This window comes from Phocoena phocoena, chromosome 5 (assembly GCF_963924675.1).
Source record: "Phocoena phocoena chromosome 5, mPhoPho1.1, whole genome shotgun sequence".
Classification (NCBI taxonomy): Eukaryota; Metazoa; Chordata; class Mammalia; order Artiodactyla; family Phocoenidae; genus Phocoena; species Phocoena phocoena.
In genome coordinates, this window is record NC_089223.1 from 28460192 (window position 1) to 28532280 (window position 72089).

Below are 72089 nucleotides of genomic sequence, written 5' to 3' on the forward strand. Positions count from 1 at the left end.
ACCATTTTCAGGGTTCATTTCTTAGGTATGACTCTGCCTCTTGGCCAGACAGGAAGACACTGCAGAAATATCTACTTTGGAGTCAGAGACCTGAGATCAAATCCCACCTGAATCATTTACTGCTTGCATAGCCTTGGGCAAGATACTTGCACTCTCTCTGTTGTTTCCTCATATTCAAGAGAGCTGTTGGGAGGATTCCAAGAGATAAGGTATGTAAAGCTATTAACTTCATGCCTGGGACATAGGAAACCGCTAATGGTGATTTGTGTTATTAGTACATCATAGGATGGCATTTGAACAATAAGTGGTGTAGTTCCAGGTTCATGATAGGAACTCAGTAAAGATTTGTTCCCATCCTGCTTCCCCAGTTTCTGTAGGTATCTCCCTTTCTTCATTGTGTTGCATTTCTTTTCTCTTTGTGAGGCAATTTCTGTCTCTGCCCAGGGCATTCCTGCTCCATGATTTCACAGAACAGGTGCTTAAGGGTCCTGCTGCCACAGTCTCAGGTGTGCTGCATCCTGCATCCCTTCATTCCTGCATTGACTGTGTCTCAAGGTCCTCTTTACAGAGCAGCCATCTTGCTATTTAACATTGTCTAAGGCTCACTCATTGGAAGATTTCTTTATCCATCCAAACAATGTATATTAGTGATGTTATTCAGGAAGCCTGATGTGAGGGATATATTTGGAAGGTGTAAGCCACTTCATTTCCAGAAGGTTAAAAACTTGCTTGTCTATTTGTCCAAAAACTGGATTGTATATTGGCACCACATTCAACCTACTTGAGTTATTTTTTTCTTTTTTTCCTCTCTTTAAGTGAAATTGAGAGTGAGCTTAATGAAAATAAATTGGTGGGCATAGAAGAAATTTATAATGAACCTTAAGTCTCACATGCTATGTTTCTCAAAGTTTACTGTTTGTGTAGGGACTCTATGCTGTTTCCATATTTCAGTGATATAAGTGGTAGAAATAATTGGACTTGATTTTTCCATGTGCATCTGAGTCAGTGCTTTGGTTCACCTTCCAAGCTATTAGGGAAGAAAAATCTCCAGGGGATCAGAGATCACTTCAACTCTGCCATGGAAAACAGATTCCTTTTTAATATTACAGAAAGTGCATCTGTGAGTGGAAAAAATCCCAATAAGCAGCCCATGATTCCAGGAATTTTGCCTGGTTTCTCCTTGTTCACTCCCAGCTGGCTCTGAGGCCAGAGCAATCCTCACTCTTTTTTTTTTTTCCCCCGTTTTTCATGATGTGCTATAGTCAGATTTGATATCTTCTGCTATCAATTCAAGTATTGATCTCAGTTTGTCCCCAACTGTGATTTTTCTATACATTCTGGCCTTTGATGACCCACACATGCCCTTGCAGATATATCTGACCTACATTTGTATTTTGTGTTAGTTTTGAAAACTATTGGTAGGAGTAACAAAGAGACAAGATGTTGGATGCAAGGATCTCTGTATGGAAGCCCAGTCAAAAGAGCAAAGATCAATAAATTGCATTCTTCTAAAGCGGAATCCTTGCAGAAGTGAATATTTCTTTGAACTCACTCTTGAGTATATTACCCAGTTGGGTCTAAAACAGATTATTCCTCACTCATTTCTTCATAATGTTGTGCTCCAATGCAAGCATAACTCTCAAGGGTTTTTTTCCTCAGATATCTTCCAAAGAATCCTTCTGAAAACTGTGGGCTGGTACCCTGGGAGGAGGCTCTCTTTATATGGGCTATGAGGCTGATGGTTGGTTTATGACTTAGGAAGGCATGCTCCAATGTTTTCTCAGCATTCTATGCAAAGGGTGGAAGATATACAGTTAGGTGTATTGATTTCTTAAACTAACACATATTGAGCACTTATAATTAAACCCTCAAGACACAAAGATGAAGAAGACATTGTCCCTGCCCACCACCTAATGGAGAAAGACAGATACATAAATCATAATACAAAAATGTTTATTTATGAATAATGGGTTTAGTTTTAATACTTCATTTCCTTATTGACAATATATGTGCTATTTAATACTACTGAAATAGTACACATTTTGGGGTGGAGTTAGCATTGCAAGTCTATTAGTCTCACCATATCCTCTATCCATATTTGTTTCTCCTACCCCCTTTCTGTTTTTAATTTCCTGTCGTTCCCCTAAGGCCTCAGGCCCTCCATCAATCAGTTTCATCTAGTGTCTGTTTGATAAGCTGCAGGACGGTGTTATAAGTTTCAGTTTGTCTGCTAGCCCCAGATCACTGTCTAAATATACTAAAACCTAAAAATCACTTGGCAATGCTATTGGTTGAATCTCCAATAAAATTACACACTGGGATATACTTGAACTGAAGACAAACAGGTAATGTTTTTTATTGATATACTCCCTTGAGTCAAGGACTCAAATTTTAAAACCAAATATACCTACAAGGAGGGTCATTTATAGGGTATTTGTTCATTGATTCAAACTGCCTTCACCATCTTTGAAAAAACTCATAGGACCCAGAGTACATGTATATTCCTCAAAACAGTATATTTTAACATAATTACAGAATGTAAAGGATTTCAATTAGTCAAACTCAACTCATGAATATTCATAAAGTTTTACATGTCTTTTTGCCCAGAGACTATCAGGACCTGACAAGTCATTTTCTCTTCCCTTTCTTTATACAAAATGAACTTATTAACAGTGATTACAATGATTAGAAGTGAAATGTTTAAGAGAGCTGACATTTAGGTGCTTGTAATTAAGTTTGAAAGTGACCATATTACTGAGATGGATAGGAGAAGTGACTGTGTCACTTTCTCTTGTTCCAGTGGGCACAGTTCCATGGGCAATGGTATGTCACCAGAGGGAGGTTAAAAGTCCATAAAGTTTAAAATAGGATCCAGTAGAAGTCTTGCAGAGAGCCATCAATTTTCAAAATCATAGACTTTGAGCATGCTCCAATTTATGTTGTCTCTGTACAAGCTGGGAATTATTCTTTGCCCATAAATCAAGTGTGTTTGTATGTCAGTGTATTTTTCCTTTTACTCCCTTTAGTTACAACTATATGTATATTTGCATGTATTTTTTATTTTTCCTTTGGCCTCTAGAAGAGATTGATTGCTGCTAAGGTGTTATTATGTAAGGAGTGTTTCTAATCTAGTGTGTTCATTCTGTGTACCAGAATCCTAAGGGCAATTTTCAGTTGCCCTATGATTTAAGCACCTGTTTATAAAAATAATAGAATGAGTCTTTACTAAATCTTAAACCACAAAGAGGTAGCTGTGGGTTGAGAACTCCATGTGCTTCACTTAGGTTTAATTACTAATGAACACTGGTTCCAACTTCAGCATCCAATACAATCCTTTCTTAAATTGGTGACATTCTTAGGCAAATTTGGCTAAAGAGATTGACTTTGGCCTCTGTAATTTCAGTCCTTTTCTTTGATTTTTCTGGCACTGCTTTGCTCCCTCACTAAAACATGGGTTCTCTAAAGGCAGGACTTCTATTTTGTTTACTTCTGAACTTCCTGTTCCTGGATGGTGCTAAATCTTATCTGTGTGAACGATCTATCTTCTATGATGGTAGTAACTCTGGGCTTTTCTGTGTGATTGTCACACATTTGCTTTTATGTAGCCTACAGACAAATTTACATATATAAATTAAATACGTATAAGCACACATGCACCTAGTATATTGCCTCTTTTTTTTTTTTTACTAACATTCCAACATTGTGTTTATTCTAACTTTAAGAAGAAATTTAGTTCTGCATAGTAGGAAAATTTTTGACCTAAAAATAATTTCCACAGCTTAGCAGATGACAGTATGGGGCAAGATAATCTACCTCTTTGAGCTTGAATTTTATCACTTGTAAAAAATTTTTCAATTAATTAATTAATTTTAATGAAGTATAGTTGATTTACAATGTTGTGTTAGTTTCAGGTATACAGCAAAGTGATTATATACATACATATATATCTTTTTTTTTCAGATTCTTTTCCCTTATAGGTTATTAAACTGTAATGCCTATCTCACAAGTTGTTGTGAGATTTAACCATGGTAATATACCTGAAGTATATAGTACAATCTTTAGTATCTAGTACACGCTCAATAAATATTGTCAAAATGGTAGAGTTTATCTTATTCTGTCTTTGAGGTTTAGATTCATGGAACATGACAATTACAAGGTTACAGAATTGCTTGGTGGCAAATGGAGAAGGCCTGGCCAGAGTTATTGACTGTGAGATCTTATATGAATGACAAAGCCTAAAATCAGCCAAAGTGTAATTGAATTGCTTGTTTTGGCTTTATTTAACCATTAGTTCTGCACAATTAGTTACTATCAATCTATTCAAAATTAATGGAGCTCCTTCTAGTGAAAGACTATTAGGCAGGCTATGCCTTTATTATTTAAAATGCTATAGTGTAGTTTGATGTAATTTCTAAATCAATATGCCTTCCCCAAAACCCAAAGTTAAAATGTTGGTTAAAAAAATCGGTTGTATCAAAGCAAGCAATATGTCTCTGCATGTCAGTACCTTGACTTCTCTGAGTTCTAGGTTTTAAGCATTAGTTAAATGCTACTTACTCCTTAGTTATTTTATCAGGAATAGAGGACTACATGGGCATATGGAAAATAGTAGTAGAATTATCTTTGCACATTTATTCGAAATGCCCCACACAGTTGCTTCAAAGTTTCAAAACATGCTGGCGTCAAGTCTACAATTCTCTGAACATTCAATGAAAAAAATGCTGGAAAAACCTCACCTCCTTGTTTGATGCACTACCAAGTTGTGTCCCACAAGTTCTCTAGGTTCTAGGGAGAAGACTTGGATTCAGGGCCCACGTCGCCAATGCTGGGGGCTGCTGGAGCTCAATCGTGGTCCCTTCTGACAGGCATGCCTTTTCAGTTCACCACAGTCCACCCTGGACCCACTTCTGCCATTTCTGACGAGCATCTTTGCCCCTGAGACACTAGATTTGGGGATTCTGCATTTACCTCCACAGAGTGGAACAAAGTGACCTTACACATAAGAGGAAGTGCAACTTATTCAAAAGGTGAGATTCTACAGAGTTGCTGCATAAAGATAACGGGGCATTCACCAAGGCAAGGCGGATGATACAGCAAGCGGGCGCCTGGATGGAAGAGAAAGAGTGTGGGATAAAGGAATCAAGAACTGTGGGTGGCTTTAGGAGACGTTCCAATGCTAACAGCAGTCATAGGTTTGAGAGATTGATCCCTAGGCCGTTATTTCTAAATAAATCATGTCTTTATCATTTGTTAAGGGTGGAATGCATGAACTGAGGAAGACAAACACCTTATTTTCTTCTGCCTATTGCTTATATCTAGCCCCTCCCTATGACTTATTTTCATCATTTACTTTTGCAATGCTGCTAGCAGTTTATTAGTAGTTTTACTTGACAAATATTTGTATAGCACTAACTATATATGGAGCGCTACTCTAAGAATTTTACAAATGGTAACTCAGTGGTTCTCAGCCAGGGGCAACATCTGGAAATAATTTTGGTTGTCACAATTCGAGATGGGGTATTGTTACTTCATCTAGTGGGTAAAAGTCAGAGATGATGCTAAACATTCTGTAATGCACAGGACAGCTGCTCTCCCCAAACCAAGAATTAATCTGGCCAAAAATATCAATAGTACCAGTGTTGAAAAACCCTCTGTTAATTCCTTAATCCTTATAACAGCCCTATAGAGTAGGTGCTGTTCTTATGCTCATTTTATAGATAAGGAAAGTGAGGCACAGAGAGGTTAACTAAATGGCTCAAGGTCACACAGCTGATGAGTGGCAAGGTTGGTGTGTAAGACTAAGCAGTCTGTGTCTAAAATCCATGCTCTACCAACACACAAAGCTATCTCTCTCTATGGTTTTTATGCAAAGTATTTTTACTCTTTTGAAATCTCACCAAGAAAGGCCATAGTTCATCTCATCCCATTTCCTTACCTCCAGACCACAGAGCTTAGAAAATACCGGCTTTGTTCCATGTTACCCATCCCTTCAATGGATGCTTTGTTATTCCACTGGTGTGGGTATGTCAGGTGCAGGGAAGTTACCCCTCCCCTAAACTGGTCTCAGGTCACAGAGCATCTTTAACCCTACTCAGGGATTATTCAATCCTGTGGTCTCTTTATCTTCTTCTTCATGGCTTCTAGCCTTTTGACTATTTTAGAGCTAATTTATGTAGGTTTCAGAAGGTAGGTAATGGATAATGAAATTCAAATGAACCTATTTTGTGACAAGTTACCATCCCTGAAGAGGGTGTGAATACACAGTTCGGAAAATTATGAATAAAATTAAAATCAGCTCACTATCTCTGCATTCTTTATAATAAGACTTCTTAGGTCCTTATCTTTCTTTTGATACTCTAAGTTAAGTATAAATGTGTTATTTAATCATTGCAAAAATTTATAAGAAATTGCATGATAAATCCACCCTTACTTAAAAAAATAAAGTAGAACTGGGTATCTATGTTATCTCCTTGCCGTACTGTGTGTACATTCACTGATGAAACACAGGATTTCTAAGTAATATGTGAATCCTGTCACACAAAAGATCTGAAGGAAAACATATCAAAGTGTATGTTTCCAAAACACTACTCTTAAGTTTGTAAAACACTTGGTGTCCATCAAACAAAGTGTGGGTGGACAGCCTTGCACTCAGTAAATGAGACACAGTGGGTAATAATTAGGGTTCTAACTTTCCTCTACAATGTTGGTTCAATATGTATGTTGGGAAACCATGTTACTTCAACTGCCTGGATCTTCGGAGGCCATGTCACAGTTGGCCTGTGCCCTGGAATCACCCAATGTGACATGCTGAAAATGAATACAACTCCCTTTTCTTTATACCTCTCTTTCCATACAAGTGTCATTACCAACCCAGGCTGTGGGCATGGATGCTGAAGGGACTATATATACACAGGAAAATAGAAGAGAGAGGAAAGGAAGGAAACCAATGAGAGGAAATGGACCAAGGCTTGAGTCCTCCAGCATTCAGAAGGAAGAGGGAACCAGTCAAGAAAAGTCAGTAGGATAGAAGAAAAACTAGATGGTTCCTGTCTTCCGAAGGCCAAGGGAAGAAGTGTGCCCAAGTAGGGTACGTAAACAGCTGTGTCAAATATTGTGGGAGAGAGTAAGAGAGGCTGGGAGTGGACCATTGGATTTGGCAACATGGACACCACTGAAAACACTGACAATAGAGCCTGAGAACATTTTCTGTTATGGGAAAGATATCCCCGAACAAAAGAGAGACTCAGGAACAGTCTCGGCATCCTGGTCAAGAAGGGCTTCCTTGTTCTTTCAAACTCTTTGCCATCCTGCATCTGAGATCAGCCCCTGCTCCTGGTGTCAGTGGTGATGCCAGGGTAGGAGGGTCCCAAGACCAGGCAGAACAGGAAGAGTTGTTGACCTGGGGTGGCCAGAAGCAAAGCAATTCATGGGAAGAACTAACTCCATGACTGGGGAACTAGGCCCGAGCACCAGTTAGCAGTGCATCTATGTGTAGGTCTGTCCCCATCCCCTTCGCACCCCTGGTTAAAAGTGGTCACCTGCTTCCCGTCCCTGAGCACATCTAACACCACCTTTTCCAAGCTGCACCGGATTCCATTCCTTCTCACCTTCTCAAGGCTTCTGCTCCTTCCTTCTTTTATCACCTATCCCTCTCTCTCACCTATCTCATCTCTTCCAGGATAATGTTATCAGCATACAAACAAGCTGCGTTATCTCCAATCTAAACTACAAAATAAAACAAGCAGAACTCACTTCCCCCCAGGCCCCCCCCCCAACTCTTGCCCATTCATTTGCTCCCCTTTACAGCAAAAACCCTCCAAAGAGGTGTCTATGCTCACTGTGTCCTCTTCCTCATCACCCTGCATCTGCTCACCCCAATCCAGAGTTTGTCCACAAGACTCCACAGAAACAACTCTGGTTAAGTTTTCATCACCTCTGACAGGAGGAGCAGGGGCTGACATTAGATTCAGGATGTCATAGAGTGAGAGAGCCAGGGGGCCCTTCCCATCCATGAGGACCACACTCTGTTCCTGTGTCTTGTTCTGTGATATCTTCCCCATAACATGAAATGTCCGCAGGCCAGTTCTTCAGTGTCTTCTTGGGAGCCTAAGCTGATAATTGGGGAAAATGAATTTTGTCTTTGCTTCCCTTTGAGAATTGGGACTTCGAAACCTGCCACTGCTGGTCTCTGTTCACATTTTGCTACAGAGGAAAAAACAGAAAACATTGAATGTGGTTGTTGCCCTTCAAACATTGAAACTTGCTACCTATAGACCATCATTCTTCATTCAGGCCAGACCTATGACAAATGATAGAATTACTAAGTCTTTATCAACAGTCATTCTGAGGCCAAAATTCTAATTCTCCTTTGTGCTGTGTATCTCTGCTAATGGGCATGTGTGTACAGAAGCACCATGACCCTCATTTGGGAGAAGAAGATGCCAGAGGCCAGGAGGTTGGTCTGCTTCTCCGTTGGCTGGGGAAAAATTGTCCTATCAAAGCTTTCCTCCAAATATAGTTATAATGTAACCTACATCATTCTCAGTGCAGGTCTCCATTTATTCAGTAGAAGTAGGCTAAAGAATTCCATTATATGACTGTAAACATGTACAGATAGGGAAAGAGCTTCTACCCTCCCCACAAACCAAACTCAAACTGTCTTAGAAAATGTTCTGCTAACTCCCAGTGAGGGACCCTGTGCAGTAGGCGTTCTCATTGCTGAATTTATTTGGAAATTTTAAAAATCCCTTTTGAATGGAAATATTAACAAACAGTTTCCTAAGCATTTTTTTAAATTTCAATTTATTTTTAGGAAGTGATAATTTCTTGTTCCCAGGCAACATCAAATTGAGTTAAAGATACAGTGTCAAATGAGAGAGGCTTTGAGATCCTAGCATTGGATCTATTCTAATGTACTTGGAAAGAATGAAGAATGCTGTTCTGTGCTGAGGGGACTGTGAGTGACTCTGGTGTCTGAGGAGGTCAGCATTAGCCACGTAGAATAACAACCCAGTGTATCGGGTCTGGGCCATAATGAGCTGAATAGGACTCACAAGTGAAAGCACCAGAAACAAAACAAAACAATAAAAAAGGTGGCTCATAGATGAACCAGGAGAGGAAGGCAGAAAAGATACAGTGGAAAAATATCGGGTAGAATCAGGCCACCTGGTTTAGCTCCCAGCTGTGTGACTTGTGGAAATTACACTCTGAGCCTTGGTGCTCTGATCTCTAAACTGCGGGTATTAATACTGCGCCTGTTCACCACCTCCCTGCGTTGCTTCACAAATGCAGGCTAGGTTCGTGTCCCACCGCGGGGAACACTCCTATCGTGGTAAAACGTCGTGGGTCCACAGCCTCCTGCGCGTGATATCTGGCAAGGTACTCAGCGCCTTTTCCCCTTACTTTCCTCATCTGTAAAACGAGGAAAACAATAGGATCTGCCTCTTAGGAAGGCTCTGAGCATTAAAGGAGTGGGTTCTTACAAATGGTTGCAGTGGTGCCCAGCACACAGTGAGTGTTGGGTGTTGACAGCACTATCGCACCTGGCCCTCCACCGATGATGGGGAAGAAGACAGATTTGCCCTTGCATTTGTCTCAGTTTGCGGTGGAGTTGTCAGCCATGCAGACAACTTCATATACTTGTTTTAAGGATCAAGCGACAGAATAAAGGGGAAAATGCCCTATAAGTCAAGTTCTTTACAAATACAAGGCATTGTTTTTATTTGAATTCAGCACACCCCCAAGGAAGAAAAAAGACTTTAATGATGTGCATTCAACTAAACAATGCAGAATTTAATTAGTTTAAACTGTGGGATTTGGTATGAAAGACTTTTTAGGTGGGCTGTAGCATTGCTTTTAGAAAATAATGAGTCCATTTTAGGGTATGAAATGAGTTCCTAATGCCTTGAAGAATGAATGCACCCCCTGAAGAGCCCTCCTTAGGACCGGCTTGGCACCAGGGCAAAGAGAGCTCCTTGTTATCCAGACAACTATGGGCCCTTCCAACAAACCACCTTGGGCTGTGTAGAAATAGCTGCACATTGGGTGAACTCCTCTTATCTGTTATTAATTTCCTTTCTACTTTTTCATAGGTTTAACCCTTTCAATGTTTTATTTATGTAAAGGATTTGAGTGTTGTCCAGTGCACTTTTTCTATTCATCTAGACTGGCACAAGAAATTATTTTTTTAAATGTAAATTGATTCAAACGTTTGTACACTGTATGTCCATTATTGGCCTGACAGCTGAACTCCTGGATCTCTTGACAGTTTAGATATTAATGTAGACTTTCAATAGCATTGTATTTGTTACATCCAATACCATCAAAAGGGAAATGGATGTCCTTCAAATAGCTGGCATTTGATAATGTGCATTTTCTGAAGTGCTCAAAAGAGATGTTCCCAAGGGAAAGGGACATCCGAAATACTTGCCATAACTTTTTGTCCACCACAGGGCTTCTTCTCCATTCCTAGAAAAAGTGAATGGAGTTCACTTTTCTAATCTCATGGAAGTTTCTAGCTACCTAGCTGCTCCTAGATGTAGACAATTTGGGGAATGATGGGTGGAGCTTGAATTAAGCAGCACTTTTCATTGAAATAAGATCTCTAGCACTTTAAGACTGATCCACTTTCAGAAAATAATGGGCCCCAAGTTTTATCCTGTCATCATGAAGGGTAATCTTAGAAGGAAGTTATTAAATCAGTATTACATTTTTGATAGATTTTAAATGCCCAGATGGTCTTAAAAGTAAAATATATTAGAAAATACCAATGTAAGCTAATTTTTGTCCGTGTTTAAAATCACAAGCTTTAGGTAACGTTCATTAAATTTTGTATTCTACATTTTTTAATGAGGGATAAGTAGTAACAGGATAAACCCCAAGAATTTTTAGAGAATTAAATTGGTAAAATGTGAAACAGGGATAGTGATAAAGAACAAATTTAGAGTAGAAAAGCCAAGAATTATCTAGTAATATTAAGTTTGTCATAGCTTATATTTATACAAAATGGTAGATCAAGAAAGTTTTTCCAAGAGAAAATTTTAAGAATAAATTTGCAATGTCATGCTTTGGAGTTAGTTGGACCTGGGATTGAATCCTTTTTCTAATACTTATTGGTGTCAACCGTGGACAAATGATTTAAACAAAGCTCTGTGTTTGCCCTGGAGATAGTGTATATGAATGCCTGCCCTTTAGAACTGAGAGGAAAGAATGTAATAATATAATTTATGAAAAGTAGCTGGTTCGTAGAAAACACATACAGTATATACTTACACTTGCAGTTGTGCATTTTTGTGTGTATTTGTGTGGGTGTGGGTATATGTACTTCTTCCTCCCTTACATATATAGAAAGTGAGACCCTGACTTGCGAATTTACTTTCCTAGGAGCACATAGCTCTTCAATAGCATAATAAGGTTTGAATCCAAGACAGATCTTCTAAAGTTCCTTCTAGTTAATGCGATCTTCATAAATAACAGTAAATCAGCAGAACCCTCTAATGCTCCATTCTGAAAACAATCAAGTGGCTCTGATTATTTCTATATCTGATTAAGTACTATAATGGAAACAAATTATATATATATATATATATATATATATACATATACATGCATGTGTGTTAGCATTCAAGCGAAATAAACACAAACGAACATGATAGAAAACTGAGGAAGTATTCAAGATGCTAAAACTGGAAGAAAACAGATTAACTCAGGAAGCAGGTAAAACATAAGCACAGCAGACAGCATGCTGGGTCTTTAGTATTGGTGAGTTTGAGAGAAATATCTATTCCATTCACAGTGTAAACCGAACCTTGTAATAGACATCAAAATATTAGCATATCCAAAACTTTGATTCATCACTCTAGGTTTTACTTTACTTTCACCCATCTTTTGCTAAGCTTACATGTTTTGCTAGGCAGTAATAATGATCATTAATAATACCTCTTCCTGAAATTCTTCCAAGGTTTATTTGAAACCAGCAGTCTCTGCTATACACCAATTCCCTTATGAATTGGTAGAAATGCAAATATAGTACCACTAATAATAACACATGCACACACACTTTCTCTTCTAGTCCATATGAGAGATAAATAATTAAGCTACAATCTTTGATTTCAAGATGGTTATAATGCAGTTTGGGACAATGTTGTTTAGGATTAGGTTACTTTATGAGTGAGAGAACACTCAAAATATAGCAGCTTAAACAAGGGTATGTGTTTCCTAGTACTGCTGTACAACATTGTCACAAACTTCATGACTGTAAACAATGGAATTTTATTCTCTCACAATTCTGAAGGCCAGAGGTCCAAAATCCAGGTGTTGGCAGAGCCATGCTCTTTCTAGAGGCTCTAACAGAGATTCCTTTCCTACCTCTTCCAACTTGTGGTGGCCTCCAGCATTCCTTGCAGCTAGATCATTCCAATTTTCTGCCTGTCTTCACCTCCCCTTCTCTTCCATGTCTCTGAGCCTTCTCTTCCATGGTCTGTGTGTCTCTCCTCTGTGTGTTTGCAATGAGAACACTTATAGTTGAATTTAGAGCCCGCCTGGACCATTTGAGATGATCTCATCTCTAATTATATTTGCAAAGACTCTTTCTCCAAATAAGGTTACATTCACAGGTTCCAGGGATAAGGCTGTGGACCTATCTTTTGGGGGGTCATAATTCAACCCACTACAACCAGATTGAAGTTTATTTCTCTCTTGTAAAATCTAGGCAAAGAGTTAAAGGCTGATATGACTCTCCACAGTGTGTTAGCAACCCAGGCTCTTGCTATTCAGTTTCCCTGCTAGAAGCAGCTGCCTTATAATCCAAGATGGTAGCTCAAGCCACCACATCTGATGTGGAGCCAGTAGAAGGAGAATTAGGGTTCATGAGTTTTCCAAGTGAGTTACTGAACCGCTGCCCCGATGACCTTATTATGTAATTATAAACTCTATATTTTAGTAATTGATAAATTAAACTAGCTTTTCTGAAACATATGTTTATTAAAGGATATTGAGCCATGTAGAGCAACATATCATAGAGGACTGTGATAGAGTCCAGAAGACGGGTGATCGCTACAGCTTAGGTGGTCCAGAAAGAGCTGGTTCCTGATCATTTTAAGGATTGGTGAGATTTGTCAGTGTGGGGAAAATGCACTTCCAGATGACTTCAAGACTTGCTCGATCTTTCTTAACCATAAAATTCAACCACTTGGATTTTTGTAATTACTTGTTACCTGTAACTACTTAGACTGCTCATTAGGGACAAAAATATACCATTCTTAGAAGAATCCAAGGTTGCACCACTCACCTCTTAGGTTCTGCAATGCTGCTGATGGAGTTTAGCTAGGAAAGGAGAACCAGAAGAAACCTAAGATTTACCTAAGAAACAAAGCATAATCTGAGGGACAAAAAAAAAAAACAAAAAACAAAGAGATCTGGAAAGTAAGAAAAGAGGTGAGGGTGTCAAAATTTTGAGGGGGGTAGAAAACAGTTTGGGGCAGCTGCTGTTATTTTTAAAAAATGCTGTCCACTTCCTGTTGGTAACACATTTGTTGCCACTTTAAGAGAATTCAGAGCAGATATACTATTATTGAAGGCTTTGGAGTAGCACTGTAAAGAGCGAGGCTTAAATCAGGACAAAATGGCATGGGGGAAATATTCGCACCTCTAAGATAAAAACAACAACAACAAAACTCAACAAACTCTACATAGTTCATATATCCATTATATTCACTCAAGACTATCTCGAATGTAGATAATTACTTTTACTCAAGGTAGACACCCTTGAGAACCTGGGTACTGAGCTAGCCACAGAAGCGTTCACTCCCTTAAAATCACAGAAAGATGGGTAAGACACAGAAGACACACATACAGCATTAGATATTGGTTGTTTACATGTTATTTTCAATAGTATTCTACTTCTATTGCTTTAAAACTATTGTGTACAGTTTGCAAATAACCATCAGGAGTACTTTTCCGTAAATTATTTTTCCCTGTGCTGAAAGGAGCACAGGCAATTCCCTACCAGAGGCAGAGGCACGATGTGCTTACTTGCTACACAGCGCCATCTGGTGGCAAATGCTGCAAATTTCAGACACAGGGTCCCTGGGTTCCAGAGAGACTCCCTAAGTCGTATACCTTGAGGTATACACCCAATGGAAAATGAGTAAATACACTGTCTTTAGGAACGTTTGTCAAAGTTGAAGATCAAGTTACTTGTTAATTATTCTCATTGATATATCTAATATCTATAGTTAACAGATTCTCAATAAGAATGAACTGCTTTATGTACAAACTGATTCTTAATAGTAACAACTCTCAATCAGCATAACGCTGTCATTTTCAAAGTCCTATTCTTACGCGATGCACAAGACGGGTATGAATATTATGCCTTTCTCACAAATATAAAATGAAACTCATGTAGGTTAGAGAAATTGCTCAAGCTCAAAAAGTTGAAAAAAATGGTGCTGCTGAAGGTCAAATAAAGACTCTGTCACTAATCTGTGTGTTGTCTTCATAATGATCCTGTTTCCCTCTGCTTAGAATGAAATGAAGCAGGTTCAGGTGAAGCTAGATTGAAAGTTTAGCTTTAACAGGAAGTGGTCTTCTGAATTAGGTGGCACTTTATAAAGCAGTAGTCTCTCCTGATAGCATCTGAAGAAAGGCTCGGGAAACCTTGGTGGATATGGCAGTGCATTCCTAAAGTTTGGTGCATGTTGTTTTTCTCTTGTTTTCTCTTCAGACCTTGTATTTACATATACACAACACCATCTCTTCGTGTTTTGCTCTGCTGCCCTGTCTTGAGATTTACTGTTTATAATCTTTTCATCAAAAGCACCACCTACTTCTCAGTAGACCTTCAGGTGGCCCTTCACTGGCTCCTAGTAGATATATTTCTTTCAGAGTTAATCAAAGGGTGATATTTAAAGTGGCATCTCTTAGTGGGCATCTAGATGACTTATGCCATTCATATCAATGAGAACTTTTCAACTCTAATATCTGTTCCAGTGATCTGTGGAGCACAGCCTTGAAATTTAATTATGGCAATGTTTCAGAGGCTGATGGAAGCTCTTGCAGCTTTAAGCATCTTGCTTTAAAATCACTAGACAGTCCCAGGTTTCAGTGCTGTAAACGATTGGAGACCAGTCTACTTCATGTCTTACCTTCATTATGATCTGTAGGTATAAGCTTACATTTCTCAGATCCTGTCAGGAAGTTTTTTATCCTTTGGCTATGATATTTCATCTTGTGAAAAACTATTGAAATTTAAGGCTATTTTAAAAGAAGCCTATGTAAGTCTATGGATATCATCCTGATTCTGGCAGTAAGTACTTTGGTCATTGCTATATAGTAGCCTTGGGCAATGAGTTCTGGAGCCATTCCAGGAGCAAAACTGAGACTTATCAATGTTGTATTCATCTAAAATAACCTCCTGGGAAAAATAGTAAATATGCATTTTATAATGCCTAATCTTTATTGGTTCATCAAAACCATCTAAAATTTTATTTCAGAATGTATTTCAAAATGCAGAACATTTTCTTTCCTACAGTTATCAGACCACTGAAAACCTCAAATTTCCTTTTTTCTTTAAGCCATTTATTATCAACAGCAATAAGGATTTTGTAGTTAGAACTTAGGTAGCAATTTTGGGATGATATATTAGCCCTTCTTCAACTATGTTTGCTCTAGAGAGCTGATTAATATAAATGTCAGTTTATTTGTAAACTAGGAGTATGTAACACAGAAAAGAAGACAGAGAAAAGAACTGATACTTCCATTTCCAGAGCCTCCTTTTAGATCCTAAATGACTTTATTGGGCCAATAAACATTAGAATTAATATTGCCTAAAATGACAGAAAACACAGTGGCATCAATCTCTTTTCAAGGTTAAGAAGTTGCTTATTCTGTTTCAAGAGCTCAGCATACAAATACAGTTTACAAGGCATTTTAAACTGATCACTAAAACATGTATATCTTCAACTGTTAAATCAAAAGGGAGCCTGTGGTGTTGATCAAGCCCAATAATCACTCTTTAATATCACTGGGGAGATAGCAGCATGATGAAAAGGATAAGGATGGTATAAATCAACTGAAGAAATTCTGAGCCAAAGACCTTCATTTTTAAAAGGCAGAGATTAAAATCACCAAGCTAATAAGATCTGCTCAAGGACCTAGAAATGTCAGCCAAAAATATGGAAAATGTATCCCCCAAGAGGCAGCTTTACCCAGGTCGGTTTATAAATAATAGTTATCTGCTGAAAACAGACCATTAAGTTTGCTGTTTAGCTTAAAGGTAGTATTTAGTTAGAATTCTCTATACGGAATATCTTACTCATATATTAATATTCATATCTAGTAGATAGGAAAAGAAATAAACATTGCAAATGGATTTTGCATGAGTTTCGTAGCTGTTTCCTAACATCTGGCATTCACTTCTCTGCTCTCAATAATACTACTTTGCAAATATCTTCCCCAACCCAAGACCCTCAATAGGTCCTCTTTGTCCATGGGGTACCTCAGATATTGATATTACCTAAGATAATATCAATACCTGAGATATCGATATTATCTATTGACTGGGCAGTCATTCCCAATAGATTGGAGGTTAAAGAACAAAATAGTATATTAGTAATTTTTATGTCTCCAGGGCCTAGAGATTTTTATGTCTGTCAGGCTTTTATGTCTGTCATAAATTTTTATGTCTGTCAGGTTCCTGACAAAAAGCAAGTGCTCAATACTAATTGCTGAACTTTATTTAATTCTCTCATTATAAATGTCTCAACATAAACATATCTTGAACCCAGATGATCAGCTGACATCCCCAGACACTGAAATTCCCCTCCTTTGTACTTTAGCTTATACTCTGTGTCCTTCTAGGAGGTTCTGATTCTTCTTTACTTTTTCACTCTTTCCTTTTTTTATAGGATATATTCTATGAGACATTGTTTCCCAGAAAACACAAATTTTCTCTCCTTTCCCTTCCTGAGGCATTTACTATTTCCCCCAATTCTCCTAGCTCTTATTAGTACATGTTATCTTGTATCATTAGTTATGTTTTTAATTCACAATCACAATTCCTAATCAAGGTTGAGTCTTTTCAAGAACAGGAGTCATATCATGGATTTTGTCACATAGCAGTTACCCAAAGCATTGCATTAAGACACCCCACTGCTCAGTAAATTTGAGTTTAAAGAACGCTGGTTCAAAGCTAGTCTAATGATACGATAGCATAATAAAAATGAAGCCCAGTGTCAACAACACAAGTGTAAACTATGAACAGTGTCGGTGATAAATTGTGTGAAAGTTCAAGCTGAAACATGTAATGCACCGTGATTTGATAAAATTAATTTTTAAAGATGATTTGAACCATTAATTAATTTTTTTTTTTTTTGCAGTACTGAGGCCTCTCACTGCTGTGGCCTCTCCCGTTGCGGAGCACAGGCTCCGGACGCGCAGGCTCAGTGGCCATGGCTCACGGGCGCAGCCGCTCCGCGGCATGTGGGATCTTCCTGGACCGGCGCACGAACCTGTGTCCCCTGCATCGGCAGGCGGACTCTCATCCACTGCGCCACCAGGGAAGCCCTGAATTAATTTTTAAAGATTATTTGAAAAAGTTGTGTAAAACTCCTACTCATCATTCAAGAGGTAGGGAAAAAACACCACTTTCTCCAGGAATACTTTCCTTATCCATTCCCCTCCCCTCCCCAGCCAAACTAGAAGTAATGATTCCCTGAGATAAATACCCCAAACATGGTATTTATTTCTCAAGGATTTTTTTTTCTCAACCACACTGGGGTGCTTATCATCTCCACTTTGGAACTGAACAGAATATATTTTGTCCTCTTCTAAACCATAAGGTATTTGAGGAAAGGGGATCAAGTTTAATTTATTTTTGAAACACTTCCAACATTTAGAGCATGGTTTACCTATAGAAAGGCCCCAGTGTATGCATGCATGCCTACATGAGTGAATAAGGTCCATGTCATTAATACAAGGGCATTCAAGTTAAAATTCTGTATCTGGATACTAACAACCAATTCTTGAGTCTTAGACGCATACTTTTTAATTATAACATTTCTGAAGTCAGAATACTTCTTACTTCTGATATGTACATTTAATATTGTCACTGTTGATTGTGTTGGGGGGAAGCAGTTATTAATCAATATCACATTTTAGAACAAATAGCATCTTTGTTTTTAACATCTTTATTGGAGTATAACTGTTTTACAATGGTGTGTTAGTTTCTGCTTTATAACAAAGTGAATCAGTTATACATATACATATGTTCCCATATCTCTTCCCTCTTGCATCTTCCTCCCTTCCACCTTCTCTATCCCACCCCTCTAGGTGGTCACAAACCACCTAGCTGATCTCCCTGTGCTATGCGGCTGCTTCCCACTAGCTATCTATTTTACATTTGGTAGTGTATATATGTCCATGCCACTCTATCACTTTGTTCCAGCTTACCCTTCCCCCTCCCCATATCCTTAAGTCCATGCTCTAGTAGTTGAGAAACTAGAATACAGGTCAAAACTTCTAACTTCAAGATCAGTTACTGGGTTCCCATGTGTCCATGACATAGTGCATGGTTAAATATGAGTAAAAGAAATTTTCATCCTTCCAGCGAGGTGTAGAATTTTTGCTCTATGCTTGCATGCCTGAAACTAGTAAGTATTTGCTTGGACTAGATGACATACTGATCTCTGAAAAACTTCAAGTAAGTGTTAAAAGAGAGCTAGCCACTTGTTCACTGTTCTTCCTGCATTATTTTGTCCTCAGATGTGAATCTGTTAATTTCCCAGGCCCTTAGTATCACTGTGATTCATGCCCATCTTGAAGTATAATTGCATCACTTAATAAGCCCTGCCACTCCTTTCTGTCTTCATTCATCTTTTGCCTGGACTTTCTCATTCACAATAAACACTGGTTACTTCGGATATGTAAAATCATGGGTCCACAGCCAAACAACAGTTTGTCAGTTTGCAAATTAAATCCTTGTTTACAAAGAGGTCCAGGAAGGAACATGAAATGTGCATCACATAGTGTACCTAGAATTCTACTACTAGAAACACATTCCCTGGCACTAGATGTGCTGACAGTATGATGTGAGCACAATTTTAATCACAAGAGCAGGAGGCTGAGCTACCTGCTTGGCAGGGCAGGAAATAATCAAGAATAGAGAACCAAAAAAAAAAAAAAGAATAGAGAACCCTCTCTGATCCCCTGCTGCCTACTTTGGGATTATCCATAAGGTTTATAAAAGTGAATAGAAGAGAGACTTCACACACTGCATTAATTTTGTATAATGGCCAGGGCAGCCACTTAAGTATATATATTCAGGAAGTCTCTGATAGAACAAGAAGACATTCTTATTTCTTAGGAATATATGTGGAAAATGCTGTTTAGTTTTCCTCTTTCTTTGCAGAGCAGTCCAGCCACTAGGTGTGCGTGTTCATGCATCTGGGTAGGGATGAGTAGGCAAATGATAAAGAACATGTATTCAATGGAATTGCATTTTGAAATGTGAAGATTACTATAAAAGACTGTAATTGTCCTTTTGAGTCTAAAGAGTTAATATTTTTTTCTAGCATCATTTCATTTTACATCCCAAAGAATCAGATTACTCCCAGAAAAATGCCACTTAAATGGGAAAAATAAAAGGAGGCAAGAAAGGGATTGACAAAAAAAGGAGGCTTGAACGCATAATGAATGCTTTGCAACTCATTGATAGACAACCCTTAAAACAAAGCATTGTTGTGTGAAATGTTCTAGAGAAAAGAACTCAAGAGTTTATCAAATGAGTTACTGGAAAAGAATGTTTTTAAAAATCTGCCAGAAATGTACCAGGCCATTATTGCATCTTATAAATTATTTATTATTCTTAGATATGTCATAAAGTCCAACACAAATAAAGGAAAAATGCTGACAAGACAGAAACATCATTGTGAATATAGACATAGCTGCTCAAAGCCTTGCAAAAAAAATTCCAAGAATCTTTGCACCCTGCCTGCCACATTTTCACCACTTAGGTATTTTGCTTTCTTGTATTTGAGGGTGTCAGCACTTTCTTTTTCCAACAAGACCACCCATTCCCATCTTTCTTCACATGGCTAAGGTAACAGACCACAAACCCTTTTGGCTGTGTGTGTGTGTGTGTGTGTGCGTGCGTGCGTGCGTGAGATAGTGCGTGAGAAAGAATTAACCATGAAAAATCAAGTAAAATATGATAGTGAAGAGAAATCCAGTTTTAAAAACATCTGTTCATATGATCGCCTAGTTTATATGCATCTTTGCATGATTTTGCTTGGGACTGCCTTAGCTATTCCAGAGTCTCACTTAATAAAACAGCCAAGTTTACTAAGAAAGACCCTAGTCTTTCATTCGTATGAAGCAGGCTAATGAAACATTGTAGAAATAGTTTCATTTTAACACTGGGAAGACATTAAGTATCTGACTGTAAAATATTTTTCTCCATATTCACTTTTGTTTTTATAAAACATCTTTATTGGAGTATAACTGCTTTACAGTGGTGTGTTACTTTCTGCTTTATAACAAAGTGTATCAGTCATACATATACATATATCCCCATATCTCTTCCCTCTTGCGTCTTCCTCCCTCCCACCCTCCCTATCCCACCACTCCAGGTGGTCACAAAGCACAGAGCTGATCTCCCTGTGCTATGCAGCTGCTTCCCACTAGCTATCTATTTTACGTTTGGTAGTGTATATATGTCCATGCCACTTTTACTTCACTCTGTATGACAGACTCTAGGCCCATCCACCTCACTACAAATAACTCAATTTCTTTCTTTTTATGGCTGAGTAATATTCACTTTTAAGTGTCTTACGAGAATGAGTATGGTTTAAAGTAAAAGCAGCAATTTCAAAGTTGCCTAGGACTTCCCTGGTGGTGCAGTGGTTAAGAATCTACCTGCCAATGCAGGGGACATGGGTTTGAGCCCTGGTCCAGGAGGATCCCATATGCCGCTGAACAACTAAGCCCGTGTGCCACAGCTACTGAGTCCGCGTGCAACTACTACTGAAGCCCGAGCGCCCTAGAGCCCGCGCTCTGCAACAAGAGAAGCCACCGCAGTGAGAAGCCTGCGCACCGCAAGGAAGAGTAGCCCCCGCTCACCACAACTAGAGAAAGCCCGTACGCAGCAAGGAAGACCCAACACAGCCAAAAATAATTAATTTTTTTTTAAAAGTTGCCTAGTCTCACAAAGACACACCATCATTCACTCCTTACTTTCTTTGCCCATTACTTATTTCAGAATCTGGAAACACATCTTTCTCCCTCATAGCCTTTCCAATGAATTGCTGGAACTCTCTCACAAATTACTTTAGGACAGGTAGACACTTCGTCTTGTATAGCTTAGTACCCTCCACAGCACTTCACCAAATGTTTTGCAGGTCACGAGGGTTCCAAAAATACTCGTTGATTTTAATGAGTATGTGTGTGGAGTGGGGGCGTGGAATCTTTCACCTCCCACTGCTGTGTGCTTAGAAACCTCTAGAACACCGTGTATCACACAACTTTAACCGAGCTTCATCACCAAGGCAGGTGTACGTGAGGGCACAGCTCCATTCCTTTGTATCTGAGAAATCAAACTAAACAATGTGGGTATTTCCCACTTAACTCGTCACAAGCACAACACCCCTAAGAAGACAGCTCATCTGCTGTTAGCTCCCAGCCAAGCAGCTCAAAACGCCTCCTTTCATTTTCTTATTCTTATATCCCAATTAAATGCACTTTTAACCTGTATATTTTTCAGAAACATTCCTATAAACTTTGTAAAGGATTGCTCTGGCAATATTCAGATGATATAAATTAAATTATAGATAGTCTAATACCTAGGAAAAAGTAGAAAATTTGAGGCATTGCAGTAAGAACTGTCATAATGATTAAGTTATAGTGAGGAATACCAAAGAATGCTGAAGTCGCCTGTGAAAGATGTGGAAGAAAGGGAATTGCTTTAATTTTATATTCTTCTTTTGACCACATTCAGGATCTTATAAAAACTAGATTGATGGGCTTCCCTGGTGGCACAGTGGTTGAGAGTCCACCTGCCGATGCAGGGGACGCGGGTTCGTGCCCCGGCCCGGGAGGATCCCACATGCCGTGGAGCGGCTGGGCCCGTGAGCCATGGCCACTGACCCTGCGCGTCGGAGCCCGTGCTCCGCAACGGGAGAGGTCAAACTAGATTGGTCATTGATTGGGACGGAAGGTCTCTATGACTATTTTTTTCCCTGGGAAATGTAGTATATTTCCTATGCACTCTTAAGCAGAGATCCTTCCAAAGCAAGATTTTCCCTCCACCACACTGGATCTCTTATTTTTTCCACTGAGAAAATACATTTATAGTATTCCGTGCAGAGAAGAGTCCTAATCAGTCCCAGGGAAGTCTGCTAAATAGGGGAGAGAAAAATCTGTGGATACTGTGATAAAATAACATCTAGTCTAGTGTTTTACTTCAGACAGAGTTTACAACTTTGGATGAACATTGCATGATTTCCCTAAACCCAGAAGCCTGCTGTGTACAATATAGAGTGAAAATATGGCTGGTAGTGAGGGGGCTTTCCTAATAACAGACTGGAAGATTCTATATATTTCCCTTCTCAGTTACAGCTTATGCTATTATAAAGTGAGGGCAGTGGACTGGATTATTTCGTTTCTCTATCATTTCTTGTATTCCATGGAGTCAATCTTGGATTCCTCCTTTCTCCAGGGCCCCATCATCAGTCACTCCACAATGACTCCTGATAATGTCTCTGCATCTCTTCCAGCCACTCTCTTGGTTCAGACTCGCTTCAACACAAAAGCTTCTTAAACATCTTTCCTACTTTCGTCTTTAATGGCTAGTTCATCCTGTACCTTTGGTCTCCTCTAACCATGATTGAATTGCATCAGCTGCGGCTCCAGCAACTTCAAAGAGGCCCCATGATCACAGAAGACAGTTCACCTCCCTGAGCCCAGGTCCCTCTTTAGCCAGAGTCTCATCTGGTTTTCATCTGTTCTTTATTGAGAAGTTAGCTATTAGCAGATTCCTATCCCTTCTTTCTGATTAAAAGCCCCAAACACTTCTCATGTTTTGATTCCAAACATAACCCGTATTTTTTTTTTTTTTTTTTTTGGGCCGCAACATGAGGCCTGTGGGATCTTAATTCCCCGACCAGGGATTGAACCCAGGCCCTTGGCATTGAAAGTGAGGAGTCTTAACTACTGGACCGCTAGGGAATTCCCACATAACACTTACTGAGGCAATTTTAGGCCCCCTTTTTTTCCTTAGATCACTCTAGTGCACAGCGAGCTCCTTCATTCTAAATCTCTATGGCGCTATTGTTTCCACTCGTTTCTCCCTTGCCACTTATTGCCTCAAACCTGCATCTCCCAGTTAGCATACGTGTGGCTTTGGCTAATGCCATAGTCTCCCAGGTCTTCAGTTGTCCCATCTGTTAAATATGAACAACAGATATATGTACTCACAGGTGGTTTTGGGTCTCCCAGATGATGTGTACAAAATTCTTTGCACTGCGTTTGGTTCCTAATGGTGACAACTATTATCACCTAGAAAATATGTATATTGCCCTTTTTTGTCATAAGAAGTTTACTCTTTTTTAAAATTTATTTTATTGAAGTATAATTGATTTGTAGTGTTCTGTTCATTTCTGCTGTACAGCAAATTGATTCAGTTATATATAATCACTTCATATATATATCACTTTTTCATATTCTTTTCCATTATGGTTTATCACTGGATATTGAATATAGTTCCCTGTGCTATATAGTAGGACTTTGTCATTTATCCATTCTCTGTATAATATTTTGCATCTGCCAACCCCAAACTCCAACCCATTCTCCCCACCTTGGCAACCACAAGTCCGTTCTCTATGTCTGTGAGTCTGTTTCTGTTTCAGAGATAGGTTCATTTGTGTCATAGTTTAGATTCCACATATAAATGATATCATACAATATTTGTCTTTCTCTTTCTGACTGACTTCACTTAGTATGATAATCTCCAAGTCCATCCATGTTGCTGCAAATGGCATGATTTCATTCTTTTCTATGGTTGAGAAGTATTCCACTGTATATATGTACCACATCTCCTTTATCCATTCATCTGTCGATGGACATTTAGGCCGTTTCCATGTCTTGGCTGTTGTGAATAGTGCTGCTATGAACACAGGGGTGCATGTATAAGAACTTTACTCTCAATTGCAACAGGATACAAGACAAGGAAAAATAAAAGTTACCTAGATGTCTGGGTAGAATGCTTGTGTATACAAACATATGACTGCTCTTCTAATAATAAAGGAAATGACCAAGAGTGTGTAAAAATGGGGAGTGTGAGGTATCTGTTACAAAAAAAAAAAAAAAGACATGGGAAAGATATCGTCATTATGGAATTCTCAAGATTTTTGATAGAAACAACAGCAAGAAAATCATACTGGGAAAAGATGCTCGGAGGCTTACGGCAACTCATTTCCCCATGCCACAGAGGTGGCCTCGTGGGATCCCAAGTAGATGAGGTCAGGGACCCCCACAACACCATCTGTTTTGGAGAGCTGAGGATTGGAAATGAAGGTGAGCTATAGGGCAAAAGGAGTTTCCTTTGGCAGTTGTGTTGAGGATACTTGAGGGAAACTAAGCAGGTATGCCCAGGTTCATGAGCATTTATACACAACAGGAAGATTATGATGGGCTTCTCCTTGAAGCCGCAGGTCTGTTGTTGAAGAGGCCATGGATGAGCAATGAGCAGCCTCTCCCAGGCCACACTGGTACCATCAACCACTATGAAAAGACAGTGCCAAGGCCACACTCCTCTTTAGGAGATTGCCTATTACTTATACAAGAAAACATAGAAAGTTAATGACGGTTGAGTCGAGATTTAAACTCAGCTCTGTTTGGCTAAAAAGTGCTAACATAATAGATTTAAAGACTAGGAAAGTTGTATATAACTGACTAAAGGTGTGCATCGAATCCAATTTGAAAAGTTTGAATAATTGTTATACACGTGGTTGTAAAAGTGATAACTTTAATTTTGAAAATAAAATGTGTGATACTGTGAGAATTTTAAAAACCGGAACTAAAAACTTAGATTATATGAAAATAAAACCAGGATGTGGGTGAGAAGGTAAAGTATGGTAATATTTTCATCTTGCATCACAGGAAGCCAGTGAGTACCATTTTGTTCTTGATATTGATGAAACCCTGGGAAATTAAATACTCTTCCAGATAAACTGTGGGTGATTAAACACATCAAAACTGAATTTATCAAATGCATAGGGAATGATAATGACAACACTGAATATTAAAACCCATGGAACCCGGCCAAAGCTGAAATTAAAAGCAAATTTACACCATGAAATACTATGATTAAAAGAAGGAATGAAGGTATGCAATAAACAAAATAACAAAATAGTTCAAAAGAAAGTAGAAATAGGGATTAATGAAATTACATATAGAAGCAAGTATAAGCAAAAAATGATTAGAATCTGTAAATAAAAGAAATTCCTTCTATTATATCACTCAGAATGGTCTTACAGATGTTAATAAAAATATGAAATTATGTTTGAGATTGCCTGATTTAAAATATTGGATACATGGACACCTCAAAATTAATTTTAGAGATTTCTGAGTAACTCAAAGAAATATGTTTCATACTTCAATATAGCTAAAACTGAGATGAATTTTTCACCTAATCTTGAGAACAGGTGAGATGGTCTGCAGTCAAATAAAGGCCATGAGGGATACATGAACTTCACTTTGGGAGCCCATGGGCATAGCTAAAAGAGAAGGTCGTAATCTTACAAACAACTAGAGCTGCAGCACAATGAGTGATTCTCAGACCACAAAATAGAAGAGATAATGCCACATGTCTTAAAACATAATAAAGAAAGAAAAAGGCATTTCATTATAAGTATAGAATAAAAAATCAGCATCAAGAACTATGAAGGGTGTGAGATTTTATTTATCCTACTTTCAAACTAAGCTTGCCTACACAAAACCCACGGGTCAGAGACAAAAGACTTTGTATCATGTTTGTATCAGTTCTTCTTTCACCCCAAGTCCTAGGGGGGTGATGTGGAGTAAGCCAGGTAGATGCTGTGCACACAGTGGATTTGTATCACAGCTAAGGAATTTGAGGAATCCTCAGCAAGAACCCAAATCTTTTAAAATAGACTGCAGGCAAATCTGCCTGACCTTTTTGCCCAAGCGGGATATTACCTTTTTTAAGCCAGGCAGTAAACGCATCTGCCCTTTGCTCCAGAGGGAGACATTATCTCTATCTTCCAAGGCTATTTCCTCTGAAACATCCTTGAAAAGATAGTCCAGGACAAAGGCCACCTATGCCTCTGCTCACAATATATACAGAAGTGAGGGAGACCCATGGAGAATTGTCTCTAAACATACATAAATGCTCTAAATTTCAGGCATTGATTTATAATTGCTCTGCATCTCACTTGTACAACTCTATGTAGCAGGCTACAGACTAAATAGGAGCCAGGATTTATTTAACAACATTTAATGATTCTTCCAAGCAACTCAGGAAAGTTCAGCCAAGTAAATCCCAGGGTTAATTAGTTGAAATAATTTTTTAAGGAAAAGATAATAGCTGGACAACCTGTATGAAAATTTTTAAAATACAGAAAATTAGGAAAGGTATAAAACACAGATAAAGAGGTCACAAAATATTATAAGAAAATACTATATATAACTAAATGATAATGTTGATGTAATAAATGATTTTCTAAGAAAACACAAATTATCTAATTTTTTGGCATTTAACTCAATCTTTCTGGAATAAACTTTAGTACATAATATGATAGAGGCATTGACTTTTAAAAAAATATTTGTTTATGGAATATCTCTAATATCTGATATCTCAAACATCATCTATTATATAATTCATCTTTAATCTATTGATTTAAATAGAGAAAATCCTAAAATAAAAGAAAATAACATAACATTACAGATAGTATAAAAACAAATGATCAGTAGATTTGATTTGTAATTTTATTGCCATCCATTCTGCTATAGGAGGTAGTACAGGGTAGCCCATAGGAATTCAGACCCAGGAGCCTAAGTTCTGAGTAAGAAATCTGGTCACTAGATTTGAATAATTTGGGGCATGTTACTCTGCCTCTGAACATTTCTGTACCTCAGTTTCATCCACTATAAAATTAAGATAATAATTGTTCACATCTCTTATTAGGATTAAGTGAGTTAATAATTATAAAGGATTAAAACAGTGTCTGGTACAAAGCAAACACTCAAAAGTGTTAACTGTTACTATGTTTTTACTATTTTTTATTTAGCACACCAAAACATAACAAATAAATATAGATGAGAAAAAAGGTAACATATCTGATAGGCAGAGCATATGGTTTTAATTTATGAGAAGCTTACAAATCTTTAAGGAAAAACAAAGACTCTAGTGGAAAAATTGCTAAGAGACATAGCAGATAATACACATACAGAAAAATGCAATGGGAAATAAAGTATTAAAATATTTAATGACTAACTAAATGAAATGACTAACTAAAAAATGAAAATAGAAACAAACAGATTTTTTTCTGTCATACTGAAAAGATTAAAATAGGTAGAAAAAATATGTATGAAAACTCTCAAATACATACTACTAAAAGAATCAGCAGAGAGGCATAGCAACTTCCTGGAGGAAATGTGTCAATCTGGATCAAATCCTTAAACGTTTTAAGACAAAAAATCCAACTACGCTAAATGTATTCCAATGATAAAATCAAATATGTCTGTGTTACATGTACATTGGAATGTTATTTATAACAGAAAAATATTAAAAACAACCTAAATGTCCAAAAGTACAGCACTGATTATGTATATCACGGCACATCTATAGGTTACCAGGTGCAGGACTGGGACAAGGAGAAGCTCAGAGCACATGATTTCAGGAATCACTCACTCTCAGGGCTGTGCCAATGTCCACACTGCTCTTGCAGACCTCTGAGAGTGAGAGCCTCCTTAAATTTTGCTACCAAGGCACTTCTTTTGCCTCAACCTAGACCAGAGTCTAAAGACAGAAGTTATTTAAAATTATGTTATTAAAAATCATCTAGTAATTTAAGTTCACATCTTTATATATTTCTAATTCAAAATCCAGACTAGACATATGTACTGAAATATCATATTAGGATAGCCATACTCTAACTCTTGTGCTATTAATTATTTTACACTTAGTTTCTTGTTTTTTTTTTTTTTAGTATTTTAAACAGTGTTATGATGACTCTCCTTATATATAATTCTTTCTGTATAATGTACATGATTGATTTTTGTTTGGTTTTTAGAATTGGGATTATTGGTCAAAGAGTATGAACATTTTAAGACACTTGATAAAAGTTGATGCTTACTTTCCAGAAAGACTCCCCATCTGTACACCCTCAAGTGTGCAATGCAATTCTCTAAGACCTGCAGACATGTGACACTTCTACTGAAGTTCAAATACATGATAAATTTGAATTATTTCCCCAACTCACCAACTATAGAAACTTCCATGAAGGCAAAGACTTGCCTGTATACATTTTTATTTCCCCTTATGTGCTTTGTATATGTAACCCAAGTTAGAATCTCTTTTAATCTTCTGGTAGCAGCAATATGAATGGAGGCTGGCTGGAAGTCAAGGGAAGACAAAGAATCCCTCTGGCTTTTCAGTAACTCCTGTAATTCTGGACCAGTCACAGTGTGGAAGATGCTGAGAAATGGCAAGTTAATGTAAGAGGTCTTTCAGGAGAACGTCTCTTCCCTCCCCAGACTGCTGTTCTTGATTCCCATGATTACATACAAAGTTTACTGCACAGGTGATATTGGGAATTTACTAAATTAAAATTAGAGCAACAGGACATTAAAACTCACTTGAAGAAGAAGAGAAAGGAAATAGTTCTGAGTCTTGTTTCCATTGTCAATGTGTGTTAGAAAAAGAGGCATCTCTCTGAAATGTTTTCATGAGTATGGCCTCGTGTCCAAGCAGCTATGTTTGTGCTCTCAGGCTGCATCTAAATTGACCAGGGATCCTCTCTTACTCTTTTTATTTTCCTGCCTATATTACTGGGAATTTACACCTAACCGGTCCCGTAAGTGATTCAAGTATGCTGTATAGGGCAGATGAGAACACAGAATTCACAGCGTCATAGCCAAGGTTTTCTCTGTCACAAGGACATGGCTGAGAACCCACATGAAGTAACTTTGTGCTTCCCGTGGCAGCAGATGACAATAAACTCTGTAGGACTTTGCAGTGATGGGCAAACTGACACACAAAAGAAATGGTGTTATATTGTCACCTCAAATTCCTAGAGAGAATTTGTTATTAAGGCTTTGACATTTGTTTTATTTCTCTGTTCCTTTCCCAAACTTCTTTTCTGACTCACTCTTATACTTATGTGTTTATAAGGGAATTTTCAATTAATCCAAGAAATCTGCCTGTGTTTTTGTAAAACAACAGGAGATCACCAATCTTATTCTGTAAGGAATACTAATTAATGGGCATATTTGCAAAGGAACTCAGATTTTATTGATGGACACTGAAATATTTTAAAAATCCCAATGTCTATTTGAGCAATTGACCCAGAGATAGTAACTTACAATCTTCCTAATCAGGTAAAGTGAAACTATATTTATGATTATCAGTTTTGAAATGTAAGCTACCGGCTATGAACATTTTAGAACGTTCATCCCTCCTTCAGCAGTTATGATATTGAAAATAATGATGCATATGAAACAGAAACAGACTCACAGCCATAGACAACAGACCTGTGGTTGCCCAGGGGGAGGGGGTGTAGGGGAGGGATAGACTGGGAGTTTGGGATTAGCAAATGCAAACTATTACCTATAGAATGGATAGAAAACAAGATCTTACTGTACAGCACAGGGAACTATATTCAACATCCTGTGAGAAACCATAATGGAAAAGAATGTGAAAAGGAATGTGTGTGTCTGTGTGTATATATATATATATATATATATATATATACACACATATATATGTATATATAACTGAATCACCTTACTGTACAGCAGAAATTAATACAACATTGTAAATCAACCATACTTCAATAAATAAATTTTTAGAAATCATGATACAGATTTTACAAATCTAAAAATGACTTCTGATAACAGAAAAGGAAGCAATCTTAAGTGATTTCTCTCTTTGGTTCCTGGAAATCTAATGGGTCAAGCTTTCTGGGCACCTGCTGTCCCCAGCTGTGGTGACCACAGTCTGGCTATGTGACAATAGACTCATCAGACTCGAACACCACCAGCTGTTCCACGTCTTGCCCTCCAGGTCCCGTTCTGATTCCGGTTGATCCAAATGTTTGCAGTGCCGGTGCTCTGAGCATGCATTATGAATGACATGCCCTGCCCATCCATCATCTGGATTCTGCAGGCCACCTCTACTTGTCAAAAGTAAGCAGGTTGCTACTTGTAGAAAATAACTGAGCCCAGCCCTGAAAAGGCTGGCATTCTCTGCATTTATTTTGTTCAGGGCAGTTCTGGGTCTTCCATTTGCCTCATCGTGTCGAATGCAGCTTTCGTTCCTTTCTAGCCAGTGAGGAAGTTTTGTAGCTAGAAATCTTCTGGTAAACATTACATGCAATGAGAGAAAAGAGTCAGAAGTCTTGATTCGGAGTTCTACTTGAGGATGTGAGCACATTTCTGCAATCTGGACCTGCATATTCATCTAATGAATTCAGTTGGGAAATTTGGCTCCCATTGCTACTTCCTAAAGGAGACAGCGTGCCAAGAGGGTGGCAGCTGACAGGGGAGGGACAGAAGGCTGGAGAGTGGGCGAGACTAATTGGTCTTGTCGCATAACACAGATTAGATTATGTCTGCCGAAAACTAGGAGGGGGCAGGGAGACTGAATCACTGTTTATACCAAAAAGATGTAGAGCAGAGCATCCTCCTGGAACCAAAAGCAGGGGATAGAAACACAAGCCTCTTGACAAGAAAACAGGAAAAACCAAGTGTAAGGCAATTAAAAAAAAAAAAAAAAGATACAATATTTTGCTCTTCAACTACTTAAGGGAATTGAGACCCAGAATAGCAAAGTACAATCTGATAAGAATTCTGGTCATTTTTGATAATTCACAAAGGCCAGGACAGAACTTTACCTTGCTAAATAAGTCAATAGATCTTGAAAAAGAGCGCAAAAGATTGCTGGGGTTCTGAGGAGTATTCTAACCACAAAGAAAGATCAGCTTTTCAAGAAATTAGGAGCAAATTTTTGAATGTAAATAACTCACATGATTAACTGTTAATGATTCTTATGTCAAATAGTAAAGCAACTTAGAATCACTAATATGAAATTACTATTTGAATTCAAGTTACTGTATGTTCTACAATGTAAAACTGCACTTTTAAGACAATACTCTGTGAATCAATCTTACAGAACCCAGGCCTAAGTGACTACTACATGCTGGCTTAGTGACCAAAATTCCTAAAAGAAGAAAACCAATGTTTTCCTTCTCTACCCTTTCTTCTTACCTGTTTGTCCTCCTGCTTCACTCCTTCCCTTGGATCTTTCTTCTTTTCCTGAGATACTTGGTCCCCTACTAGCAAATTTCAATTCTTTTAATAAGAAAACATGAAGAAGAAATAGAAGGTGTTGATGTGTGGCTAAAAGATTCCTTTAGATGAGTGTAGGTTCTATAACATAGCCTTTTCCCTAGACTCTGGAACTCCAATGAAATAGATATTTCCCCCAAGCCTTTGCTGCCTCTGGCCATGGACCACAATTAAATCAGCCTCTCTGGGTTTGTCTTAACATCCTACATCAGATATCCCAAACACCCTCATTATTAAACCCAGCTGTGAGCTAACTAATGGTCCAAAACAGATTTTTCTCTCCTTTATACTGTTAGGAAAATATACATAAGAGTCACAGCTTCCTGTAAATAGCTGAGCCCATTCTGTTGTGTTCGTAAATAATCTGAGGATCTGTGATGGGGACTTCTTATTTAATGGGTGGACCTGGTTTGTCATATTGCATTGTGTCAAATAATTTAAAGGTTTTCCTCTATTTTTTTTTTAAAGAAGGTTTCTGTGGGTTTTCTCTACTCAGTAAATCTTTCCAGTTTTTTTTTTTCCACTCTCAGTTGCTAGATATTCATTTCCTGTGAAATTGTAATTAGTGATATTCCTAGAAAGAATAATATTGAGTTTTGGATTGCACCTCTCACACTCAGGTTCTCCACAGCTGTTTCTAGAACGATGAATGCTGAGGTTACACAATGACTGTGGAAGTAAAATAGTACCAACGATTGAGTGTTCAGAAATGGCTCATCTATGAGTTCAAAGGAGAATGTTCCTTTCTGAAAGGATATTGGCCAGGAATCTTCAGCAGGGAAGATGATTATGTCTGCTTTTAATACAAGAAAGTAACTCTAGCTTCTAACCTTACATTTATAGGATCAGAAAAGTCAGTAAGGACAGGACAGGAGAGAGTGTGCAGAGAAAGGAAAGGACCCTGAGGGTGACAGGGAAGAGTCTTTGGGTGTCAATACAATCATGATGAAGGAAGACAATTACAGGAACCAGATAATTCTGAAATAAAACATGTGATTCTGGACTTCCAGTTAGTTACAGAAAAATTCTGGGCATGTTGCAATAAAAAATACTCCTTTTGAATTTTTTTTTAATATTTATTTATTTAGCTGCATTGGGTCTTAGTTGCGGCACACTGGATCTTCATTGTGTCTTGTGGGATCTTTCGTTGTGACACGCGGGCCTTTCTAGTTGTGGTGTGTGGGCTCCAGAGCATGTGGGCTCTGTAGTTGTAGCACGTGGGCTCTCCAGTGTGGCTCTTGGCCTCAGTAGTTGCAGTGCACAAGCTTAGTTGTCCCATAACACGTGGGATCTTAGTTCTCTGACCAGGGATCGAACTAGCATCCCCTGCATTCAATGGCAGATTCTTAACCACTGGACCACCAGGGAAGTCCCTCTTTTTAAATTCTTTTTGGAAATTATTGGAATTATTTTTCATAAACACTGTTGCCAGTCACTGTCTGATTTTAAAGACATCAGAGCTTTCTCAAGAAATCTGAGTTCAGGAGAAGTTAGTCTTCCCTGCCTTGTGATCTAATAAATTGGGGACAGTATTCTAATCAATTGCTCTGATAGTCCCATCTGAGTGCAATGTGAACAATACTGCCAGCCTGTGACCTGTGTGGTCCCTTGGTCTATAGAATTCACTTGTGGTCATCCTGGCCATTAATCATATGGAGCTGTTTATTTTCCTTTCTGTTTTGTACCCCAAAATGACATCTTTAGATTCCATTAGAACAAAAGAAAAACAGACTATGTCTTTTGGTATTTACAAACAATGATGATTGCTGCTAATACTACTGACCATTTATAATTGTGATAGTCCAATATCTATCTATCTATCACCTCAACTGATTCTCATAACAATTTTATGAAGGTAGGTAATATTATCATCTCTATATTACCGTGAGAAAACTTACATTCAAGGGTTGAAAAATTCCCAGGGTCATAAGACAAGTAAGAGACAGACCCTCGTCATTTTGACTATAATGTCATACAACTACCTTGCTATCCCACTATTTTAGTTGATTTCATGGTTATTACATTGCCATTGTTTATGTCTAATAGGCAAAAAAGGCAGAAGTTATAAAAATGTTGGAATGAAATGAGTTATTCTTTGTTTTACTGTCATTCACTTGCCATTTCTCCATTTCTGGTCACTTGTTGATGAATATATTCTTACCCAGGTAATGAAAGGTAACAATGCAGTCATAGGATTTTGCTTTGATGCTTTTCTGTTTGGGCTAGCATTTGTGTTATTATCAGAGAAAATTTTCTAAGTGCTCTGAGGTCACCCTTCACAGCTGTATTTTGTACTACTCAGTTCCTACTGTTGTTTGTCTGAAGAGAGAGAACTTTAGTCTTGATAAAACTCATAACTAAGAATATTTCTCAAAGTAACAACCTAAATGGTTGATCTCATGGCCTCTAAATCATGTTCTTGTGATGACACTGCATTGTATGCTTTTTCAACATTGAATTTGTCTGTCTCATTCTTTACAAAATGATTTAAGTCAACTTAGAGAAAAGACACAATAGCAAGCATAATAATATGATGGGGAAAAAATCAGCAAATAAGACATAAGGAAAACAGAAGAATGCAGGTAGCCAAATGGCAGGATTAACTCAACTGTACAATTACACTCTAAGTTTGCCTCTGAACTTCACTGACACCAAAAGGAAGCATGATGAATTGTATTGTTATCATCTCTGGAAAGCACATGTTTTAGGAGATACAGTTGAGTGCATGTCAGCCCTATTGTGAACTCTATTTTCACATCTTTATTATGTCCATTCCTCCCTATTCATTTTTCTAATTTTTTGGGGGGGCATACGTTTTGTTTTCTTTAAAATATTGACCAAATTTTTATTTCCTCTTGGAGCAATAGATCACAAAATCAAGCTGCACACCTGTCAAAAAAAAACTATTTAAGTTCTGAAAATGCCTCTATCTAGAACCAGAGACCTCACCAGCCACTACAGACAACACAGCATGTATTTAGAGACAGCACCTTTCCAGCTGTTTCCTACAACTATTTTTTTTGATCGGATTTTTACTTAACACTGAGTTTTTACCATTCCAGATTCTAGTTGGCATTTTTGTAAACTTTGAACCATTAAATAAAGCATAGCCTCACTAATCTAGACTCTAACACTCCAACGAAATGATTTATAGACTTTCCATGCATTATCCATAATAATTTTCTATTTATATCACTTTGTAATACCTCTGAAATTAAAATGTGCTTTAACTTCTTTCTGATTTGTATTATGGGTATTTTCTAGAGAGAAAATAATATTTTATGGTTGAGAAGAAAATGACAACATGAGGAGTCCAGGAAAAATCCAGAAACCATTCACTAGATTTCATGGGATTAGATAAATCAATTAGTTGAAAAAATTTAACTCAGTGATTCTGCTGCTCAACAAGTTTGATAAACGTACCCCCAATTTTGAAATAACTGATTTTAAATTTTGTGTAATTTTACTTTATGTCAACTTCTTTTTAAGAGCAGTCATATTTATTCCCTATAAAGTAAATGGAAATGCAATTGTATTGGGAAATGTCTCTCAAGTTCTGAAACTAACACTTTTTTATTCATTACCAGGGATAATGTTCTATGTCTGTTGTAGGCAAATATACCAGCAAATTAGATGTACTTTCTGGATAGCATTTGTAGATAATGCAAAAGTGATATAGCAAACGCATGTATTGGTGACAGGACTTGCATTTTTAGCATAATTTCTTGATCACAAATGAAGAGGGCAAATGTTTAGCTGAAAAAGAGAAGATTCTAAGAAAGCATAAGAAGATGTTTTCTGATCATACATGCTATGATGTAGAAGAGATGCTAGATTTAATCTATGTTGCCTAATTAAATAAATTCAGGATCAATAAGAGGTTGTTGGAGAGAGATTGCTTTCAACTATCTACCAAAACTGCTTTCCATTTACAGCTTCATGAGGGCAGGAACAACATCTGTCCTTTTTAGCATGTATCCAAGCATGGAGCACAATGCCTAGAAAAATAATAGTTATCCTATCAGTAATAGTTAAAGGAATGGAATTAGGATTTTGGAAAGTGAAAGAAAGGACTTCCCATTACTCTGGATGATTTTGTCTGCAGAAAAAATGTTTCCATTCAGAGATCCTAGGTCAGGAAATCCTAAGATGACCATGATGATCTATACCTTATAGTTTAGATCATCTAGTTCAGTGGCTGTCAAACTTTTTCTGTAAAGGTCAGATAATAAATATTTTAGGCACTGAAGGTCAGTCTTCCTCAGGAGTACTCCACTGTGCTGTTATAGTATAAAAACAGCCATAGACAATAAGTGAAAAAATTGCTATGGTTGGATTTGGCTCATTGGCCGGCCATAGTTTGCCAACCATGATCTAGTTACATATTACTTTCTCCCTACTTCCTTTATTTACCAACACACTTTTTAAAAATTTAAGTAATTTTTGTATTTTATTTGTGATTGTGGTAAAGTATACATAACAAAAAAATTATCTTTTTAAACATTTTTCAGTGAACAGTTCAGCAACATTAAATACATTATTGTTGTGTAATGACCATCACTATGCATCTCCAGAACTTTTTCATCATCCCATAATGACACTCTATACCAGTTAAACAATAACTCCCCATTCCCTCCTCCCTCTAGCCCCTGATAACCACTGTTTTACTTTCTGTCTTTATGAATTCAACTCTGTCTATACTTCATATAAATAGAACCATGCAATATTTGTCCTTTTGTGTCTAGCTTATTTCACTTAGTATAATGTCTCCAGGTTTCATCCATGTTGTAGTATAAATCAGAAGTTCATCCTTTTTTATAGGATCTATTTTTCCAGAGAAGTTTTAGATTCACAGCAAAACTAAGAGAAAATACAGTGATTTCCCACATACCCCTGCCTCTACACATGCACAGCCTCCCCCATTATCAACATCCCCTATCAGAGTGGTACATTTGTTACAACTTACGAACCTACATTGATACATCATAACCATCCAAATTTCATGGTTTCTCTCTTGATGTTATATATTCTATGGGTTTGACAAATGTTTGGATAATATGTACCCATTATTTTAGCATCATACAGGGTATTTTTACTGCCTTAAAAATCCTCTGCACTCTGTATGTTCACCCCTCCCTCTCTCATTCCCTAGCAACCACTGATCCTTTTACTGTAGCCTTAGTTTTGCCTTTTCCAGAATGTAATATAGTTGGATTCATACAGTATGTGACCTTTTCAGACTGGCTTCTTGTATTCAGTAATGTGCATTTAAGGTTCCTCCCTCCATGTCTTTCCATGACTTGATAGCTCATTTCTTTTAGTGCTGAAAAATATTCCATTGTCTGAATGTACCAGTTTCTTTACCCGTTCACCTACTGAAGGATATCTTGGTTGTCTTCAAGTTTTAGCAATTATGAATAAAGCTGCTGTAAACATCTGTGTCCAGGGTTCTTTGTAAACATAAGGTTTCAACTCCTTTGCTGGCTCACATCATTGGGATGTGTATAATTTTGTAAGATACTGCCAAACTGTCTTCCAAAGTAGCTATACTATTTTGCATTACCATCACATATAAATGAGGGTTCCTCGTGCTCCACATCCTCACCAACATTTCATGTTGTCAGTGTTTTGGATTTTAGCCATTCTAATAAACATGTAGTAGTATCTCACTGCTGTTTAGATTTTTATTTCCCCGATGACATGTGATGTGGATCATCTTTTCACATGCTGGTTTGCCATCTGCATGTCTTCCTTGGCTAGGTGTCCATAAGGTCTTGAGCCCATTTTTTAATCAGGCTGTTTCTTATTGTTGAATTTTAAAATTTCCTGGCATATTTTGAATAACAGTCCTTTATCAGATGTGTCTTTTGCAAATATGTTCTCTCAAATTGTAATTTGTCTTATTCTCTTGACCCTGCACTTTTATTAGATTTTTATATAAACATTCCAATTATATTTTAAGTATGTTATTAAAAATTGAGGGAAAATGCACTTCTGGTTAAGGGTAGGGCAGCTCCTCCTGAGCCAGTAGAGAGATAACAGTAATAATAAGTAAAAGATCACATATGAAAACAGAAGTCACAAGAGTAAATTGAGGTTTTAAAGTCCAACCATCACGTTTCACTAATACCAGCTCTGAAGATTTTCTTTGGGCATTTCAGCACTCTGATGTGATTACAAAAAAGTTTATTAGGGTTCTGGTGTCTGGTAAAATTGAATAAGCACATTCTTCCACTAAATGCAGTTATAAAACATAGAATGCCTGAGCAGCTATTTGGGAAATCTGAAAAGTAAATAGTAGCAGGCAGATTTGAAAGAAGATCAGAATTCTAAGTGCCACTAAACCACCAATGATCTTATTACTTCTGTCTCTGTTATCTCCAAACCCGGTCTCAATGCAGCCTGAAACCTGGAAGTGGGCATTCTTGCAGACTGAGAGAGTTCCAGAAGTTCCAAATTTTGGCTTGCAAGATGGGAAAGGGATCTTCTAATGGTCAGAGAGAGTGGGATAAAACTTCCTGTGTTGTTCTTTTCTTTTTTCCTTTCTCTCTTCCCCCAGTCCTCAAGCGATCCAGTGCAATTGGTGGTGGCACTGGAAGCAACAGCAACAGTGACGATTTAGGGACACACAATGAGGAATTAGAAGCATCCCTACAAATCAGAGGAGATGAGGCCCCAAGAAAGTGGGGTGAGCACCTGATGCTTTTTCCCTCCATCATTTCCTGCTGCATCTAGGCTCAGGAAATGATCACAATTGGTAATGAATGACAGAACTGGTAAAATAAAGTCCAAGCTTTCTGGCTAAACTGAAAAGAGGAGCCACAGAGAGACTAAAACATTCTAAGGATGTTACAGAGAGGAAAGAGTTGGGAGAGTAACTGGAAAAAAATAGTTATTAACTACTGAGAGCACTCCCACTATGCCCATGTAGAGCTTTGACAGAAAATAGCATACCATCGACTTTGAGAACTGAACTATAAGACAGATCACCACCCAGAACTAAGGGTGGCCACAGGGTGGCACACACATAGGACAGATCTAAATAATATTGCAAAGGTATTTATAAAGGAAATGACATCAGGACCACAACTCCCATAAGTCTTGTCAGAATTTGCAACCTGAAACAAACCAGGTCAAGTGCCTGCTGTTCTAAAATATCAACATTCTCCAGAGCAGTTAAGCAAGACCCAGAGAATCCTAGCATAATATTCAAAATGTCTAGGATACAATCCAAAATTGCATGGCATATGAACAACCAGGAAAATGTCAATTTGTGTGGAAAGGCAACAAAGAGATGCTAACACTGAGATGCCACAGATGTTGGGATTATGTAACAAAGACTTTAAAGCAGCTATTAAAAAAACTCTCTAAGAAGTAATGTCAAATACTATTAAAATGAATGGAAAGAGATAAGTCTCACCAAAGGAATACAAGAAATAAATAAGAACCAGGGAATTTTAGAATTGAAAAATAAATAATCAAAGCTTGAAACTTACTGGATGGACTCAATACCAGATAGGAAATAACAAAACAAGGAGTGAACTTGAAGACAGAGTAATAAAAATTATCCAGTCTGAATGATAAAGCGGGAAAAGTTTAAAAATTATGACCAGAACCTCAGGGATATGTAATACAATGCCAAAAGCTTTAAGTTTTGTATCATTGGAAACACAAAAGGAGGGGGAAAAGAGCATTATTCTGTGAAATAGTTGAAGAGATAATAGCTGAAAACTCCCCCAATTTGGGAAAAGACATACATTTACAGATTCAAGAAGTGCAGCAAACCCTAAACAGAATTTACCCAAAGAAATACCCACACAGACATATAATTAAACTCTTCAAAACTAAAGGCAAAGAAAAAATCCTGAAAGAAACCAGAAAAAAATATTGCATTATTTATAGGGTGACAATGGTTTGAATGACCATATTTCTGATAAGAAAAAAATGGAGTCTGGAAGGAAGTAGAACAATACTTTTTAAAGTGCTAGGAGAAAGAAAGAAAACACCCAGAATTCTATATCAAGAAAAAATATCACCCATAAATGAAAGTGAAATAAAGACATTAACAGAGGAAGGAAAACTGAAAGAATACATTGCCAACAGACCAGGACTACAGGAATTGCTAAAGGAAGTTCATCAGAGAGAAAGAAATGATATGGGAAGGAAACTTGGATGGCAAGGAGTAAAGAAATCACAATAGAATGCAGATAATTGGGTAGATATAACATACTGTTCTTCTCTTAAGTTTTTAAAAATAAGTTTGATAGCAGAGAGCAAAAATTATAACACTGCCTGATACGGTTTTCTATGTATGTAGGTGTAACACATAAGAATATTATATCATAAGGGGGAGGGGAGTAAAGAGACCTAAATGGTCATCAAGTTTCTATATTCTACTTGAAGCAGTAAACTACTGATTTTAAGTTGACTGAGAAAAGTTAAGAATGCATACTATAATCTCTAGAGCAACCACTAAAATCCTCTACAAAGAAACAGATTTTAAAATGCAATAGATGAAGTAAAGCAGAATACTAAAAATATTGGTCAAATAACTCAAAAGAAGGCAGAAATGGAGAAACAGAAGGAGGAAATAATAGAAGAAACAAATATAAATCAAATAATAAAATGGTAGACCCAATTCCAATCATATCAAGAATTACATCCAACAAAAATTGTCCAGAAGAGATTAGAATGTATTTTTTTAAAAGAAAGGAAAAGAAAAACATGATCCAACTTTATGCTGTCTACAAAATTTACTTTAAATATAATTATAGAGGTTGATTAAAAGTTAAAGGATAGGAAAAGATACACCATACAAGCATTAATGTAGAGGCAGTTGGAATGGCTGTATTGATGTCAGACAAAATAGACTTCAGAGCTAATAAAATTACCAGGAACAAAAAGAACATTACATAATGATGAAGTAAATTTACCAAGCACACATAACAATCCTAAATATTTATGCATCGGAGCTTCAAAATTCATGAAACAAAAGGTGACAGAACTGAAGGGATGATTAGAGAAATTAAGAATTATAGTTTGAGATTTCAACACTCCTCATTCTGTAATTGTTAGAACCAGTAGACAGAAAATTAGCAAGGATACAGAAAAAGCAAAAAGCACCATCAACCAACTGGACCTATTTGACTTTTACAAAACCCACAGACAACAACAGCAGAATACACATTTGTTTTTAAGTGCACCTAGAACATTGACCAAGATAGGTCATATATTCTGGTGATAAAACAAATGTTAAAAAATACAAAATAATTAAAACCATATAGAGTATGCTCTCTTACCAAAATGGAATTAGATTGGAAATAGATAACAGAAAGCTAACAGAAAAATCTCAAAAGATTTGGATATTCAATAAGATATTCCTAAATAATCCATGCTTCAAAGAGGAATTCTCAAGAAAAAAATAGAAAATATGTGAACATATCAAAATTTGTGAGAGGCAGCTAAAACAATGCTTAGCTGTACATTTATAGTATTCAGTGCTTACTTCGAAAAAGAAGAAAGGCTTAAAGTTAATAGTAAACTTCTACCTTAAGGAAAAAAGCAAAATAAACTCATATCAAGCAGAAAGAATAAAAGAAAAAAATCAATAAAATTGAAAACAACAAGCAGTAGAGAAAAAATGTCAATAAAACAACAAGCAGTTTCTTTGAAAAAAAATCAGTAAAGTTAATATACCTCTAGCAAGACTAACAAAGACCCAAATTACTAATAAAGGAATAAAGATGTTGTATCACCATAGACTGTGAAGACATTAAGAGAAAACTATAACAAGTCTAGCACAAACTTTGAGATGAAATGATACAAATTCTTGAAAACTACTAACTCCCAAGAATTATCCAAGTGGAAATAGATAAGCTGAATCACCCTATAACTATTGAAGAAATTAAATTCATATTTTAAAGCCTTCCAGAAAGGAAATCTCTGAGCCCAGAGTCTCCCTGGAGAATTCAACTAAACACTTAAAGAAAAAGTAAATTCTGCACAATTCTGCACAATCTCTAAAAGAAAATAGAAGAGGATAGAACACTTCATAACTTGTTTTGGGAGGGCAGTACTTCCCTGATGAAATTAGATGAAGAATAGCAAGAAGAGAAAATTACAGACCAATATCCTTCATTAAAATAGATTTTTAAATCCTCAACAAAATATAAGCAAATCCAATCCAGCAATATATAAAAAGAATAAACACCACAACCTAGTGGAATTTATCCTAGGACATCAGGACCGTTTCTATGTTCAAAAAGTGATTAGTGTAATCCACATTACAGTCTAAGGAGAAAACCAACATGATTATTAATTGTTGAAGAAAAAGCATTTGACAAAACTCCAAATTCACTCATGATAAGAACTCTCAGTGGACTAGGAATAAATGGGAACTTTTTCAACTTGATAAAGAGCATCTACAAAAAGCCTACAACTAACTTCATACTTGGGGAAAGACTGACTTCTTTCCCACTAAGATTGATGAGAAGAAAAGAATTTCTACTCTCACACTCAATATGAAACTGCAATAGTGCAATAAAGCAAGAAAAAAATTTAAAGCCATACAGATCTAAATAAATAAATAAAATCGCCTCTATACTCAGACAATATGATTGTATATGTAGAAAATTCCAAGGAATATATTTTTTAAATCTCCTAAAAATAGAGTTTAGAAAAGTCACAAGTGAGAAGGCAGTACAAAGATCAATTGCATTTCTGTATTTCTGTAATAAATAGTTAAAAACCATAATTTAAGAAAATAATACTATGGACTCCAGCTCAAAAAAATGAAATGCTTAAATGTAAATGTAACAAAACTGTACTCTGGCTGTCTATCTATATGCTAAAAACTACAACACACTGATGAAAGAAAACAAAGACATAAACTAATAAAGGGACATACTGTGGTCACCTGGTCATTGATTAGAAGAATCAACATGGTAAAGATTCCAGTTCTCCCTGTAAACAAAGAAGAACAAAGAGCGTTGCTCATCACCTAGTTCTACAAAGATTAAGTCATCAGCCACTGCAGTCACTGAACTAGGGTGCACTCTGAGAGGAATTTAGGATGAAAAACAGGACTAGGCACTCTGTGCTTTGGAAAAACAGGCATCTTAGATAGTTGAATCACCCCATACAGAGAAAAGCACTGAAATCATTAACTTGAGATGTCTGTGCCTTGTGAGTAGGAGTAATCTTTTACCAGAATGTATGCTTGACTGCATACATATTCTGTAGCTAAAAATCATATATAAGCTGGTTTCTCCCCTATCTGTTCAGAGAAGTTCCCTCAGAGCTACTGAAAGGCTGACTCCCAGGCTATAGTCCTCAGTAAGACTGAATAAAACTTAAACTCACAACTCTTATGTTGTACGTTTTTCTTTAAGTCAACATCCCAAGTTGATCTGTAGTTTTAACATGTTTCTGATCAAAATCATAGCAGGATTTTTGGTAGATATAGACAAACTGATTCAAAAGTGTGTGTGTAAATGCAATGGAACTAGAATAACCAAAGCGAGTTTAAAAAAACAAAGTTGTGTGGAATTATAATATCCAATTCTAAGACTGCATAGCACAAGGAGAATCAATTCGATGCTTTGTGACAACCTAGAGGGTTGGGATAGGGAGGGTGGGAGGGAGGCTCAAGAGGGAGGGGATATGGGAATATATGTATACATATAGCTGATTCACTTTGCTGTATAGCAGTTATACTCCAATAAAGATGTGAAAAAAAAAAAAAGATTTACTGTAAAAGGACAGTAATCAAGATAATGTGTTATTAATGAAAGGATAGGCCTATACATCAGTGGGAAAGAGTACAGAGTAAAGAAATAGACCAACACAAGCACAGTCAATTACAAGAACAATTCAATGAGGAAAGAATAGGATTTTAAAGAAATGGTGTTAGAAGAATTGTATATAAAATAAACCTCAACCTTACACTTTATACAAAAATTAACACATAATAGATCATAGATCTAAATGTTAAACATAAAACTATAAGTTTTGGGGGGATAAAATGTAGAAGAAAATCCCATGAGGCAAAATCATGTTAGGCAGAGTTCTTAGACATGACACCCAAAACATAATCCATCAAAGACAAAATTAATAAATAAGACTTTATCAAAATTAAAAACTTTTGTGTGATGAGAGACACTATTGAGAGAATTAAAGATAAGGTACAGACTGGGACAAAATATTTGTAAATCACATATCTGGAATATAATTTGAGTTCAGAATATGTAAAGAACACTCAAAGTCCAACAGTAAGGAAAAAATCCAATTTAAAAATGGGCAAAAGATTGAAGTGACACATCCCCAGAGAAAATATACAGATGGAATATAAGTACATTAATAGATGTTCAACATCATAGACATGCTCAATTAAAGCTATGTTGATATATATCACTACACACCTATTAGAATGGCTAAAATATAAAATACTGATAACCCCAAGGGCTAGTGAGAATGCAGAGCAACTGGAACTTTATTAGTTGCTGGTGAGAATGCAAAATGTCATAACCATTCTGGAAAATAATTCGACAGCTTCTTACAAGGTTAAACATACACTTACCATATGACCCAGAAACCTCACTCCTGGGCATTTACCCTAGAGAACTAAAAATTTATGTTTATACAGAAGTCTAAACAACAGTGTTTACAGCCCTTTTACTCATAATGGGCCCAAACTGGAAATAACCAAGATGTCCTTCAACAGGTGAATGAATAAACAAATGGTGGAACATTGGGAATTTACTATTCCCAATAAAGAGGAGTGAACTCTCAATACACACAGATTAGATGTATTTCAAAGGCATTATGCTGAGGAAAACTTGCCAGCCTCAGAAAGTCATATATAGTATGATTACATGTATGTGACAGTCTCAAAAAGACAAACTACAGTCCTTTGGAAGGGTCTGACTACAGAGGGATAGCATGATGGGATATTTCGTAGGTATGGAAATGTTTTGTATCCTGATGGTGGTGTAGGGGAGGGAAAAAGTCTTTTCCTGTACCTATCTTAGGTTCTCCAGATGGGACCCTATAAATTAGACTGGTCAAAGACAGACTAACAAGAGAAAAACAAACAAATTTATCAACATGTGCATAGTGCATGTACACATGGAAACATCCAATGATGTGTAACCCAAATGGGTGGTTAGAGCTTGGGCTAATTAGGCTAAACAATGGAAAAGTGGTTTTGTGTTCTGGGTGGGGTGGGGAAGACAAGCTAAGGAAAAGTTGGGGGGTGGGGAAGTATGGTCTACAGAGGTTGTTTAGTAAGGTTTGTTATGCAGATTCAAATCTTTGCCTTCTCCATTGGTAAGAGCTGTTGAGTCTTCCTCTTCCTAATGGAAGAAGGAGACACATTTTACAAAGGGAAATTTCTTTTACAAAAGGAAACCTTGTCTCCTGTTTTTAGAGTTTTCCCTGCATCCGCTGGTTCTCAATGGCCTTTATCTCAAAATAATTCACATGCCAAAGAGGCATAATTTGGGATGGCATATTCTAGTACCCTTCAGGGATGATGTTTTATATGAATGTGTACTTATGTTAAAATTGAGAGGACTGTATACTTTATAAAGTGTGGTTTTATTGTATTTTAATTTCAGCAATAATATTTTTCTAAAAATGAAAACTAATTGGGGAAAAGTAAACTTAAAATGTGAAAGGAACTTTGGATTAGAAGTTCATTCTATATCATCATCTAATAAATCACCTTCATCAAGTGAATTCATTTTTAATTTTTCTCAATCTATTAAATGGATATAATAATACCAAGCACAACTTTCTGAACAGTAGTGGTTCTCAATGTTTTTAATCTCCATTTCCATTTAAGTTCTTAAAAATTATTAAGAATGTCAAAGAATTTTTATTTATATGGGTTATATGTATCAGTATTTACAATATTAGAAACTGAAACAGAACAAATGTAAATATCTATTAACTCATTTTAAAATAATAATAACAAAACTACTACATATTAACACAAATAACATTTTTAATAAAAACTATTTTCCAAATTAAATAAAATGGTGAGAATAATTAAATTGTATAAAATATTTTCAAATGTCCTAATGCCCAGCTTAATGGAAGACAGCTGGATTTTTTTAATAGTTGTGTCTGGTCTCTGGGACTCCTGGGATCTCACACCAGACTTTAAGAACTACTGCTTTATAGAATAGGAAAAAGGAGAAAGAAATATTTGACAAGAAAATTTCTCCATCAATGAATCTTTATATATCATTAATATGTTTTAAAATGGTGTGTGTTATAGATTTGAAAACAGAACGGAAAGATATTTATTTCTCTGTGTATGAGAAAAAAAAGGAAATTATTGTCTTAGCCAAAACTAGAATCTACTTCTCTTGATCCCAAATCCCATATTCTTTCACTATATCATTTTCCTCTCAAATGCCTTGCTAGGGACGTCACAAATCCTGCTTTTCCCATCCTCCCCACCCCCAACTATACTGAAAGGTATATTAAACACTTCTGTAATCATTAGATATTTTTTAAGTCTAAAAGTGCTATTCTGATTTAGCTTGCTTTCTTTCCCATTTTTCCTTTTCCTTTTCTCCCCTGAATTATGTCTTCCCAAATATTGTCTGAATTTTTCTGAATAACAACAGCTGTTCATTCCCAGGTTGGCTATGACCCCAAAGCAGCAATGGCATCAAGCCAATGTCCTCTCCTTGACAGCACCAAGAAAATTAACTTTTTCTGGTTTCTGTTCACTGTGAGATCCTCTTCCTACTTGAACTCATAGGAGATATTAGGAAGAATGAAGTTAAAAGAAAATAGTACACCTTCTCAACTTTTTGCTTTGGCATATTTAAGAATATTGGGATGTTCCAAATGTTAATAAAGAACATATCTGGATGTTAAAATATTATAAAATTAAAGAATTTGATATATCCTGGAGAGAATTTTATTTCTCACTATTTATTCAGTAACACACTGATGTTTTTTACAGTTTTTATTGCATCAAACTGCTACAAATATTTCTCATAGTAGCCCATTTTAATAGTTAGTTTTTGCTACATAAGAAACCACTTCAAAATGTATTTATTTAGCTCTTGATTCTGTGGGCCAGCAATTTGGGCTAAGCACAACTGACTGGTTCTTCCGGGCTCAGCTGCCTATGTATCTACAGTCCGCTGGGATGACTCATTTCTACAACACAAATTCTTATCCTCTGGCAAGCTAGCCTACACATCGGCTGGTCAGAATTTTTCAACAGAGCAGATAATCAAGACTCTCTTGAGGCCTGAACTTGGATTTGCATGCCATAACTTTTGCCACATTCTATTGGCCAAAGCAAGTCACACGGCCAGCCTAGATTGAAGGCATAGTAGAGTAGAATCCATCTCTTGATGGGAAGAATTGCCAAGTAACATGGTAAGGGTATGTTTATAGGAAGGATAATAATATAGCCAGTTCTTCAAACAATCTACTATACCCATTTTATGAGATCCAGGAAGTTACTCTATGTCAATTTTAAGTTTGGGAAAATAATTATACAAGTATGGAAAAAGAAATAAGAAAATCTGTGGGGAAAATACCTAAATACAGAAGGAGGGACACTTTTGTTGATGGTGAAAGGGAGAAATGGAAAATGCTGAATGCTAAAAGTTATAAAGAGCACTTCAATCTAGGAGTAATGGAGAGTGAAATTGAGAAAAAGAAAACTTGGGCAGAATTCCATGAAAGTTCTAAGAGTAAAGATTATTATTCTATAGAATAATCTTGCAGACAGAGCAATTTATTGTGCATTGCATAAGGATTTGATAAAAGCTTGTAGAAACACACTTTTTCATTCTATAAAGAAGAAACTTGCCTTATGTCAATACATTGCAGGACTGGCCAGTTTGTTTAGCTTTCTTCCTTTCTTTACTTATCTGCTTATGTCACCAATTTTCAAAGTATGTCATCACTTCCCCCACCATTTTCACAATATTTGGACTGGCTCTATTTGGATTACGCCTGGTGTGCTATAACAACATCCCTGTCAGCCACCCTGTTGCTTTCATTTCTCCTTCCTATACAATGCTGAGAATTGAATTCCAAAAGTATCATCTTGGAATTACACCCTCCTTAAAAATGTAGTGTTTTGTTTAGACTATCATTTTCAGCCAATGGACAATTCATTTGGCTCTGATCATATGCTAGGTGTTAGATAAAAACTAGTTTGTTATATAAAATGTTACTTTCCAACTGGATAGTTTCTGTTAACCATTTCAAAGAACTTTCTCATCTATTATTTCATTGAATCTCTGTGAATTGAATAAGCAGATGTTTTCTCCCGTTTATACATATGGAAACTAGGGCACTGTGATCTATGTGGGGTGGCTAGGTCATGTAGCAGTTACCTAATTATCCAGTTCCCTGAGGTAAAAAAAAAAAACAGGGCTTCCCTGGTGGTGCAGCGGTTGAGAGTCCACCTGCCAATGCAGGGGACACAGGTTTGTGCCCCAGTCTGGGAAGATCCCACATGCCACAGAGCGACTAGGCCTGTGAGCCATGACCGTTGAGCCAGCGCGTCCGGAGCCTGTGCTCCGCAACGGGAGAGGTCACAACAGTGAGAGGCCCGCGTACCACAAAACAAAACCAAAATAAACAACAACAAAAAAATTAAGACTGCAAGTCCTGAGAAAGAGATAGTAAGTGTAACTTTCACTATTTGTTCTGTTTGAGCTGTCCAGTCCAATAACTAGATTTTCTAATTACCCCTTACTCAAAAAATACTTGCCTTATGTACATGGACCATTCACACATGGACAATATACTCTTTCTTCTGCCAGCTTTCTCCTCTGTTCAGAAGGTTCTTGGAGATTGGTTTAAGATGGTGGAGTAGAAGGATGTGCACTCACTCCCTCTTGCAAGAGCACTGGAATCACAACTAACTGCTGAAAAATTATTGACAGGAAGACACTGGAACTCACCAAAAAAGATACCCCACATCCAAAGACCAAGGAGAAGCCAAAATGAGATGGTAGGAGGGGGGCAATCACAGTAAAACCAAATCCCATAATCGCTGGGTGGGTGACTCACAAACTGGAGAACAATTATAACACAGAAGTCTACCCACTGGAGTGGAGGATCTGAGCCCCACATCAGGCTTCCCAACCTGGGGGTCTGGCAATGGGAGGAGGAATTCCTAGACTTACAGAGTTTGAAGGTTAGCGGGATTTGGCTGCAGGGCTTTGACAGAGCTGGGGGAAACAGAGACTCCACTCTTGGAGGGCACACACAAAGTAGTATGTGTATCAGGACCCTGGGAGAAGGAGCAGTGACCCCACAGGACACTGACAGACCTACCTGCTAGTGTTGGAGGGTCTCCTGCAGAGGAGGGGGGTGGCTGTGGCTCACTGTGGGGACAAGGACACTGGCAGCAGAAGTGCTGGGAAGGACTCCTTGGCAGGAGCCCTCCCAGAGTCTGCCATTAGCCCAAACAAAGAGCCTGTAGCCTCTAGTGTTGGGTCACCTCAGGTCAAACAACCAACAGGGAGGGAACTCACCAACCATCAGCAGACCAGTGGATTAAAGTTTTACTGAGCTCTACCTAACAGAGCAGCACCCAACTCTACACACCACCAGTCCCTCCCATCATGAAGCCTGCACAAGCCTCTTAGATAGCCTCATCCACCAGAGGGCAGACAGCAGAAGCAAGAAGAACTACAATCCTGAAGCCTGTGGAAGGAAAACCACATTCACAGAAAGACAGACCAAACGAAAAGGCAGAGGGCTATGTACGGGCTATGTACCAGATGAAGGAACAAGGTAAAACCCCAGAAAAACAACTAAATGAAGTGGAGATGGGCAACCATCCAGAAAAAGAATTCAGTATAATGATAGGGAAGATGATCCAGGACCTCAGAAAAAGAATGGAGGCAAAGATCAAGAAGATGCAAGAAATTTTTAACAAACACCTAGAAAAATTAAAGAACAAACACCTAGAAGAATTAAAGAACAAACAAACAGAGATGAAAAATAAAATAACTGAAATGAAAAATACACTAGAAGGAATCAATAGCAGAATAACTGAGGCAGAAGAACAGATAAGTGACCTGGAAGAAAGAATGGTGGAATTCACTGCTGTGGAACAGAATAAAGAATGAAAAGAAATGAAGACAGCCTAAGAGACCTCTGGGACAACGTTAAAAGCAATAACATTTGCATAATAGGGGTCCCAGAAGGAGAAGAGAGAGAGAGAAAGGACCAGAGAAAATATTTGAAGAGATTATAGTTAAAAACTTCCCTAACATGGGAGAGGAAATAGCCACCCAAGTCCAGGAAGTGCAGAGAGTCCCATACAGGACAAACCCAAGGAGAAACATGCCGAGACACATAGCAATCACATTGGCAAAAGTAAAAGACAAAGAAAAATTATTGAAAGCAGCAAGGGAAAAATGACAAATAACATACATGGGAACTCCCATAAGGTTAACAGCTGATGTCTCAGCAGAAACTCTACAAGCCAAAAGGGAGTGGCATGATATACTTAAAGTGATGAAAGGGAAGAACCTACAACCAGGATTAGTCTACCAGGCAAGGATCTCATTCAGATTTGATGGAGAAATCAAAAGCTTTACAGACAAGCAAAAGCTAGGAGAATTCAGCACCATCAAACCAGCTCTACAACAAAGGCTAAAGGAACTTCTCTAAGTGGGAAACACAAGGGATGAAAAGGACTTACAAAAACAAACCCAAAACAATTAAGAAAATGCTAATAGGAACATACATATAGATAATTACCTTAAGCATGAATAGATTGAATGCTCCAACCAAAAGACACAGGCTTGTTGAATGGATACAAAAACAAGATCCATATATATGCTGTCTACAAGAGACTCACTTCAGACCTAGGGACACATACAGACTGAAAGTGAGGGGATGGAAAAAGACATTCCAAAAATCAAAAGAAAGCTGGAGTAGCAATACTCATATCAGATAAAATGACTTTAAAATAAAGAATGTTATAAGAGACAAGGAAGGACACTAGATAATGATCAAGGGATCAATCCAAGAAGAAGATATAGCAATTATAAATATATATGCACCCAACATAGGAGCACCTCAATACATAAGGCAACTGCTAACAGCTCTAAAAGAGGAAACTGACAGTAACACAATAAGAGTGGGGGACTTTAACACCTCACTTACACCAATGGACAGATCATCCAAACAGAAAATTAATAAGGAAACACAAGATTTAAATGACACAATAGATCACATAGATTTAATTGATATTTATAGGACATTCCATCCAGAAACAGAAGATTACATTTTCTACTCAAGTGTGCATGGAACATTCTCCAGGATAGATCACATCTTGTGTCACAAATCAAGCCTCAGTAAATTTAAGAAAATTGACATCATATCAAGCATGTTTTCTGACCACAACACTATGAGATTAGAAATGAATTACAGGGGAAAAAACGTAAAAAGAGCAAACACATGGAGGCTAAACAATACGTTACTAAATAACCAGGAGATCACTGAAGAAATCAAAAAGGAAATGAAAAAATACCTAGAGACAAATGACAATGAAAACACGATGATCCAAAACCTGTGGGATGCAGCAAAAGCAGTTCTAAGAGGAAAGTTTATAGCTATACAAGCCTACCTCAAGAAACAAGAAATATCTCAAAAAATCTAAGCTTACACCAAAAGGAACTAGAGAAAGAAGAACAAACAAAACCCAATGTTAGCAGAAGGAAAGAAATCATAAAGATCAGAGCAGAAATAAATGAAACAAAGAAAACAATAGCAAAGATCAATAAAACTAAAGGCTGGTTCTTTGAGAAGATAAACAAAATAAACCATTAGCCAGACTCATCAAGAAAAAGAGGGAGAGGACTCACCAATAACATTAGATATGAAAAAGGAGAAGTTACAACAGACACCACAGAAATACAAAGCATCCAAAGAGACTAGTACAAGCAACTCTATGCCAATAAAATGGACAACCTGGAAGAAATGGACAAATTCTTAGAAAGGTATAACCTTCCAAGACTGAACAAGGAAGAAAGAGAAAATATGAACAGACAAATCACAAGTAATGAAATTGAAACTGTGATGAAAAATCTTCCAACAAACAAAAGTCCAGGACCAGATGGCTTCAGAGGTGAATTCTATCAAATATTTAAAGAAGAGCTAACACCCATACTTCTCAAACTCTTCCAAAAAATTGCAGAGAAAGGAACATTCCCAAACTCATTCTATGAGGCCACTATCACCCTGATGCCAAAACCAGACAAAGATACTACAAAAATAGAAAATTACAGACCAATATCACTGATGAATATAGATGCAGAAATCCTCAACAAAATACTAGCAAACAGAATCCAACAACACATTAAAAGGATCATACACCATGATCAAGTGGGATTTATCCCAGGGATGCAAGGATTCTTCAATAAATGCAAACCAATCAATGTGATACACCATATTAACAAATTGAAGAATAAAAACCATATGATCATCTCAATAGATGCATAAAAAGTTTTTGACAAAATTCAACACCCATTTATGATAAAAACAACTCTACAGAAAGTATGCATAGCGGGAACCTACCTCAACGTAATAAAGGCCATATATGACAAACCCACAGCAAAGATCATTCTCAATGGTGAAAAACTGAAAGCATTTCCTCTAAGATCAGGAACAAGACAAGGATGTCCACTCTCACCACTGTTATTCAACATAGTTTTGGGAGTCCTAGCCATGGCAATCAGAGAAGAAAAAGAAATAAAAGGAATCCAAATTGGAAAAGAAGAAGTAAAACTGTCACTGTTTGCAGATGACATGATACTATACATAGAGAATCCTAAAGATGCCAGCAGAAAACTACTAGAGCTAATCAATGAATCTGGTAAAGTTGCAGGATACAAAATTAATGCATAGAAATCTCTTGCATTCCTATATACTAATGGTGAAAAATCTGAAAGAGAAATTAAGGAAACACTCCCATTTACTATTGCAACAAAAAGAATAAAATACCTACCTAGGGAGACAAAAACCCTCTATGCAGAAAACTGTAAGACACTGATGAAAGAAATTAAAGATGATACTAGCAGATGGAGAGATATACCATGTTCTTGGACTGGAAGAATCAATATTGTGAAAATGACGATACTACCCAAAGCAATCTACAGATTCAACGTAATCCCTATCAAATTACCAATGGCAATTTTTACAGAACTAGAACAAAAAATCTGAATAGATATACAAAAGACCCCAAATAGCCAAAGCAGTCTTGAGGGAAAAAAGCCGAGCTGGAGGAATCAGACTCCCTGACTTCAAACTATACTACAAAGCTACAGTAATCAAGACAATATTGTACTGGCACAAAAACAGAAATATAGATCAATGGAACAGGATAGAAAGCTCAGAGATAAACCCACACACCTGTGGTCAACTAATCTATGACAAAGGGGGCAAGGATATACAATGGAGAGAGGACAGTCTCTTCAATAAGTGGTGCTGGGAAAACTGGACAGCTACATGTAAAGGAATGAAATTAGAACACTCCCTAACACCATACACAAAAATAAACTCAAAATGGATTAGAGACCTAAATGTAAGACCAGACACTATAAAACTTTTAAAGGAAAACATAGGAAGAACACTCTGACGTAATTCACAGCAAGATATTTTTTGATCCACCTCCTAGAGTAATGGAAATAAAAACAAAAATAAACAAATGGGACCTAATGAAACTTCAACGCTTTTGCACAGCAAAGGAAACCATAAACAAGACAAAAAGACACCTCTCAGAATGGGAGAAAATATTTGCAAACAAATCAACATACAAAGGATTAATCTCCAAAATATACAAACAGCTCATGCAGCTCAATATTAACAAAACAAATAACCCAATCCAAAAATGGGCAGAAACCTAAATACACATTTCTCCAAAGAAGACATACAGATGGCCAAGAAGCACATGAAAAGCTGCTCCACATCACTAATTATTAGAGAAATGCAAATCAAAACTACAATGAGGTATCACCTCACACCAGTCAGAATGGGCATCATCAGAAAATCTACAAACAACAAATGCTGGAGAGGGTGTGGAGAAAATGGAACCCTCTTGCACTGTTGGTGGGAATGTAAATTGATACAACCAATATGGAGAACAGTATGGACACTCCTTAGAAAACTAAAAATAGAATTACCATGTGATGTAGCAATCCCACTACCCAGAGAAAACCATAATTCAAAAAGACAGATGCACCCCAATGTTCATTGCAGCACTATTTACAAGAACCAAGTCATGGAAGCAACCTAAATGCCCATCGGCAGATGAATGGATAAAGACGTTGTGGTACATATATACAATGGAATATTACTCAGCCATAAAAGGAACGAAATTAGGTCATTTGTAGAGACGTGGATGGATCTAGAGACTGTCATACAGAGTGAAGTAAGTCAGAAAGAGATAAACAAATACCGCATGGTAACACATATATATGGAATGTAAAAAAAAAAAAGATTCTGAAGAACCTAGGGGCAGGACAGGAATAAAGATGCAGATGTAGAGAGTGGACTAGAGGACACGGGGAAGGGGGAGGGCAAGCTGGGACGAAGTGAGAGAGTGGCATAGACATATATACACTACCAAATGTAAAATAGCTAGTGGGAAAAAGCCTCATAGCACAGGGAGATCAGCTCAGTGCTTTGTGACCACCTAGAGGGGTGGGATAGGGCAGATGGGAGGGAGACGCAAGAGGGGAGGCGATATGGGGATATATGTCTATGTATAGCTGATTCACTTTGTTATAAAGCAGAAATTAACACAGCATTGTAAAGCAATTATACTCCAATAAAGATGTTATAAAAAATAAAAAGGCTTTTCATGTGCCCTAAGGATTACTTGACTGGATTTGGATTGCTTTATCCATTTGATGGTTAGTTTCAGTTATCATGGATGAACAAAAGGGTAACTGTCTAGAACATATCAGACATTGTTTTGTTTTGTTTTGAAAACTATGTTCTACCTGAATACCTCTCATAGCCGGTTTTGGGAAATTATTCTGCTGTTAAAAATGTAGACTTATGTTTGACAGCTTTTTAATCAAATTCATACGGAATAAATAAAACTAATCCAGTGTGATTAAAAAAAAAAAGACACATGCACCCCAATGTTCATTGCAGCACTATTTACAATAGCCAGGTCATGGAGTCAACCTAAATGTCCATTGACAGATGAATGGATAAAGATGTGGTATATATATACAATGGAATATTAGCCATAAAAAGGAATGAAATTGGGTCATTTGTTGAGACGTGGATGGACCTAGAGACTGTCATACAGAGTGAAGTAAGTCAGAAAGAGAAAAACAAATATTGTATATTAACACGTATATGTGGAATCTAGAAAAATGGTACAGATGAACCGGTTTGCAAGGCAGAAATAGAGACACAGATGTAGAGAACAAACATATGGACACCAAAGGGGGGAAGCCGGGGGGGAGTGGTGGTGGGATGAAGTGGGAGATTGGGATTGACATAGATACACTAATATGTATAAAATAGATAACTAATAAGAACCTGCTGTATTTTAAAAAAAGAAATGTTCTTTGACACCCACCTCCACCAAGGAATTGCCTCAGAGACTCCCTGATTATAAAAAGACTTTGCATTTACAGATTTCACTTAAAAAGAAAAACCTATAGATTTTATTTGATCCCCACATGACGGTTCAGTGGCCATTTTTATCCTATGTCACAGAGAAGGATCTGGTATGACTTCAAGAGGTTAAGGGATTTCCAGGATCATAGTTAGTAGGAGAGCCAATATTATGACTAAAGAAACCAGGGAGTTTCCTTCTACAAGGCACTGGCCCTAATCAGTCATCACAGTTTCTCCTTAGTGCCCGTGAACTTTGCTGTTCCTCACTGCCTATTCCTTCTATTTACACATGTACCTTTCTATGGAACACGTTCTATCCCCAGTTATGAGCTGAATTCCCACCTCCCACTCCTATTCCTATGTTGACGTCCCAAATCTCAGTACCTCAATGTAACCATATTTGGAGATAAGGTCTTTAAAGTGGTGATTAAGTTAAAATGGGCCCTTCAGGTGGAGCCCTAATCCAATATAACTGCTGTCCTTATAAGAAGAGGGGCACCAGGGAAGAGCATGTGAAGTCAGCAAGAAAGCAGCCATCTTCAAGCCACAGAGAGAGGCCTCAAGATAAATCAAACCTGCCAACACCTTGATCTTGGACTTCTGACCTCTAGAACTGTGAGGAAATAAATTTCTGTTCTTTAAGCCACCTAATCGGTGGTATTTTGTAACGGCAACCCAAGCTGACAATACACCCCCTTAAAACTTATGGTCATGCTTCCTATTCCTTCAATATTATTATGCTACTCTTAAAACAGGACTGTTGTCATTTCCTGGTAGTTTTTGTCTCAACATAAAAGTTTCACAGTTGGAGGGTTTTCCAGGATCTTCAGAAATCAGAAAGAAAACTTAAAAGCCTTTGCCACAGCATTTTTTCTTCGAGATAAATCCATCCGATGATCTCTGCACTAAAACAACTGTTAAGGGTTTCAGGTAAGAAAATGGTATAAAAAAAAAAAAAGGAAATTTGATAAGGAAAGCGTTTCATATTACCTCCCTGAAGCTTAAGGCTCTCAGGTCACCAAAGATAAAATCTCAGGCAACCTTGCAATATTTAAATGCTTATCAGGAGCTAGAAAAGTGTTGCTGTAGAACACGGCATCTGCTGTGTGACCACAATAACAAAGTGTGTTGCTAAAATAGAATTTGTTCCTTCCTGCCTATGTGTCTTTTCTCTTTCATCCTGGAAGCACACAATTCCACCAGTAGGTTAGTTGCCAAAACTAAAAACAGGCAGAATATGCATGGTAAAATGCCAAGCCAGGCTTGGTAAAGTCTCTTCAGTTCTCCTTTTTTGTGCCAGTGGCTCTATTGTTTCCTAATCATGTTTGAAGTGCAGCATTGACTTCTTTTCCCAGCCTTGGAAGGACTCGGTCGTTCTAGAAGAATGAGTTTTTGAAATACAGGGAACAGATCAGACATGGCGTAATGTTTCTTACAGTATCAGAGATCTGGCAAAGGATTAGAGAGGAAGTAACTCAAACCAATGCCATTCACACCTGCCGGATTTTTGGTCAATTAATGTGCTAAGTATTTGACAGAATAGTGATGAATGAACAATGAGAATCTTTAGAAAACATTAAAAACTGCTTTACTCTGAGATCTGCTCAGCACACAGACAAAACATAACTCAATAGATAAGAGTCACTGTCTAGAAAATAGAAAATTACAGAGCTACTGGTCCTCAGGCAAATATTAGTAGCACAATGGATACAAATACAGGTACATTCATTTTTAAGAACCTGTGATACCCTGGGCCTGGCCTGGGCTGTACCTCTGGTCTGGTGAGCTGCTCACTGGTCAGGAGAACTGCAAGGAAGCAAGAATCACTCCAGGGGACTGGATCCGTATGAGCGCTTTTTGGAGCTTACTCCATGGGGACTGGCCAAAATAAATCCCACATTCCTTTCTTGCAACAAACAGATTTCTTGCGTTACACTAGAAGCCAAATGGACTTCCAGACCGTAGGAACCAGGACCAGAGATAGTCCTCTTAAAGTCTTAGAATCAAATCCCAAATTTCCCCAAGGACCAGACCAGCCTGTAAGGCTAGTGGGTGGAGGCGGGTTGCAGATGAAGCAGATCCTTGAATCTAGGCCAAAGCAGGAAAAAATCTTTAATCAGGAATCCATCCTACCAATATCTATAAATGTACTTTTCTATGCTACATCACTATTAAGTCCTGGAATGGCTAAACATTTGTCAGCTGAATTCAGTTCTGCTGTCCTTCACAATTCTCGTGTGGAAGATGGCAGGGCACACCCTCCACCTGAAATGGAACATTCTTTCTGCTCTCTGCACCTCATCAATATGGAGAAGACAGTAGTAGCAGAGGGAGGATTATGATCTGAAGGGGAGGAAATATGGAGCTGCCCTCTCTGCCTTAAAGTTTCAAAATGCAAATAAATAATTCAAAACTTAGATTATTAACTTGTTCATAAAGTTAACTTTTGCTAGAAATCCAGCATGCTCGTATAAATAAAAGAACTTTTTCTCAAAAGGAATTGGAAAACACAGAGGGCTATCTTCAGATTTATTTTCTGCAAATAACTTTTAGATCTTTGTAGATATTTTATATTATAAAAGTCATGCATACTCCTTATAAAAGAAATTTGAGACAATACAGAAGGATATAAAGTAGAACATATGATACTCTTCTCTCCCTGCTCTGCTTTCTTCTTCTGAATCTAATTCTCTAGGGATGAACTGTTAATCTGATGTATAGCCTTATTCAAATGTCCCTGTGAATTTACAAATATAAACCCCATAGCCAGTTGAATTACAGTAGTTAGATTATACAGTAGAGAACATAGTATTACCTTTTCATTTAGCAATTGACCATGGACATTTTCCAAATTAGAATATGTAGATATACTTCAATATTTTCAACCACTGCATAATATTCTAGTATATGCATTGTAAAGAAACATTTAACCAATCCCTAAAGATGAAAACTTAGGTTGTTTCAAATTTCTGCTTTTAAAGTAACACAAATACCGTGCTTAAACATCCAAACATGCATTATATATTATTTTTCTCCTATAGACTTATTCCTAAAGTTGCAATTTATAGTTAAAAGGACATTAGCAATTAATATATTGACTTATATTGACAAATTGCTCCCAAAAAGGTTATACTGAACTCATTTACAATCCAAGCAGTATTCTGAGTGCTCATTTCCTTCACTCTCACCCAGACTGGAGAGTACCAGTCATTTTGTCTTTTACCAATCAGATAGGTTAAAATTTACATCTCTTTGTTGTTTTAACTTTTATTTGTTTAGTGAAATTTAACATATTTTATTTGATGTTGGGTATTTGTACCTCCTGTTCCATGAGTTACCTGTTCATATAGCCTTTGCCCATTTAAAAAATGTTTTTTTAATCATCAATATATAAGATCTCCTTTTGTCTGAAGGACATTAAGCTTATTTTATGCACTATATGTTATGAATATATTTTGTTATTAATATTTTGGGGAGTTTCTTGATTCATGTAGAAGTTTTAAATTGGGATGTAGTAAAAATGTACCAGTTCTCTTTATGATTTCTAGATTTTGTGCCAGGCTTGGGAAATTCTTCCCTAATCCAAGATTATCATAATATTCAATCACATCTCATTTCAATACTTCTGCTGATTTTTAAGAACATTTAAACCTTTAACTCATTTGGAATTCATTCTGTTGTTAACTTTGAGGTAGGGATCCAGTTGTATTATCATTATTTTTAAATGACTATTACTGTACAAAACATCAGTGACTGAATACTTATCATTTTCCCAGTGATTTGCAATGCCATCTTTTTTTTTTTTTTTTTTTTTTTTTTTTTGCGGTACACGGGCCTCTTACTGTTGTGGCCTCTCCCGTTGCGGAGCACAGGCTCCGGACGCACAGGCTCAGCGGCCATGGCTCACGGGCCCAGCCGCTCCGTGGCATGTGGTATCTTCCCATATCGGGGCACGAACCCGTGTCCCCTAAATTGGCAGGCGGACTCTCAACCACTGCGCCACCGGGGAAGCCCTGCAATGCCATCTTTATCACACAGTGAATTCCAATAAATGTTTTAATCTATTTGTTGATTATTCTGCACCACTGGGTTGTCTATTCTCTTACTGTTACCACACTATTTTAATTATTGTAGCTTTATGAAAACAATTTAAAATTTGACATGAATAGTTCCTCTAGATTATTCTTTCTTTCCAGTATTTCCCATCCAAGTCTCAGATATTTATATTTCTAGATGAAATTCATGAAGTTTAAAAAAAAAGTTATGTTGGGCTTCCCTGGTGGCGCAGTGGTTGAGAGTCCGCCTGCCGATGCAGGGGACACAGGTTCGTGCCCCGGTCTGGGAGGATCCCACATGCCGCGGAGCGGCTGGGCCCGTGAGTCATGGCCGCTGGGCCTGCGCGTCCGGAGCCTGTGCTCCGCAATGGGAGAGGCCACAACAGTGAGAGGCCCTCGTACCGCAAAAAAAAAAAAAAAAAAAAAAAAAAAAAGTTATGTTGTGATTCACATTGGAATTTTATTTATTTTAGAGATTAATTTAAGAAGAATTTTTATCATGACAGTATTGAATCTTCCTATACAAGAATAGGAATTGTCTCCTCTTTTAAAAAGCATTATTTCTCACAATTGAAACATCATTTTCTTAAAAGTATGCATTTTTCTAGATGCCTAGATTTTTTTGTTGTTTCTTTACTGGAACAAACAACTGGGATAGTTTTATTTAATCACCTTTGCTAACTGCTTATTAACATTTGTATGGTAATTTTAAAGTCCAACTAAAATTTTAAAATGCAGTTGATACTGCTTTTATACCTCCAGGCATTGCGGTCATAATATTAATATAATCTGCAAATAATCTACCCCACTTGAATATAAACTCCAAGAGTGCAACCAGTCCATCCTTACATGGCTATACGGTGGTTCTTCAGTATCAACAGATGACTGATCCGAGGACTCCCACGGGTACCAAAATCCAGATGCTTAAGTCCTTATATAAAATGGATAGTATCTGCAGCTAAACAATGCACATCCTCCTATATACTTGTTTACTTTAAATCATCTCTAGATTACTTATAATACCTAATGCAATGTAGAAGCTATGTAAATAGTTGTAAATACAATGTAAACACTATATAAATAGCTGCTGGCGTGTGACAAATTCAAGTTTTGCTTCTGGGAACTTTCTGAAATCTTTTTCTGAATATTTTTGATTGGAGTTTGGCTGAATCTGCGGATGTAGAACTCTTGGATATGGAGGACCGACTATATATCCTAAGAACCTTATTATATGGCTGACACTTGATAGGCTGTCTATCAATATTTGTGGAACAAATGGCTGAAATAACATTTTCCCCTTTGTGCCAACATTTCACATGTTTCATCATTCGTTTTAAACACTACCAATAATAGTGGGCATCACTGTTATATTTTTGACTTTAATTGTAATACTTCAAGGGCTTCACTCTTCTTCATGAAACTTAGTTGGCATCCACATTTTTTTCATGTAAAGGAAATTTCTCTTTATTCCTATTTCTCTAAGACTTTTTCTTCTTGAATCAGGAGTGGGTAATGGAATTTTTCAAATGTCATATCAGCATATGTTGAAGCCATCCTTTGCTTGTTTCTCCTTTAACTCATTAATATGCTGAATATTATTAATGCCTTTTAAAACATTGAATCAGTTTGAATTTCTGGGTTGAATCCCAATTGGCCATGCTGAAGTACTCTTTTAATGTACTTCTAGATTTATTTGATAATATTTTATTTAGAATTTGCATCAATATTCCTAAGTGAGATTGGTCTTTCATTTTCTTTTTGGTACAGTTTTTGGATATCAGCATGATGGGCTTCAGACAGAGAAGTAGCAAGTTTACTTTCTTTGTGTTACAGAACATTTTAAACAGTAGCCAATCATTTCGGACTTAGAGCTTTCCTTCTCCCAACTCTGCTAGTCTGAAGAAAAATTAATTTTGATCCTTTTAGGGGAAATCCTTGCTTTCCCAGGTTTACGCTATTGTCTTCATGTCTGGCCCTTTCAGGGTTAGCAGAGTTTTGTGACTTCTGCCTCCCTAGACAAGAGAGCCTTTAAAATTACTATGTGTGTATGGATACACTTGAGTACTTGAGAAACTTTTCCTTCCTTGTTCATATTAAATTTGAGTTTTATCTTCTGAGTCTCCTTTCTGTGTGCCACATGTTTATTTTTATAGCTCTGGTTGGTATAAATGTATGTTTCATTTTATGAAAGATCTTAATTAAACACTGTACTTTTACTATTATTAAACAATTAAAGAGATAATCTACTGAAGAAGATTGTGTCTCATTCAACTTCAATACATTCAGTGGAAGAATTTTGAAACGCTCCTGTTTATCATTTGAGAGGTGCAAGGTAAAACCAGAGTGGGGTAACCAAAAAGGCGCTGGTACTATGATACCTCAAATTCTGACACTGTGACATCTACAGACACTGTTAAACAGACCAGACTATTTATTTATTTATTTATTTACAGGTTGTTTTTTTTTGGGGGGGGGCTGCGTTGGGTCTTTGTTGCTGTGTGCGTGCTTTCTCTAGTTGTGACGAGCAGGGGCTACTCTTCACTGCACTGTGTGGGCTTCTCATTGCGGTGGCTTCTTTTGTTGGGGAGCACGGGCTCTAGGCGTGTGGGCGTCAGTAGTTGTGGCACCCGGGCTCAGTAGTTGTGGTTCATGGGCTCTAGAGCACAGGCTCAGTAGTTGTGGCACATGGGCTTAGTTGCTCCGCAGCATGTGGGATCTTCCTGGACCAGGGATCGAACCCATGTCCCCTGCATTGGCAAGCGGATTCCTAACCACTGCGCCACCAGGGAAGTCCCCAGACTATTCAGATCTATGTTTTGAGACAAACTTTCCTCTACTCTTCCCTGCCCGCAGGTGGGGTGATACTGGCTTCCAGTATTCCATGATGCCAGAATATTGAGATGTTATTAAATATCTACATAACAGTATTTTGTTGTTGTAATATTGTTATTCTGGTATTTTAAAAAATCTGAAATCTGGATCATTCCTGCCTTAAAATGCCTCCATAGCATTTTATGCCACATTACATTTCTAACTGGAACAAAATATATTCCTTCAAAAGCATCCCTCATTGTTTAAAACCCATCCAATGTATCTTACTGTTTTTATTCCAAGTACTCATGTTACCAGTGAGGTTGAGCAAATTATATTTATTGTCTATTTCTATTTTTTTGTGGAGCCAGTTTGAATTTCTTCTACATTTGGATGATCCCAAAGGGATTTAAGGAAGATGGGAGAAGCTCGTGGAAGGATTGGGGAGACAGTGTAGACAGGGTCTAATAGGAGGTCCACAGACCCCATTTCAAGCTCTTGTCCTATTGCTTGACCACCCTTTCCCCTAAGACTGGATTCCTCCTATTCTCAGTTTTTTCCTGTAGGATCAGGTCTAACCTTGAAGTTTTCCCCTTGCTATGATAATTTATTTTAACCAGGGACTTCTTTCTAGTTGTCCAACTGAGTGAGGCATGCAGGACAGAAATTCAGCCCTGGATCCCAAGTTTTTCTTAGAGGGAATAACTTATGAGAACAAAGTACAGAAGACTGTGGCAATGGTATCTCACTTTTAAAGGTAAGTATATAAAGAGTAATATATTTTGTTCTCATACTGAAATCACTAAATACTTTGATGGACAAGGTCAAAAGAAACATATAACTTTCCTGCAACTTTATGCATACATGATGTGATCTAAATGGAAGATGTAACTGTTATGTAACTTCAATAAATTCTCATATGTAAATAAACTAAAAGAGAAGAACAGGACATTTAAGATATAAGGGAAAGTGTTATCAGACCCAGGGGCCATGGTAGAAAAAAAGAGACGTGAGGAAGGAGAGACTGAAATGATTAAATGAGAGACTGAAGGGTCAGTGGACTAGAAACTTCACGAGTTTGACAACCAGGCTTGGTGGTATGTTGGAACCTCACAGAATTCTAGCTGAATTTTATTTGGAGAAGAATGCAACTGGTTGTCCCTGGGTACAATGAAAGAGGATGACTTGACCTGAGTATGAAAGACAAAAAGGTGAAAGAGGAAAGAGTCATATAGAAATGTTAAATAGAGTAGAGGGTAGTGGTTGGAAGAGGCAAAGGAGAGTAGTAACCCCATGACTTGCGACCAAAGTACATGAGCAGTGAGGGAATAAAGTGCTACCACTGGAGAGACCACTTGCAGAACCTGGGTCCTCAGGGCACAGGCAGGTTTTACTAAAGCAGATGGAGAAGGAAGCATATGGAGAACTGTTTGAGTTATGAAGACAGGCTGATAACTATGGAAGGATAGTTCCAGGGGACACAGAGAGTTGGAGAAAGTTGAAGACATGAACATAAAGCCTTGTGGGAAACAGAGGGTGGTGGCTAATACCACAGGTGTCAACTGACAAAATCACACACAGGAAACGTGGTCAATTTAGTCTCATTTTGAAGGGTGTGGAAACTGTGCCTGTTGCCCAGAGACCTTGGCATTTAAGATAGTCAAGCGTCTGCCATGTACAAAATCAGTATTCAATATGAGTGACTTAAAACCAGCAATCATATAGAAAACTAAACATAATTTCAATTAACTCCTTTTTACTTATGATTTACCCATTTGATTTATAATAGGTATAGTGATATCATAGAAATTTACATGGTCTTTGTCCCTGATTCCTTTGTCCCCTGCTCCTAAAACCCTTGGAATTTCCTGAGTGATAAGGGTGATAGAATCGTCTGATGTTCTAATGAGGTGGGTCCCTAGGTAACTTCAGGATGAGGGCTAGTTATCAGAAAGACCAATCCTTGATTAGAAACTTGGAACATGCCATCCCACTCTCCAACCTCTGGGAAGGGGAGAGGGGCTGGAAATTGAGTTAATCATCAGGCTAATGATGGAATCAATCGTGCCTACCTAATGAAACCTCCATTAAAAACCCCTCCATGACAAGGTATGGGGGGCTTTTGGATGGGTGAATGCATCCAAGGTGACACCCCAATTCTTCAAGAGGGTGACACACCCCAGTTCTACAAGATCCTGGAGACCTCTCCAGACATCACCCTATGTACCTCTTCACCTGGCTTCTTTGTATTCTTTATAATAAGCTGCTAAGCGTAAGTAAAGTGTCTTTATGAGTTCTGTAGCCATTTTGGCATATTATTGAACCTGAGAAGGGGGTCATGGGAACCCCTGAGTTATAGCCAGTCGGTCAAAAGTACAAGTGGCCCAAGACTTCCCATGAACTTCTGAAGTGAGAGCAGTCTTGTGGGACTGAGCCCTTCAGCTATGGGGTCTGCACTAATTCCAGATAGTTATTAGTGTCTGAATTGAATGGAATTGTTGGACATCTAGTTGGTGTCAGAAAGTTCAAGTTAGAGAAATTGTATTGGGCAAACACCATATATTCGATGTCAAGAGGAAAAAAACCTCTCTCAGGTACTATTTTATTATTAGCTTGAACAATAAAGAATGAAGTAAAATCGAATAGAATACCAATTATACTGAGGTGAACTCTCTCGTTTTCCCTATATTGAAATACAGCAGTAGGCTCCAACTCCAAAGTCAAATAGCAGTAATTATGAGCACAGCTGAAACCAGACTTTATGTGTGCCTGGCATTTTCTAAGAAACTGCAATCATCTTCCTTCCTCTGCATCATCCATATAGTTTTGGTCCTATTCCCAAGATTAGAATATAGTTATTTTATTTAGCTTGTAAATTTCAGGCTCATTCTGAGGTCAAGCTTGTTAGATGCTTCTATTGAAATGGATAACATTCCTAGACTGTGCTGTAATACTCCAAAATACTATGTGAGGAAAGAGGCTCAGGATGTATGCCAACCATATAGGCCCCACATGAAATAAATGTGTCATTGGTTTTTCTTGCAAGTATGGTGTGAATTTCAACGGACCAACAAGGGTAGCTGTTTGAGATCTTGAACATCTTTCTGAAATGAAATTTAAAGGAATGAATCACCCCCTTGGAGTCAAAAAGTATGACAATACAGAAACTGAAGTACTTCCTCTTATAGAATACCTCTTTGTCTATTATTACGTAGGTTTTCATTGTAGTATACAAATGCTGTAGAAGTAAATAAGCAACTCATCTTTGTTCGTTCTCAATTCAAATAAATATTCTGAAGCAAATCTTATTCTCCGGTACTTTAGTAAAGAGTTCCTGAAATATTCATGCATTTTTCTATGTCCCTTGAAAGTAAAGAGCATGACAGTTTCAGTCTACAATGTAGATGTGAGATAACAGTTTCCTCAACATTTTCCTATGCTGTAATTTTGGAATAAAGAGGAAAATTTTAAACTCAGTACTTTCGAGTTGATAATGAATTATTAAACACAACACATAAATGCCAATGTGAATCTCTTACGTTCAGTAGATGAATTTAGAGAACATTTTAAAAAGTTAAAATTATATCTATTGCGAGTCTATCCAATCAACGCGCTGACAAAAAATTTCCATATGGCCAGTTAATTATATATTTGAAGACAGAAATCTTTAGCACGTATACTTTTAAATGATCAAGACTATTTCTTCTCATGTTATTAGTCAATAACATACTGAATTGTCTAAGCACTGTTCAGAATTAGCAGATATATCTTAGAAGAAAAAAAATTATGCTTGTTAGCAGTGGTTTTACACTGAATAAAGCTGAAGTGCTGATATAACTTTCTTAATAAATTATGACACCCCTCGAATTTCTGTCATCTTACTATTTCTCCTCCCCTGTTCTATACTGAATTTCAATCTGTAACATATGCACTTTAAATGGGATGCCAGAGTTATGTGAATACGCGAGCAGGTGTTGCTGTTAAAATTAGAACAAGAAAATGAAAAAAAGAAAGAAGGGTTTATTGCATTTTAACTCACATTAGCATAGAAACATAATGAAATTTACTTTTTGTCTGAGGTGGCAGGGTCATATGGAAATTTGACCTATGACTACATTGCTCACACTTATATAAATTAGTAGAATTTAAGACTTTAATGTACATCAGTGGGCGTATATCAACTTCACTATGAAAATAGAAAAGGTATTGGTATTTTGAAAGGCACATACTAAACATGCATACACACACAAAAGACAAAACAAACAACAGCAACAAAAAAAGAACAGACAACCTAACACAAAACACTGCTTAAAATAGTAATAATCTCTCATTAGCAGTTTGTATTGTATTACACTAAGAAGTGAATTGGACTCTCTGAAGCTCTCTAAAAATACTAACTCACCAAATACAAGGTAATCCACAAGCCATTGAATATATGCCTGGGTGCTTTCAGAGGGCTGTAGAACTCTGAATATAAGAATTAACAACGTAATCATGGGAGCATATGTATATGTATAGCTGATTCACTTTGTTATAAAGCAGAAACTAACACACCATTGTAAAGCAATTATACCCCAATAAAGATCTTAAAAAAAAAAAAAAAAAAACGTAATCATGGTAATATAAAACTCTGCAGGTTAGAAGAATTTAAAATCAAATACAAGTTTAAAATCAAACTAAAACTTTCCTAAAAACACCACAATATAAAAGCTTTTTTTTGCCTGCATATTGACACTTATTCTTTCATATAAAATAGCTGTTATCTCTGTGTAGTACGTATGCTACTATAAGCATACATATTTAAATAAGGGGACTCTCATTTTAAAATGTCCTATGTGGACCCTAGAGAAATTCTACACTTTTGTTAGTTTTCAGGAAGAAAATTAACGTAGTAATTTCAATATGCAAAAGGATACTATTTTGTTTTTCTCAGAGCATCTGAACCAAAAAAAAAAATAATAATAAAGTCAAGGTATGAGGGATGGTCCCATCTCAAGGGAAGATAGTTTGTTGCGTTTTCTTTTAATACATAGTACTTCCAATGATATCAGATCTGGCAGCTTTTCAGGAATGCATGGAAAATTCAACAAATGTGAATCAGGTTTTCTTGTACATCTCCCTAAGGCTTGGACCACCTCGAGAATTCAGCCTAAGGTTAATGAAAGAACTATACTGTATCTGACAGCAGACACTCTTGCTCAGTCAAGCTTGCTAAATTTTTGCCTTATGCAAAATGGCAGAAACATATCTTTCCAATATGGACCATCCCTTATTAAGTGACTAGTTCAACAGCACTGACTCCTCTTACCTGTTCCAATCACCCAATAGCCAAGTCTTAGGGCTTTATCAATCATTTTGAAAGGTTTTTGTTCAGTATTATTTTAGAACTTTTCCAAAGAGACATTTGCTTTCTTTCTTTGCAGGGGAGAGAGGAAGGGGTGACTACAGCATGATGAAGAATAGGAAACAGTATCTTTATTACCATATTCTCCTTCTCTCATCAAGTTTCATGGATATCTTCATGACAAGACAGTGAATAATAGATATTTTCAAAAAACGGCATTTCCCACCAGATAACCCCAATTTAAAACAGGATATCCTGGTCTCTCAATTGCCTGACAGAAACTCTCTTTGGATGAAACAGACCATCTGTTTTCCAGGATAGAAAACAAAGACATAAAGGATTTGGTGGGAAGTTACTAGACATTCCTTCCAAGGACGAAGGAAAGGAACAGAAGCATCTTGGAGCTGCACAATGAAGGAGTGTGTCGTAACAGATTTAGGAAATGATCATCCAAGCCACAGAGAAATATTTAGCTAGTGGAAAGGAGAATACATTTTCTAACCATGAAGCTATTTAACTTTTAGCTCTGTGGAGCAAAGAGTTTATAGGGGAATTTCTTTTGCTTCCCTGCTAGGATAATTCCCTGAGGATGTCTCTTTAACTCCTATCTAAAACACACCACTGAATCTTGGAATGGTAATGATTTTCATCACTTTTACAGGGATTTGTCCATTTTTTTTTAAGTCTGAGTATGTGAATTATTTATTTCCTCAAAATAGGGAAATATTCACAGATACTATTTACCAAGTATTCTTTCATTCGGAATTCATTTAGAAATAATATTTGCTTGGTATCATTGCTTATATAATTATAAAGGAGAATAACATTAATAAACTGAAAATGACTTACCTACCCTGAACACAAACATGATGGTACTGGTGATTCTCATTAGGAGTGTTGGTCTAGTATTGGTAATGTGCAGTGTGCTTGATATCATTGCTAATTGATATAAAGATCTTTGTTTCTTAAGTTAACGAACGTTTATCAAGTGTCTTCTACATACTCAGCACTGTACTAGGCACTGAAGAAACAGAGACGATCAAGAAAAATATCCATAAAAGGCAGTCTATTGTAACCAGTAACTTTGTTAAAGAGCTAAAGGTAGTAAGTAACCTTTTGATAAGCAGACATATATTAAGCACCTAATGTTCCAGAAAATATGGCTAAAAATTGGCTAAAACTAGTTGCTGAAAATTTTAAAGTGAATAAGAAAGACATAATTACTGCTCCCACAGATCATAGAGTATAGCATAAGAGGAAGTCAGTTAAAACTAATTGCAATGAAATATGATAAAGACTGACAAGGAAGTAAAGATTACTAAGAGGAATACATAACTGCCCACCAAACCACTCACGTTAATCAAGAAGTGAAGACTTTGGGGAGGAAATGTCTGTTGGGACCTAAAGAATTATTAGCAGTTATAAGGACAAGGCAGAGTGGGGAGTGGAAAGGGAGTTTTACAGGCAGGGAAAACATGTGTGAAGATGCTGAAGTCCTATCTTTAAGAGTGGCAGTGATGAGAATTGAGGATAGGGAGAAAAGCAGGGGCTATCTCGTAAAGGGCCTTGATCATTACCTCAGTAGGATTGGTCTTCATTTTAAGCCCAGTGAGCAATCATTTCAGGTTGTAAGTATAGGAACAATTTATCAAACTTACCCTTGGGAATATTATAGTGGCTGCACTGAGGAAAATGGTTGAAGTAGAAAGCAGGGAGGTCAATTAGGCTTTTGTAACAGTAATTCAGGTAAGAATAATGAGAGTCTGCACTAGGGCAGTGCGGGTGGAGGAAAAAAAGATGAATTTAAGAGATATTTAGAAAACAGAATGGTGGTTCCAAGTGGCTGGTAAATGAGGGAAGGGAGTGAAAGAGACAAGGTTAGAATAACCCTGGGTTTCTGACTTAAGCAACTAGTATAAAGGTGCCAATCATATATTCAGGGAATTCAGAGGGAGGAGCCATCTTAGAAGGTGGGGAGGTTGTAGTTGACTTTTGGATATGGTGAATTTCAGATGCACGTGAGCTCTCTAAGTAATAATATCTAACAGGCAAATGGTCTAAGGAGCATGAAAGAAGACTGAATTAGAAGAATAAATACTGGAGTCAGTACTCTCAAACCAGTAGCGTGTGCTATTATAGAAGCCAAAGGAAGAGAGTGCTTCAATAACAGTCATTATTAGAGACTAACTTTCTAGTTTCTTTTCTTCTCCTGGCTATGGGTGGGCACTGGGCCTATATGCAGAGCAAATCTAAAAGCATCTAGGAAGTAATACCACCAAAAAAAAAAAAAAAATCCATTGTCCACTGATATATAGGAAACTAGTGGATGAATGCCCCAGCTCGTTTGTGCCTTTTTTGCATTCTGAGTTGTATTCTACACAGTGGCCCCTGCGGCGGTGGTGGTACCCGGGGGACCCATGGTCACGTTGGGGCAGCAAGGCAAGGGGTGGAGGTCTATGCAGGGGGCCAGAGAACTGGAAAATGGGGATTGTCTTCTGAGCACAAGAGGGACAACACTCTGAGAAATTCTGTGAGACAAAGGATGGGTACTCTAGGAGGCAGAATCTACCCCAGATGAGAGGAGGCTTAATTAAGATCACCTTATTTCTGATATCTGTGGAAACCTAACTATTCTGTAGTCACAAGATATTGAGGCCAGGGCCATGTGAACTTTTAAATTAAAAGTATATAGAATGTGGGAGTTACAGAAAAGAGAAAAAAGTATTCAAATTGCATCAGAAAAAGTTAATTTTAGATATTTTGAGAAAATTACTGACTATAACTCATGATTTATCAAAGACAGAATATCTCGCCCTAAAGATTTTTTTATTTTTGAGGCAATACACAAGTAGGGTTACATCTGTAGTCAAGGAAATGGGACAGATTGATATCTTCATTTGTCTTACAGCTTCCTTATTCAAATATGTGAGCACAGGTTTCAATATATTACTCACACATATAAACTCTGCTCACATACATGTAAAATTTTTAATGATTTGTTTTATAATAATATCTAAGAAATATGTCCATTTCCACACTGATGAAAAACCATATTTTCAACTTAGACAAATAAGAACCTGTCATTGATATAAATCACACACTTTAAAATTTTTATATTCCCGTTGAAAGATTAACTTGGTATGTAGACACAAATCAGCTTTCACTGATAGGCATTAAGATAACAAGAGGTATTTTTGTATTTTAGTGTAGAGGCACATACAAAAAACTTAAAAAGTATTCATTACTGTTAATACTCTATTTTAAAAATGGAAAACACTTATTGAAATAAAATAGCAAAAAAACTATATTAAATTTTACATATAAGTTTAAAAATTTGAACTATCAGAAAAGTTTCCCTAAGCAATGTGATATATATATTGTGCTAAATAGATACACATGCATACGCGTACACATATACATACACACAAGAGTGCATATGCAGTATTTATACATGTGCTATTCAAGGTAATAACTAATTCTTGTATGTTTTTCTTGGATAGAGGGATTCAAAACTCTTTCTGAGGTGATGCTGAAGAATGTTGCTATAATAAACTCTATTAAATTACTGGTTAGGCTAAACATTTTTTCTTTAGTGTGTGCCCAGTTACAGGAGCTCTAGAATTCAAGTCTACAAATTCTAATTTCACACATTAGAAAATTTCTAATACACAAATTAGAAAATTTATTAATATTATCAATTACCAATCAAAATATATTCATACTATCAATATTAATTAGAAACAATTTTCACATACGAATGAAGCATTTATGTTTGTTTTTTTTAAGAACCAAATCTGAAGAGTATCAAGAAAACACAAAAATTAGGGATTTTCTACAAGTAGTCTTCTTTTATGTAAAATAAAAACAATGAACAAAATGTGTGGGAAGTCTAATTTTGGAAGTAGAAAGAATAAAGAAATTCTGAACATCTCATGAAGTTGTAAGAATACAGATTTCTCGAATTTATATGTCAGAGAGCTCCAGGCGGTCTGCTTATGAGAGGAGAAGAAGGAAGTGTCAATAAATGTTATTATTACACATGTTAATATTATATATTAACAGAAATGGACCTAAAAGTTGGAATATGGCCACATGTGAAACAAATAAACTTCCTCCATTATTACCACTAAATATTTTACCACTTGATATAAACTGTATTTAGCATAAGATATTTGGAAAAATAATATTATGTGATTATGTAGTTTCAAAATAATGCAAAACACTTTACTACATATCATATGGAGGTAATGAATATATATTTTTCAAAGGTAAGCTGTGAAAACAATTTTAAATTTAAAACTTACCATGCAATTTCAATGGATTAGTGGGTATTATGCATATTTCACAGAAGAATCAAATTATTAATATATCCTAAGATCAACATACAATCTAATTTTAATAAAATTTTCATGATTTTAGTATGTATACAAAATCAAATCTAAAATCTGTGCATGCATGACTCTTTGGAACCATACCAAAGTTAATTACATTGACATGATATAATACACTGGAAAAATACCAAAATGCAACACAATTCTAAGATGTTATTTTTATATAACCATATAATTATAATAATCTGGAGAGTTGCTGAAAATCACTTAGATCGCTTCTGCATGAAAATGTCCTTTTTAAGTGCTCTTGTTCTTGAAATTTCCTTT